This window comes from Streptopelia decaocto (assembly GCF_964273445.1).
Source record: "Streptopelia decaocto genome assembly, chromosome: 10".
NCBI classification, from domain to species: Eukaryota; Metazoa; Chordata; class Aves; order Columbiformes; family Columbidae; genus Streptopelia; species Streptopelia decaocto.
The window spans coordinates 16619016-16691104 of NC_138665.1; the positions used below are offsets into that span (position 1 = coordinate 16619016).

General features: G+C 38.5%; 1 protein-coding gene across 3 annotated transcripts; it reads right to left on the reverse strand.

Annotated features, from left to right (window-relative positions):
* Positions 1-213: 213 nt before the first annotated feature.
* On the reverse strand, positions 214-30932 carry FMR1 (fragile X messenger ribonucleoprotein 1). Of its 3 annotated transcripts, none has more exons than XM_082062315.1 (15): positions 30457-30930; positions 22224-22276; positions 21496-21589; positions 20423-20494; positions 20004-20152; positions 19295-19388; positions 19090-19206; positions 14356-14526; positions 14147-14225; positions 12108-12217; positions 8604-8690; positions 6387-6582; positions 4956-5135; positions 4552-4634; positions 214-2747 (listed from the first exon to the last, which is right to left on the reverse strand). In XM_082062315.1, exons 1-15 carry the CDS (start codon positions 30505-30507, stop codon positions 2637-2639), a joined length of 1647 nt encoding a protein of 548 aa, XP_081918441.1. In that variant the 5' UTR covers positions 30508-30930; the 3' UTR covers positions 214-2636. The 3 variants fall into 3 exon arrangements, with proteins under 3 accessions (XP_081918441.1, XP_081918440.1, XP_081918442.1); XM_082062314.1 differs by having other exon boundaries at positions 214-2798; XM_082062316.1 differs by having other exon boundaries at positions 2655-2793; positions 30457-30932.
* Between the last annotated feature and the right edge of the window lie 41157 nt (positions 30933-72089).

The window sequence follows — 72089 nt, forward strand, 5'->3', positions numbered from 1 at the left end:
CATGAATGCTCATAAAGGAGAGATTTTTACCTATGTTTCAAAAAAGCTTTGTGAAGATTTTTTTTTTCCTTGATAAGGTTTTTTACCAACTCTGAAGATCCTAATCCATCATCATTACCAAAAATGCACTTAGTAAAGAAAGGAAACAAAATTGCTGGTTTGGTAAGTATTTGTTAATTCACAGTCTTTGTGCTTTACACTATTGAATCTGGACTTTGGCATCATTCACAAATACCTCTCACTCTTTTTAAAGAACTTTATTTTAAAAATAATTTTAATTCATTAGACCATACTTTATAAGTTACCAATAGGACAGACCTGAACTCAAGCATCAGACAATTTGTTGCACTTTTAAGTTTCGAAACAACATGACTTTGCAAAATAAAATTGTACATTTAGATTCACAGTTTAATTTCTTGAAATTTAATAACATTTAAAAACACTGGAATTTGAATTGAAAGGGATACATGTTAAGCACACAAATACTGAAAAAGGTCATAACCCCAAAATGCACTTGAAAATGGAATGCAGCTAATTAGTCCAACTGTAATTTAGTAATTTCACATTTAACCTAGTTAGCACCTTAGTGAATTCAACCACTGAATGTGAGAAATATAGTGCATGTAGTGTGACAACTCAACAGGTACTGTACCATTTAATATTTAGATTGCGTTGTCTTGAGCATTATGTGCCATAGTTTTGAAAACAGTAATATTTTAGAAGTCTTCTATAATGTGTAAGTAAACAATGGCTACAATTAAAGTCTAAACAAAGAAACACTTTCTCTCCACTCTGAGATTTTTAAAAGCAATCATTTATAAGGATTGCATCAACATCAGTTAGCAGAGGAAGATCAAACTTTATTGAAACTGCTTGCATACAAAATATATTGCACTATAACCAAACAAATGTCAACATAAAATCCAATCTGTCGCAGCTAATATGTACAGAGAATATTGCCCAAGAGCAGTTACATTACAAGGTCAGTCTACCTTGGTTAATTATCTACAGTATTTTAAACCAAACAGCTTACAGATGATGTGTTCAAGGTACCAATTTCTGTTTTCAAATACTATACATTCCCAAAATAAATAACTAGAAATCAACATTAATGTTTGGCAATACTTTTTAAGACATTTTTATATTTGTTAAATCATGTGCAGTTCGTTGCCATTTTTAGTATGCTCACCTGTATGCAAGGAAGAAACAAAAAGAATGAAAAGAGCAAAGAAACAAAACTCACAAAACACATCAGAGGCAAGGTCAAGTTTGTACAACTCTGTCCATAAACAGTGGCTCTCCTTCTGGAGCAATCTCAATAAAAATGGATTAAAATGAAGGTCCTTATACAGTTTTGCCAAGTAAGTTTAACGTACGATCGGAAACAGAAGCAAGCACAACTCCTCCCACACTGCCCACCCTTCCCTGGTGTACAACTCCACTTTGGATCGGATTCTGCGACACCTTCCAATTGGCCGTTAATTCAGACCTTGTACCTCAAAATACAATGTATTTTTGTTCTATGTCCAATCTCTCGCACTGCTGTACCAGGGCACTACACATGGTGATTCTCTTCCCACCTCTCCTGAGAACAGTTCCCAAATTAAAATAAGGAATTAAAAAAAAATTTGGGGAGGATGAAAAACATCAGCGCTTAAACTGGTCGTCTGGCCAAATAGCAGGCACACATGACTATTTTGTGAACATGTTACACTTGTTCCCTCAGTAACAATGAATTTTAGTTTTCCACAATGGAAAGGTTTTTATTTTTTTTATTTTTTTTTTTTAAAAAAAGCTTCCGTACTGCCTACAAAGAAAAAAAAAATTACACCCCTTTTTCAATAACACTATTTGCCAAATCTTCAGTGCAAAATAAATCTCCTATTCTTAGAACTGCCTAACTCAATGTTTATGTAAGGAAAAAATTATGGAAAGCATGCACTTGTCTATAAAGTACTAACGTCTGACAAGGATTGCTACATATATTTTACATTTAGTGTTACCAACTCATCTTCCCTGATATCTGCATCCAAATATAATATTCCTACCTGCCAAGATATAAAAAAGGCACAGATCATACAACTTTTTTTGCTAATGGAAATGACAATTGTTACATCACACATATTTCAGGGTCCACTAAAATATTGAAAAAGGTGGACCAGAATGTGAACTGACACAGGACATAAAACGACATAGCATTTCATGAAGAACTTGTAAGTTAGATTGAAAACAGAAGCCAATTTGATTACTGCAAACACTATTTATTCTGAAAATTGAAATTGAGCAGTGAATTTGACCCGATGTGTTAAAATGGTACAACTGAACAGAAAGTTTACCAATGCACAGCTCAGTATTTTTAAAACAAACAAAAAAAGAATCTTTCATTGTTTGAACTGCAATATGTACTTGAAAGCGATTTTCGGAAATTCAGATATTTTTATGCAAATATTGAATAACTTCTTATTCTGAAAACAACTGCATACTGTTGATGTTAAAAAAGGCTAACAGAGAACACATGTTCATTTCATGCCCTGCGCCGTCTCGCCTACTATTTGTCTTTGGCCTAACAAGTTTCTCTAACATGGAATAGGAATTACTGAAACAGTATAGGAAATATGACTTCAGAATTATGCAGTTTAGGGTACTCCGTTCACCAGCGGCTGTTGACCATCTGCGCTGTCCGTTTTCTCTTTCTTCTGGTTACGTTCTTTACCCGTGCGCAGCCGACTACCTTCACTGGAGGTATTCTGTAATGTTTTAGTGTGGACACTCCTTTCATTATTGCAGTCAATTCTGATCTGGAACAAGTTAGAGTTATATAAAGCACCCTCTTCCTTCCATCTACCCCTTACGCATGTGCTACCTTGGCAGCCTGGGAGGAGGACTATTTACTAAATAGTCAGAATATTTAAAGGGTTGCACACCGTTATGGCTTTGGTAAATGTATCCAGCTGAAATGGAGAGTGTGTGCATTTTTTTCTGTTCAAAAATGCCACATACTTGTGACCTATACCCAAAAAACCTCCCGTTCACCTAGACTTGGAAGCTACGTTTTCCTGTGTGTTCGTGCAAGAGAAAGCTGAAGAACTAACAGCATCATTTCACTTTAAATAATTCAACTTTCTACTTGTTGTACACACGTATAAACATTTTTTTGGAAAAAATGAACACAGAAAAGCTGCTCATGAAATGATATGAACACTCAAAAAAAAATCTACTTTTGAATTTGAAAAAATGTCTCATTTAATCGACCAAACAGATTTCTGTGGTCTTTTTAAGTGGTCATAAAAATAAAAAAATTGAAAAAAGCAATCTGAAAGCAAAATTTTCATGCTTGTAAAGAGGGTAAGCCCCTACTCCTTGAAATATTACAAAGTTTTTACAACTAGATCAGGCAGGTTTCAACAATACACAAATGCTTATTTTCATATAAAGTATCTCATCCAAATCTCAGAGCAACAGAAAAAAGACTTGTTGATAACGTGCCTTTCTTTTTCAGCACTGCAGTTTTGCATTGTCTACTTCAAACTTTCTAAGTTAATTACTGATTAACTATAAAAAACAGAAAATATCTTTGGCATGTCAACTGCTTGCATTTCAGATGCATATTCGAGTACTATACTTTCAAATTGAGTACTCCCACTTGGAAAACTAAGCATTTGGTCACTTGTTCCAATTTTTCCCCCTCCTTTTTTCAGCAGGTTTTCTAACACCAAACCAAGAGCCATCTCAATCTCCCATCAGAACCACAGCTCCTGGTAACGCCACACAGAAGGCAGCCGCTTGCAGCGGCTCCTATTTCTTCCTCACAACATAACTCATCCTATGCGGTAAGAGATGGTAGAAGGTTTGCATGTTATCATTTGAAATAAGAATAGTTTCCATGTGGGGAAACTTTGTGTATATGCAGAAAATATCAGCCTGAAAAACTTTACGCAACAAAACATACTTGAAAAAAAGAAAATAAAAGTATCTTTATAAAATACTACAAATCATTAAAGGTTATAAAATATTTCAATATGACTTGAACAGTTTCTTGATGTGTATTTTTAACTTACTTTCTAGATTGCATAGCCTTCAATTGTAAATGTTTCATTTAGTAGTGAAGGTAGTTTCTGAAGTTTAATCTTTCTTACTCTGAAGATTCTGGCTACAACACACTCTCTTTATAAAAAGCGTTAACGATTCTCCTCCCTCAGGCATATAGGCGACAGAGAACAAGACACAACGCAGTAAGAAATATAAGCTAAAAAAAAAAAGCTAGTAAGAACAAAGACTGAAATCAAGCTGGTTAGTAAATCCTTGGGACTCATGATCAGAGTTCCAACCAAAGGGAGAGCTAAGCTAACATTACGAAGTTGCATCTTTACACAACTTGTTATACTGAGATTCCTGCATATATGTTACAAAATGACACAGAACTCTTGTAGATCTGAATAGGCAAAAGGGAACCCTAAGTCTGTGTCACTTGTAGCTTTGAGGACTTCAATGTCAGTATTTGACACTTATGCATTTTTAAACATTACAGAGTTCCAATAAGAGAAAAATTACCTCAAGAGATCCATCTGCTGTTCTCCCTTTTGCATCTCTTGAGTTACGCTGACGGTTATCTGTTCGTGACTGTTCATCATTTCCTGTAAGAAGAATTAATCAACTAAGTTGCTCGACGAGGGCATATGTTCTTATTTTACTTAAAATTTATGCAAGCATAATAGGAAAATACTTCAAAATTTTCACGCTGAATAACATTAAACAAGTATTCTTTAATAACATAACAACCGTTCTTAAACTGTGGGCCAGGAATCACTAAGGAAACTTTTGTCAGGTGTTAATCAAATTAGACAAAACCACAGTGTTTAAAACCATCAGTTCAAAAGAGACTGTCCACTGATTGAAGTGAGTTTGCTTAAGGACTCCAACACTGACCTCTTTTTCAAAATTAAGCCTCCATTTACCTTTGAATCCTCCACGACCCCTCCCTCCTTGCCCTCTTGCACCACCACCACGTCTTCGCCCGTCTCCTCTACGAAGGTAGTTGTCTCGCTCCTCTTCTGCTGGGGCTGCCGACCAATCGCTAAGTTCATCTCTGTGATCAGATTCTGTTTCAGAAGCATTTGATGCTTCAGAATTAGTTCCTATCAAGAGGATGAAAAAAAATCCAAACATGCCAGTGTAGCTTAGCATGAAAGTACTACAGTATAATGAAAAAACATGTATATATTTTTGAAAGTAAACAGTTCTGGAATCTTTGCCTCCCAATCTCTATAACATACTTAATACAGAAATGTGTATAATACACATTACTTCTTAAATAAGTCAAACAAATACAAGTTAGAAGTGCACTTAATGTAAAATAATTAAGTGTGCCATATATTTATAGCTACTTGGTGTTATCAGCCTACCAATATACTATTGAATCTAAGTAAGTAGTCTAATAGACTAGCCTTTCATATTTCTAAAACTCAAAGTTCTGCATATAACCTGCCTTGTCTCCCCTCACCACAACTCAATGTAAAGGAAGAAAAAAATCCATAATGAAACAGCCTGTAACACACACTACAAAAGCAGGGAACTACAAATGCTAGAAATGTATCAAATCCAACTGTCCATTACCATTTTTCCAGTTAACAGATCACCTTCACTGCTAAAAGCTGGTTCTTTTCCCCAATTTTCCCTCCTATAGCCCTGTTATTAGCCAGTTGAACTCACATCTTCAGAAACAGCAAAAGGGCTTCAGCACAAAAACATTAATTTCGTATTATGTAGAAAGTAAGCTGTCTTATCAAGCCCATGCTACAGGCCTTTCAGTGAGGACAAACACCAGCTGATCTGTGTTATGGATAATGAAGTAATAGATCACTCTGAAGAAGCACCAACCTGAAAACTACTCATTAGTGAATTATACAAGGATTTTAAAAGCGTAACCCTACATTTTGGTGACTATGCTCTTCTAGTAAAAACACAAAAGTTCAATTTAATATGAGGAAAATAGCTTTTCTGCTCAGCTACACAATATTTTCACTTATAAATATTTACATTAAGATAGCCTTTTACAGGTTCAAATGAAAAGTGAAGCTTTATCATTAGGAATTGTTCGAATACAGATAAAATAACAAACCTTGCCCTGAAAAGTTCATACAGTAGAAGACATAAGCATTCTCTAAGAGACAGGAACTGCGTGGAAATAAGTTTACATTACATATAAGCACTACATTTTACTTCAGAGTATCTTCTACAGCACAAAGCTCCATATAGTCTTCAAATAATAATATTCAGTATTAACTAAACTTGTTTTAAGAGCTCTGTTTCCAAGTCCAGTCTTTTTGGATAAATCAAAAGACCAACAGGCCACTCTTGAAACTGCGAGTGCACTTGGAGTTACGTACCTGAAGCATAACCTGGACCGCGTCTGCTGTGGCCTCTGTTTCTGTAAGGCCGACTACCCCGGCCGAGTCCTGGCCCATCATCAGCCATGTACCCTTTTTCCTTATCTGTGCGATTTGATGGTGGCCTAGAAGTAGCTCCAATCTGTCGAAGCTGCTCATCAATTTGCAATCTTTCCAAACGCAGCTGGTCCACTTCCTACACAAACACAAGCACAGCAAGTCAGATGTCACCAATATTTAATCACCTGAATGTACAGACAGGCAGTTCTCAGAAAGAAACAGCATGTCAGTATTGCCACTAATAATCCATTTAATACTTAAATATAGTAATTGAGCTTTGAAAATAATTTGTCTACTAAGAAAAAAATATTTCAAATGCTCAAATCTGTTTGTTACCAATACAATTCTCCCTGTGGCACAGTTGGCAAGTTTAGGTTTGTTTAAACTAGATATATCAAGAAAAAGCACTCAGATCAACTGTTTTCAGGAGACACAATAAACTATACTTCAGTATTACATTTATGAGATCTTTACTCTTAAGGAAGTTAATTGTTCTTTAAACAGAGAAATTAGCATTTCTTTGTTTTTGAATACAGTAATATGATCCATTTTTAGCATTTCAACAATGACATAATTTAAACTTTTTAGATTACAACACAAGCTTCTTACACTGTTGCACATAACAAATATCAAAGTTATTAAACAATTACAGTGTAATAGCACTGTTTCATAAAAAGGGCTAGAGGTTACACTGCTGTTAAATTCTACTTAATTATAACAAATAACACCAGGGAAGTGAGGAAGCATTAAAGCATAAAGAGCAAAGTGCTTTAACTCAGGCATAGAGAAACAGCCAGCAAACAAAATTTTTACCACACATAACTAATAAAAGAGATAAACACAAACAATTATCTACAATGACACATATTAAGGGAGTACTTTTGTCAGTTTGAGACGATTTCTAACTACATCAAAAAGTGGCAACTTTTTTGTTTATTCTCCCAGTGGATTCAAGGGCCTGGCATTTCTTAGGATAAATCTTACCAATATAAAAAGTGAAGATGATATTCAGTACTTCATCCTTGTCCTTTGTGACCAAGTTCCCTACTCCACTCAGCAGTGAGCCTGCATTTTCTGTAGTATTCCTTTTGCTGCCAGCAGACCTGCAGAAGCCCTTCTTGTTGCCCTTCACATCCCTTGCTGGCTATTAAGTACTTTCCACTTAGTCAGTACCCATTTAAGTACCAACTCACATGTAAGTACCCACTCAAGGTGGCCAAAGAAGTTAAGCCAGAAATATCTTCTGAAATAACAGTGAGCATACAAGAAAGGAGCTTGATTTTTAGTAGTAGCTTTCAAGTGGTCCTTCTCTGCCTCTAGTACATGATAGCTGCAGAACTGCTGCATCTTTGCTCCAAAATACTGATAAATTCAAGTGCTCAACAAGCAGGATTAAAAGGTATAGTTAGTCAGTAGGTAATTAAGGAAACAAAAGTAATTTCTTCTAATTCCTCTGATCACTGTACTGAGAAGTTTCTTTCAGTTGCATACAGAGATTTTAGCACTCTAGAAGATTCAATGATAGCTACTGCACAGACTGGATATGTATCAAATCATTAATGGTCTAGAGGTTTCAGAAAAGATACATTTAACTCAAAGCAGTTCCTACTGTTAGCATCTGGCCCTGCCATCTAAGATCAAGCATCTGCCGTAACACCTATAAAGCAGAAGCAACTGTAAGTAATAATGTGGGGTATTTTTTTCTCCCTATACAAAAGACAAGCACTGCAGACTACTAATGAAGTTATAGCGCAAAGGGGCAAACGCAACACAAAGCTGAATCACCTACAAAACATCCTCAAGTATGAAATGTTAATTATCTACAGGAGTTCAGGGTTTTAGAATGAAATGCCCACTGTGTACAGGATCTCTGCATAGAACGCTGCTTGCTCTGCAGTCGCATCATGGACTATTCCTTGTATAAAAATTGTCATCATTTTCTGATTTTTTTTTTTTTTAATTTTTACTCAGTCCTTTGTATTTTCCATTCTGAAAAATCCTCCACATAAATGATTCTTTTAATACAACATGGCTTTTACAATAAGTCTTTTTAGACTGAAAAATCTGTTACAACACCAATTTTCAGCCGCCTTTGGGGCCCAAACAGATTTTGATCATCTTACTGTTTCAATGGTAATGCAGCATAATTTTCCTCACCTTTAAATAATTAAGATGATAATCCAGAAGAACAGTCGCATTAGTGATGCTGTCCTTTGTTCCCACAAACACAAATGGTACCATTCCCTAAAACACAGTAACAGTAGTCTTATGGTTATTGATTAGGCATCAAACACTGAAGAAAACCAAACATATTGCTGTAAAACTTCAAAACAATTTTTACAACATGGCTAAGCATAATTTTTAAAGTGAGACAATATTGTATTTAAATTTTCATGTTGACTAGGATGACAAACTAATTCCCTTTACATGAAGGGTTTTTTTAAGAATATTTTTTAGATAATACGCATCACAACACCAACATTTATTTTTCTGAACAAGTGAAAAAAAAAAAAAAAAAGAGTCAATTCAAAATACTTCAGGTTTCCTCCCTTGAAAATTAATACCACCTTTGCTGTTCACATCACCTCTCATACCAGGTTCTTTTATGCTACACATCAGTAGAGAAACCTTTTAAAAAAGTAAATCAAGTTAACATCATGTCATAAAACAAAACTTGGTTCTTCATAAGGATCTCTCAATTTGTAAAGTGCAAACAACAACAACAACAAAAAAGAAAGAGTACTTCATGTAGTGACTGCTACCTTACATTTACCTTTTAAGTATTTTAAGTGATTCTACAAATACCTGAAAAAGGTAAAGGTGGAAGTTGTAATCATGACACCTGGAGAGAAAACATCTAAAGACTAACTTAGGAGGCCAAAGCAGACTGTGAAATCTACCTAGAAGGGCCTCACTGCGTGCCAGAAACACAGCTAAACTTGAGCAGATCAAAGGATGATTTCCACACCAAAACTCCTGACACTAGAATAGGCCCATGCAGCGTTTGAGAGGTGTGATCAGAGCTCACACGGACCCGCTGAGCCAGCTTTGAACTACCTGATTCTTGGCCCAGCTGCAGCTCCACCATGACCGCATAAGCTTGACTGAGGTTGACTCCTGTACTCCACAAAGTCTCACAGACACTCAGCTGCTGAAACCTACGGCACTGCAGACCCGGAGCCTGGCTATACCTACCCGGTTAACTTAAATTTTGTTCTGACACCTCATCCTGACCTCTAATGACACCTTTAATTTTCATTGTGTATACACCCTTTACAAGACTGCATTCCAAAAAAGGGTTTTTTTGCAAAAGTGAGTTGATTTGAAACACAAATGTCTTGAAAAAATAATCCATACACAGTTTGCTGAGGTTCCCTAAGAGGGACGGAGTGACAAGTCTTTAATTTGTCTCTGCTTTTTTTTGTGGTTTGCTTTTTTTTTATTTTACGTACAGAAAACTTTTGTTAGGTCTTACGCGTTTGCATTAAATAACAAGGAAAAAAACACCAAACCACTACACAATATTCTAATCCTAAGAAACCTCAACACTAGCTTTCACAAGCATTAGAAATCCTTTAGCCCCAGGCATCATTGACTGAAACATTTTATTATCTTGGGTATTTTAAGTTTCATAAATATTTAATAAAACTTGATAAAGAGCAATGAAATTTCTACTAAATTGGCATTAACTAGCACATAATATCAATTATTAAAAGATCACAGGACAACTGACTTAAAAAGGCATTTAAGGAAACAGCTCCTTGTTGCTTTTAGCAGTGGATTCTAGGGACAGCAATGCCAGCTGATATTCTTCATAGTTGGCAACAATATCAATTTTAGCCACACAAAATATCAAAATGCTTATTTATTGAACCTTATTTCTGTCCTTAATGCAAAAGTACCAATCTTCAACTTAGTTTCAGTGGTGAGTACTGAGCAGATCTTACGTCCATAAGAAATTGAGATATCAAAATAACATATACTACTATAACAAACACTACCTATCTGATTTTAAAAAGATGAAAAGCCTGAAGATCCTGTTATAAAATTATGCAGGTTATGAAACTGCACCTGAAATTTATGGGCAGTATTTAACACTTCAGTCATAACAAAAAGAACCCAATGCTGTATTAACATACAAAACTGAAGTATTGTTCCTTACAAAACAAAGGCCTGTAGTATCCAAGTTCACATGTGGCAATTTTAATGTGAATTTATTTAAAATATGAAATACAAATAAACCTACAAAACCTCTTATCTGCCAAAATTTTATCTTGGGTTTCTGTGTTGCTCCTGATACGACACAACTAACACATGAAGCAGCATAAGCACTGCCTGTGTTACCAGTGTCATTAGCAGGTAAAACAGGGAAGTACCAATGCAGGGCTTGGCGGGTAATAAAAGCTTTCAAGTTCGTCTTTAAAAGCCGCATTTTGGATTGAAGAACATCAACAGATAAGCTTTTTCAAGCCAGAAGGAGAAAAGAAAACCCAACATACTAAATGCAGCCATGACTACTTGCTCTTTTACCTTCCTATTAATCTCCAGGCTGACATGTTGTTAAATTTGAAAGTTTTAGCCTACAATAATAGCACCCTCTTGCTTATTAAGCTAGTTCAAGAATTCTATGCTGCAAGAATTTATCAGTAGAAATGAAACAGGACATAGCAGTGAATTCTTGAAACATTTACTATTTTACCTTTTGAGATAGATATAAAACTAATAAAGTAGAAAAAAAACCCTTAATTGCTTAGCCACCATTTACAGAAAGATGGAAATTGGATTGTGGGTCTTCAGGAATAGTTTTACAGTGATAATACAAAAGATTAAATAACTACTCAAGCAAAAATGTAAGGGTTCCAGAACCATATTTAGTATCTTATTCAAAGTAGCAAAGGTTCCTTACCTGTTACGTTTAGATTTTCAGGTGAACTAAAGACAGTTCAGTTTTCTTGAAGCACATTTCACCTTGGAAATTGCAGGAAACTTTTGGCATTGAGATGTTAAAAGCTTCATGCATGAAGCTTTCCTTGCAAACCTGCGAACTCTCCCCTCAACACAGCCCCACAGAAAACTGCCTCACATTACAAAGTTCAAGACTTCATGAATGCCCTTTCCAAGGCTGACAGCCTTCCTGCGCAAACCTGGTGTATCATGTTGCTCAGACTTGCTTTTTATTTAGGTTACAATTGACAGGTAATATTTAGGTAATATTTATAAAAAGAGAGGCTTATACATAAAGCACAAGCTTTTCTTGACAATATAAGAAATGACTAATCAAAATTTAGATCAGGTAAAACCCCAAGAGATCAAACTCCAAGCAAATTAATGAATGAAAACAGTAAGTTTCACATAGGCTGATATACAGCTTAGCAAGTACTGTGAAACAGCGTCACTGCTTCTAACAGGATTAAAATGAAATATCTAAGAAGGTGCATCAACAAGAAGTTTCACAAAGCATTTTTCAAATACAGATAAGCCAAATTTATATAAAAATGCCCATAAGCGTTAGGAAATTAGAGATAACACCAGACAAAAACCACACCTTAATCAGAACATCTTACCACTATGAAGATACACAGAAGAATTTATTTTATCCCTGGTTAGAAAATAGCTACCAATTAACACACACACAAAAAAACACATAAACTGAAAACATACCTCTTCTTGTGGAATATTTTTATCGTTTTCAGCCTCAATTCTCACTCTTACGACACCAGATTTGTCCACTATCTCCTGAATCAGTTTTCCATTTTTTCCTATTACTTTTCCTACAGAAAGAACATACAGAACATTCCACCTTTAGGGTTTTCCCCCAAACCTGGGAGTACTACTATACTGTAATTAAACAAGAGTATTTAGTACCAGTGCAAGAACTCCTCAAAAATTAGTTAATACTCCACAACAAAATTTAGTTAACAAGCCATGAACTAAAATGTTTAAGCAAGCCTGGGGTTACGGAGTATAGTTTCCTTTTTCAAAGCTTGTGTAAGAGAGCAAAGGAAATTAAATCACAAATGCCTTACCTTTGTATAGAATCATTTGAAATTATACATCTCAATTACACAAATATTCAGTATGTTGCATGCTTATTTGCCTTTGCTTTGTTGGTATGAAATAGCTTCGGTGATTTACAAATAAACATTGCTGGTTGCATTTAAAACACAACACAAAACCCCCAAAAAACCCTTTAAAAGTGCTCTAACATTCACTGTCACTACCTTTTGGGTAGAGAACAAAGCAACACTCATAGTTTGTTGACAAAAGTTTTAGTTGATGAAGTTTTCTGATACTACTGAAGATACAGTTTGAACCAGATCTGAAGTTCTCTTCTCTGAAACTGAGCTTTTTAAAAGGTATTTGAAAATAGTTTACGTATCATTAAAAAGCAAAAGATAAATATGGAAATAAATTTTACTCTAATACCAGTAATTAATGCATTGATCTTTGGAACAAGACCTTCTAATTGCATCATTTGAGACAATGAAAATGAAAACTTTAGTTCTCTACAACCTCAGCAAAATAACGTGCTGTCTGAAACCTGAGCTGCTTGGGAGACAATACGGAAAGGCCATATCATTCAATTAAAGCATTAAAGGAGAGACAAAACAGATGTTTTCTGCATGTAACAAGTAGGGGGTTTTATGTGTGAGTGGTTATGGTTGGTTGGGGGTTTTTTGTTTGCTTTTTGTTTTGTTGCTGTTGTTTTGTTATCTTATTTTGAATATAACATATGGTTCAGTCGATTTTATATTCTAAAGGATCCAGGCCAAGAAGGTGAGCAGAAATTAAAAACCACCAAAACAAAAATAATTGCAAAATTCTAAACAAAAACGAAGAAATTAAAACCTAAAGTTAAAATGATGATGGCAGCTTATCATTTTTACTTATCACCAGCAGAAGCAGAAGTGAGTGGAGAAGGCAGAACTACTGGTCTTAAACCAATTCATACACTGCTTCATACACTGCTGGGCAGGATATTGAAGTCTTTGTTTTTAGAGGAAAGTCATACTGTCTAGTATTTTCCCTGCTTTTATTTATTTACTTATCTACCAAATTAAGCCATGTTTATAGCATCAAAAGCTCATCAAAAGATTGCCCCACATGCACAAGGGTTACATGCAGTCTTGAGGACATTTTCAGGGTATTTGGTACTAGAAATCTATTCCATTGTCTTTGGGGTATTTTCTCCATCATTGGGTACCTTAACTAGGAGTTTGGTTCATCCCACAGTGCTGCTTCTAAACAAACTGTATTTCAGATGTAAAAGGACATGAAAAAAGACAAATACAAGTCAAAGACATGATTCAAAATGTACTATGAAAATATGAGACTGCAGATTCATCTGCTGTACAGCTGAACTCATCTCTGGACTGCTTCAGAGGAAGTATTTGAATTCTTTGGCTCAATACAGAAACTATTCTACCTCGTATTTAAACGTTGGTTCTAGTTTAAGATATCCCTGAACTACCAAACCAGGAGTTAATTTCTTATAAGGTACTGAATGTAAATGCATCCATAAAAATTCCACATGGAGCTGGAAAAAATTAAGGCCCTAGATGCCAAGACTTTGTACCATATAGAACCGTTTCACATAGAGAACTTCTGCAAACTTTTACCCTGCCACACTTCTGAAAGTGAAAAAAACACAGTTCAAGGCATTTTTCTTTATTATCACACAGTCTCCAGAACTGACATACCTACTAAATTTCTTGGGACTTGTATGACATCTTCAGCAAATTCAAGGTAACTTCTTGCCTTTTTCACTGCATCTTGATCCTAAAATATACAGATGTGTGAGAGAAATGAGATCTGTTTTCCCACGTGCGTGGGGTTTTTTGCCTTCTTTTTTTGGTGTGGTTTGTTGTTTTTGTTTTGTTTTTGTTTTGAAAGGCTAAAGGGAACTTACCTCTCCATAAATATGGAATGTGCAAGTATCCTCATCAAGATCAATGGCAGTCACTCCTGGGACCTTTCTGGCTTGCTGAATATTAGCACCATGAGTGCCAATGGCCAAACCCATTAGGTCTTCACGTACAACAAACTGTTCATGAAATCGTGACGCAAGTTGTCTAGAACTCTGAGGAAAAATACAATGTTAGCTTTGATTTTCAGTACACCAGTGAGAGAAATAAACAAATGTAGAGCCAATTCTTTAATCAGGTACTTAGTATACTTTTCACTTTAACTAATCCTTTTAATGCACTTATTTTCACATCAAAAGCACTGCAGAGTCTTCTTCAGAAGTCTTAATGTTGCCTTTTAAATGTTAACATAAGGCTATCCTCTAGGTTTGTTGACACCTCTGTATTTTGAATTACCACAGGGTATCTACAGCTACCCAATGTTATTAGGGAAGACAGTGCCCATATAGGTTAGTAAAAATCGGAGCTATGTTGACTGTTAAAGCAAACCCTACAACCTCTGAGACAAAAAAACTGCATCCATTTCAACAAGTAGGGGGAAACAGCAATAACTCAATCACTGGGCAGAAAAAATTATACAGAAACCAGTAACTATGGATATCTATTGCACTTAAAAAAAAAAAGAAGAATCTACGCCTATGCAAGACAACACAGAATTACAGTATAACTGCAATTATTGCTTGAATTCATGGAACATGTATGTTAATAATTTAAGCCAGGTATCACACTTCTACCAATACAGAAAGGTCAATCTGACTACACTATTAAAATCAACTTTCCATCACATGTTTGAGACTCAGTTCCTCTCAGATTCCACACCTGGTTACTGTTTTGGAACTCTTATCACCTTTGCATGCAACTGCTATGGTGTAACCAAACAATACAAAACAGCTTACAGAATCGTAATGAGGATCTCCTAATTGAAATAAGATATCAAGAAAGAAAAAGAAAAAACAACAACAACAAAAAAATAATCGACTGTTGAATCTGGAATTAAAAAAAAAAAAAGTATAATTAGAAACCTGGATAAAACTTACAAAAACTATATGAAACTGGGAAACAAACAAACTATAACTCCAGTGAGCACAGTAAACCATGTCCTAAAGTGGTCCTGAGCTTCCAAGAGAACTATGTTAGTAAGCTCTGATTTGATGCACAAGTATGCGTATACCTGCCCATACAGAAAATACAGTTTCAGTATTCTCTTAATGGTATAAAACTTCCACCACACAGCAAGCAGGCAGAAGAGAGCTGGAAACAGAGGGAAGCTTTTGAGAAATATCTTGTAGCACACTGTGGAATTGGACAGCACTGAAAATACCCAAACAAGCAGGAAGCCTGGATTTTGTCACCACCCAAACAATCCTGCATGGATATGAACAGCCTCTCAGTCCCAGGTAGCTCAGATTATTGGCACGTACAGACCTCACGAGTGCAAGAAAAAGCACTTCGGAAATGCTGAATTGCATGCAGTTCAGAACCTGTCCAGCAAGTGAGGAAACTGCTAAAGATAAGTGGATGCATTTTTTACAGAAACAAAACGATATTTAAGACAACTAAAAGGATGGCTGATAAACTTCTCCTACACAGCCTCTTCATGCTTTAATAAAACAGTTTTCTTATAGGACACTTGATCTACATGAACTGAGAAGATCACTAAGTTGGGTCACTCTAAGAACTAAAAGAAGCATATGGAGAGAAATCAGTAAGATATAAATATACAGAACAAAACAAATTGTTTATGATAATGAAGTTGTCATACATTTAAAGGAAGTGATAGTACTTAAATCTACAGAGAAGAGGAAATATAAAATGTGTAAAAAAAGTCATTATTTGGCATAGTGAGTGGAATTCCTACATAAAAACGTAGACACCATCCACAAGCATCTGAGCATAACAGAACACAGGAAAGCAGCACTGAAGGAAGAAAGAATTTCCAAATGTGATAATCTATTAAGTAAAATAGAAAGAACGTTTTGCAAGGAAGAAAAAAGTAAGATAGAGCTGCATATTGTCTTTCCAGAGTCAAGATATATAATCCTACACGTTTCTGCATTGCAATCAAAGCTGTAACCACTTCAAAGACATATACAAGCACACTTAAAATTAGCAGTTTAACCTCAGTAACACGAGACACTACAGAGCCTGAGAAAACATCTAGAAAGTGCTCACAGTAAACCCTGCTCCACCTTAGCTAAGCTGCTACTACTATCTGACCTGCTCCTGCTTAATGCTGTCAATAAATACCCTGTAGTACATCACTGTCACGGAGAACTGGCTACCGCAGATAGTGGTACAAGTATGCAAGTGTCAGGAAATACTTGCTATACTCAGGGAGCCCTAGCAAGCACTTTATTAACTGGATTACAGACAACTCAGAAAGCAAACATTATTTTAAATGCTCACAGATCTACATTCTAACAGATAATCCAAATGCCAATTTACTAGTTGGCATCTGTTATAGATTGTCACTTGACAGTGGAGAACAGGATGATCAAATCAATGATCAGTTGTTAACACAACTATCTTTGATATGTAGAAAAGATGAAGCTACATCATCACTAGGGACCATGGCTGTGACAGTCAAACTGTGTTTATATTGCTTGTACTATTATTAGATTTTCTAAATGATGCATAACAAGATTTATTTTATTTAAACATAGGAAATCCTGTATTCTACTTCCTTCTAATAAATTATTAAGAAACAAATATGCAAATAATGTATTAATACCTAGTTAGAGGCAATGACTGAATTGCATTTACATAGAATACAAACCAGAACGCAAAAGTACATTTGTAAATTCAGGCTTTTTAGTATGCCAAAGTAACAACTAATCCACACCTACTGGGAAGGAACACAAACAGAAAATAATTGGTTATTTTACTTGATGCTCTAAAAACCACACTTGTAAAGCCATGCAAGTCAGGAAGCTAATACCAGAAAAGAAAGAAGGTACAAGATACAACAAATGGAAAGAAAGAAAAACAAAAGAAGCTGGTCTAATGATTATGGCTCAGAAAGCAGAAAAGGTAAAGCTGCTAGAAGAAAAAAGTGGCAGACATTTAAAATTCAGAGAGTATGAGACGTAGAAAAAGGTTTATTTTATGGAAACAATGAACGATTATTAATAATGCAGCAAAGCCCAAAGCGTTCACTAAATATTTCTTCTGCAGATGGACATGTGCAGTATGTCTATATGTCAGTAAAAATTGTACTCATCATTTCTGGTAGACACTATCTAAAGCTTTTCTCATCAGGTTTGGTTAAAATTCATTTTATATATATTGTAAGTACAGGAAACAAATGCCAACATGAAAAATACCAGACAACTTTTGTCATACAAATTATAACTGTATATATTAATCTCACAACCTTCACTGAAGTACTACTCAGGTAGAAACTAAAGTGTAACAACGATTTTCTAGTAAGAACGAAATCAAGGTCTCAAGTCCTTCACAACAGCAAAAAGGTTCAGCCTTACAATGCCAGCCAGAATCCGAGATTAGTTTGGGAAAGGAATCAATGACAACCGCTGCTGCTGCATGCATTTGTGGGGGCAGGTAAAGAGACTTAGCTCTAAAGTGGCTGTTGTTCTTCCCACCTCCAAAATAACACTTTGCACTTTAAGAGGTAAACTGCACACAATTGTCAGTTCTGGTTGAAGACAGAAGAACGGATTACTGAAGAGCTACAGTGCCATGCTCAAAAAGGAACACAAATGAGAAGAAACTTGTCCTTTCTTGGTCTTGAAAAAAATCAAGACCCAAACAAACTTGAATTACATCTCGGAAATATACAAATCAAGAGATGAAAAAGAGAACAACAGAAGAGAGAACTTCTTGTAACAGTAAGTACGCCTTATGGATACAAGAGGCCTGAACTACACCACCACATCTCACTTCAAGCTAAAACCGAATACATGTAATCCTCCATCCTGCAGGTAGGCAGAATGAAACCCAGCTCTAAATTAACTGAGCTGGTATACACCCACGTAAAATTGAATTACAATAGTTTGAGTGGTACCTCTAGTTCTTAACAGTGAATTTAAAAGGAAGTTTTCAGAAATGTTGCTACTTGCTCCGATTTGTAGATAGGACAAAAACCATGAAGAAATGTTAATTCTACTATATAAAGATCCCCTTATTTCCTAGCCTACTCTTCTTTTTTTTCTCCCATGGACAAGTATGAGTCAAGCTTCTTGCCAGTCAACACCCACTTCCCCAGTCACAGGAATATCAGAAGCTGTATCTGCTGTAAGACAATTTCCTAACATTTTATCTATAGACAAACCCATCCCTTCGTACTCATCCTATTACCAGTCTCACTCCTTCCATCTCTTATTTTCATTGTGTTGCTCTGCAAGATCAAGTTCTAGTCCATCTCAGTGTCATGCCATATTCACTGCCACCTATTTTTAAAAACTAATTCAAAACTATTGAGTATGTGGCACTATTCAGGCAACAATGGCTATTTTATGCTTCGAACAATGAAAGAAATACGTGTATGTATACATACATATATTTATATTTAAGCACGCACAAAATCCTGCTCAATAAAATGGGATAGGATAAAAATGAGTCTTTGCAAGAACAGACCCTTTAGCCATAAACTTCATTGGGTTACATTTCCATCTGCCTCTTTTTAATGTCAGGAATAGTGCCAGTACAGTCTTCCACCCTTGCCCTCCAAATTACTCCAGAGAAAACAAACAACATACCTCCAGCTGTTTGCTAGCTTCTTCATTTCGCAGTATCAGGGATAGCTTGGTACGAAGACTTCGAAAGTGCATATCAATCAGCATGTTTGCCCGCTTTGTTGTTACATCATTGATTGACTAAATTATTAATAAAGAAAACAGTGGTTTACATGTGAACTTTTGAAACAAACCACTGCCAATGTTACGGTTAGAGATTGGTACTTACCAAAATAATAAGTTGGTGGTTTTCAGAATCATACGTTACAGAAAAAGCTCCAACTGCCTTTTTGAAGTCCTTATGTGCAGATTCTTTGGCACACCTAGGAATAAAAACTCTACGAAGTTAAAAATAAGAACCTAAATAAAAACATCCAAGTTCTCCCTTTGAATGCAGGTGTTATTTTATTGTTATCATTATTTATTTCACTCGTTTTTCTCTCATTTGTTTTCACAAGTGGGATTAGAAATATTTCATAATTTTTCTGTACATACATCTATGAAATGACAAACAAGTTAAGCAAAACTAGATTCAAAAGGCTATAATCACTACAATCAGCAAGTCAAAAACTTCAAACACACCATGAACCAGTAAGATGTGTGACTTCACTGTCACCACTGCAGCATTCCTCAGACCTTATACTCATCTCATCCTGTATTTTGCTACTCTGGGCTTCTTCTGTTCACTCATTATTTAGTGAACTTGGGTACTATAACGTTAACTTTGGAAATTCTTAGTTAAAGCTGAATTTGTTGCTTATTCACATTGAGGCACTAACATGTAAGTCAAAAAAGCAGAAAGTGATCTGAAGCTAAAAAAGGGGAGTCAGTATTAATCTGAATTTTGAGCTACATTCAGAGCAGAAAAAACGGTTTTATTCCTTCTCAAGAAGCTCCCCACAGTTTGAAAGAAGTCACAAAGAAACACTTGTACTTACATTTGCCTTAAATCTTCTGGAACTGCCAGTTTGATTTTATGAAAAGTATCTTTTGTTGCAGGTTTATTGGGGTTCACAGATCTCAAACGCTCAATTGTGACAATTTCGTTGTATGTAGCATCACAGGCTGCATATTCTATTACGTAGAACTGATACAAAAATAATAAAATCATCCAAGCCAGACATTTTATGACAAGAGTGAGCATTACACCATTAAGTGAAAGGCACTTAACTGAACAAGTCAAATTTCAAACTTTTCAGGTTGAGGTTAATGGTAATTGCAATGGTCCTAGTCAAGTAATCAATTAAGGGGGACAAGTTAAAATCACCATGTACATCAATATAAAAAAGTAACATAAGAAAATATAAATAAATATTGAAAAATATTAAAAAATAGATGTATATATGCATATTCCTACCTCACCCTTTATCATTCTCACTTTAGCCAACCACCAACAGCAGGGTTCTTTTTCATTTGCCCTGGAATAAACCTAAACAAAACATTTACATTACATATCTGTAGCATTCTTAAAAGACATCGCAAAAGCTGACACTAACTAATACAATCAGGAACTCTACTATAAGAATACAATCCAGCAAAATATATTGGTACATGAAGTCTCTATGCTCTACATAGCAAGCATGTAACAGCCAAAACATCTATTGCAAATACAGGTAGGGCATAAAACCATGTATACAGGATTGTACAGATAAATAACATAGTACCCAATCTACTGGCATAAGTTGCTTCAGTCTTGCATACAGTCAAAAGAGAGAATTCAGCCTTTCACATCTGTTAGTATTTAACCAACAGCATTTCTAGTTATGTGTAGGTCTGATGAGGTCTTATCAGTGAGTGGAAGAGGACACATATCTACACTTCTTCAGCACATATATGATATTGGCCACATCTACACCAAAGAAGCTTTGCCATTTTATTTCAAATCAAAATAAACCAAAATAGCATGCGAGCAAAACTCAAGTCTTGAAAGTTGTTTTTTTTTTTTAAATAAGGAAGGTTTAAGAATGCGCTCTATTAAAGCTAGTCTCTCTATATACATAAGTATCTACATAAGCACATGTATTTTTGTATTTGATGTACACATGCATGTAGGTCTAATTAGCTCATTCAGCTTGAAGTTTTGGTAATATACACATTATTAACTTACAGCTGAAGAACTACAGTCCAGCAACTATTTCTAGATTCATTCAGTTCTGATAAAGAACTGATCTGTAACCAAAGAAACACGGATCACGTTTGTAAACCAGCAAAGAGGTCATGATATACAGAATTCCAAAATTGCCGTATGGTTTACAACTGTCAAAATCTCTTTCTGATTACATGCTCGATATTGCCTTTTATGTAGTACTTGGAGTCAAAAAAACTGATAGCACATAACACGGAAGCAAACCTTCCACCGGCTTGGCTGACATTTTTCACCCTGAATTCTCTCACTTCTCAAAACAAATGTTGTTAATGGACCACACATACCTCTACTTCATCGCTTTCATTTATATCTTTATTATAACCTGCAGGTGGTGGAAACCTCACATCATGGAATGGTATTTGTCGCTCTGGTTGCCAGCTACAAATAAAAATACAGTGAATGGCCTCAACGTTTTCACCTTCTTTGTAAACAGAAATCAGAAACACTTTCAAAGCATTAATTGTACATTTTTAAATTTTGTGGAGCTTTTGTGCATATATGTATTAAAAGTAACATGATCCAATGTATATTTAATAAGAAGAAATACATCTAAGTGACCATTAAGCTTCTTAAATTAATCTCTGATGCCACTATTTCCAAAATGCAACAGATGATGCTATAACAAAGACTCACAGGAAAATGTATATAGCAGAGGGCTGTTTACTTCCTGAAGGAAATGAAAGCTAAACTAAATGGTATAATGGAAAGTTAACTTTTTATGCCCTTAAACGATGGGAAAGTAATTTAATTTTATTTCTAGCTTAGAAAACTGGTATTCATCACTTATCTATAAAATAAATTTTGTAATAATGTAACCTCCTAAATCTAAACTAATACATTCACATGAGGAAGAGGCAGTCATGGTACCACTGCTGTCTTATTCCAACATGGCATTGAATTCACATTATGACAACTCGATATGCTTACCTTCCCAACAGAACCCACATTACTACAGTTTTGTACTTAGAAATATTTAAATAATGAAAAGCAATTATAAATGCAATACACTTACTTGTTTTCAAATGCAACTGTTATAGAATCGTCATGCACGTCTTTTACAAATGCCTGCATAGAAAAAAAAAGGGTATAATTGTGGTCTGCTTACAGATAATTTAAAAAATAATTTTAAACCCATACAATGCCTTCCTCTCACTGGTATTGATAAAACTGAAAATTTAAGTATGCTTTCAAGTCTGCCTTTTTAATTTTGCAACAGACTTACATAAAACACATACTGAAAGCCGATAACCTCCCGTGGTTCATGACTGCCAGCCCACTAATACACAGGCAAAACGCCCAGGTTACACATGCATTCTTCCTGCTTTTTAGCAGTAAAGGGAGAGGCTACTAACAAATTACAAGATCATTCTGAATAGTTTTATAACTAAAGTTTTCAATGTTTGGGTTTATAATCACATTTTGTGTATTTTGACAGGTATAGAAGTTAAACCTCATCAGTACTCCCTAAAAAAAAAAAAATATCCTTACCTCAAGGTAAGTTCGAATATCACACTTATCACACTAGCAAAACTCATCTATATCCATTTTAGGATAGCTTTCCCCTTATTTATTTCATCACACTTAAATTCCACAGTGCACAAACTTAAGATAAATGCTCTGCAGCCTGCCTTCCATTTTCTTCAGGGGTTGGACAGTAGTTGTGCTGAGTCTCCAACGAAACCACAACACAGAGCAGAGAACTAAGATTCAGCACTGAGGGCTTTGCCTGCCCTAGGCCACTCAACTGACTGACCTTTGAGCAATTTTCAGATTCAAGCCCAAATATCCCCCCCATCTGCAGAACAGCAAGACTGATACTCAAAGACCTTTGGGATTTACCAATGAAAATATTTTTTGTAGCCTCAAATGATGGAGGTCATGGGACAACCAGGGATGAAAAGATATTTTTTTTATTGTTATTTCTTTCTTTTTTAAAAATACGCCTATGAACTTCTGAAACAGATAAACATTGGTGAAGTGCTGAGTATTCCACTAATATTTGTCCATATATAGTATTAGCCTTGCCCATGAGCAAGACTTAGTATAAAAATTTATTCTACCAACGGAGATGCATTTTGGTAGACTGAAAAGTTTTCAGGAAATTGAAAATAATTTAACAGTAAGTACTGCTTCTGAAGAAGAATTACTTAATGAACTGTGGACCATTTTTTTCTCCTTGCATTTCAAGTTTCCAAGACAAGAGAAGCTTTTATCTCTCACAAGAAGGTAGCAGTTTCTTTCTCATAAGAAATCTAAATGTTTTTTAAAAAAATTATTGTGATATTTTTCCTTTATGAAGTATTCCAAAGTACTTCTTGAGTTGCAGGAATATCTGAGTATCAAAGAAGTGCAATACCTGATGACTGATACAGTGCTCCAAGACCTGATTATACTTAAAGCAAGCACACAAATGTTATTACTCAGAGACATTAAGTAAGTAAGTAAGATGTGCAATGCTAGTTAATAACCTGAAAAATCACTAATGCCACCCTGAACAGAAGTCAAAGTAAAGCCACAATGACAATAGCAAAAATGGTTTTATACCTTGCTCTGTAAGAATCAGGTTACCAGAAAGTTTATTATTGCTAGCACCCAACCAACTTACACAAATTACATATCTCAAAATTCCAATATATTCCTTCTAAGGGGATCACAAGCATAACTGGTATTTTTTTTTAATGATGTGATACAAACAGATTTAAAACCACATCTCAGGATCATGTTGATACTACATACCTGAGTGTGCAAAAGCAGAGATTATTTTATAAAGCAAATCGAACAGAAATGATACCAACAACACTTAACAGCTTTAAGGAAAACAGGAAAGAGTAACATGAGACAATGCACTGAGAAAGAATTTGTTGATACTTAATTTTCTCATTTTTATAAAATAGGAAATAAATAGATCAATAAATAAATAAATAAATAAAAACGCTTCTCCAGCTATGAAAGACACTTTTGGATAAGTCATCCCCTCTATGGTGATGAAAACACCAAAAGATGCTCTAACTAGCACTTTGAAAAATTACAGGGAATGACAGAAAAAACGGAAGCACAGCAGGAAAGAGTAAGAGTACATCTCATATTCAGATCTGATAGCTCATAACATGCAAGTCATCTTGAGTAGAATCCTACTGACTACAGCAATATAAGTAACCAGTGGAAGTAACTCTAAAACCTACCATTAATAACTAAACCAGATAGTGACACATATAAATTTAAGTTATCAAGTTGAAGACTAGACTAAGACCTTTAATTAGTCTAGTACTTATATTATCTGGAAAAATTAAAACTTAGGACAGAGCTAGTTGAAAAGAGTATTGAATTATGGGCAATTCTTGTCTGCAATGTGCATCACATCCTAACTTAAAGACTCAAGACCTAGTACAGAGGATGGAGCATTCTTGTCACTGTTACTGTGTCTGTCACCATAAAAAGAGTAATGAACTTCATCAGGCTGCAGATGATTCCAACAATGTGCAAAGCTTTTCACGTCAATTACTTTAGGGTCTTATTGCTTTCCAGTTACTACAAAGTTCTCCTTAAACAGGTCTTCTATGTTGCTTGGATCAAAACCCAGAAACCTGAAGGAATCTGCATCAGGAACATTAAGGGTAAGTGTTGACCATATACAAGTAGCATCAATACAAACACTGCTAGTGAAAATTATAAAACTGATATAATTTCTTTAGTTTATACAAGTTCAAAAGACTCAAACACAGTAACAGATGGAATACCTGGTTTTCACTCCAGACTGGCCAAAAAAGTTGATGCCATAACATGCTTGTTTACCTTTTCATTTCCAGCCTTGCAAAATTACTAGAATCCATTGTAATGAATTTTTATCTAATTACAAAGTGATGCCTTGCAAAATACCTGATTTCAACTATATAATATATACAACACTTGCGTCTACCTCCATGTGAGATTTATGCTTTAAAAACAATCAACCAACCAAAATCCATTAACAGCCTAAATATTTAGTTGTCTAATCCCATCTACTTACAGAAAGGTGGTTCTTCCTTATTCTTCAGCTTTTGTGACACAGAAAAATGTCAGAAATACTTATCACATCAGTTTTTCATAGTCTGTACCATAGCATTATGTCAATTTCCCTCTGATAAAAATATTTGAACAGATTTGTAGTAAGTAAAACGTAGTGACATATTTGTACACGTCTAAGTACAAATAGAAATATTTTAAAACATTTCTAAGTTTTTGTAAAAAAAACCCAAAAAACTATAAAGACAAAACAACAAAAAACCCAAGACAAAAGAAACACACCCCCCCAAAACACTAACTATTACTGCCTATCAGAACTGTTCGGTTTTCTTTATTCTCTGATACAGGTAAAACTACATGGGATGCTAAAAAGAAATGAGACCTTTAACACCATAAACTGAACTCACAAAGGAAAAGCCAGCCACAGATGTCAATAAGTTCAGAAAAGAGGTATGGACTTCATGCAAAGTATTATGAAAAGTACAATAAGCATTCATCAGCCTTTTTTGACATAAAGGTTATAAGTTGAACATGGTAATTCAAATATAAAGGGGCATACACGGGAGTTTGAAATGCACACCCAAGAAGGGACAGAAAACAGGCTGTGATGAATATGAACATAGATGAAAAGCACTAGAAACACAGTGAAGCTAGATGGAAGTAAAATGAGGTAAGAGGACAGTGAAAGGCCACAACAGCTGGGATATTACTATCACTCTTATCAGAGGTACCAAATAAGAGTATACAAGAAATCAGAATCAGTGAAAAAAGTCTGCTTTCTCTTCTGTGAACAGAAGCCCATTTTACAATGGCTAAGGTTAATTCTTCTCTCATGTGGAAGAAAAATCAGATGTGTTAAGTTTTCTACACCAAATTTAACTTTCAGTCACATAAAACATTAATGTTTCTCTCCATGCTTCAGACACAATTAAGTAAAAAGTTTACAATCCAACGCTGACGTGATGGCATTTCTCAGACACCTGAGCAACCCCATTGGCAGGGTTATATGCTGAAGATATGATATAAATTTTACAAATTATTTGATAGAAAATAAGAATTCTTGGAAACACTGCTATATTTGTTATTTTTGTGCTAAATGGAATGACAGACACTTCAAAGTAACAAAGGCTCCAGCCGCCATGAAGTTTTGTTGCTTTTTTAAAAGTCTGCTCTCATCATCAGATGTGAGCATTGCCAACCATTTTAATAAACAAGGATCATTAACTGTACGAAGTGAAAGTAGAGGGAACACATTTTTTTAAGATTAAAATAAAGCCGTGTCGATACAAACGTGCATCTATTGTTTGCATACCAGTTCTGAAACATTTCAAACCTGTTGGGAGGAAAAAGTCAAAAGGGAACTCATAAGGCTAATCAAATCTGAGAAAGACAGGTTATCTAAAGAAACAGGACAGGGACAGAAGAACAGTCACAGACATGGTAACCGAAGGAAGGAGCAGGGTACAGGCTTTCCTCCTCTGAAGAGCTGAGCAACAGGCTTGAAAATGTACAAAGAGACTGGAGATATTTGCTAAAGGTACAACAGTGTGGAACAGTGAAAGAAGGAATTGATACAGAGTGCAACATGAGGCCAAAGGAACGGTTAACAGCGAGACCTGAATAAATAAGAAAGATGAATGATTTTGTAGCCTTAGTGAAAAAATGTGAAGTATCTGTAAACTAAGGAAACAATTGCAAAGTGCAGAAACTATGGGGATAAAAAGTGGAAGATTTTTAACAAGGCTATAGAGCAAGAAATGGCAAAAATTGGTTACAGACAACAGAGATGTTAACAGCAAACAGAACTGCAAAACTAGACAGGATGCCTTCCATCTTTAGCAGACGATAAAAGAGAGAATCATTCCCAAACTAGAAAAGAAAGATCAATCCCATGCTGGAAAGGCAAATTCCCCTTTAGAGGAAAATAATATCTAAAGCTAGTCCTGGGAAGATTAGACAAAGGACTGTCTATTAGTCCTCTGAGAATGAAATAGAACTTCAAACCCCAATTTATAACACCTATACAAGAAAAGATGTGAAAAGATACGCCCTAATAGCACACGTCTTCAAGATCTAGTTACTTAGCTGTGAGCTGTAGAAAGGGAGTTCTCTCCCCTTAGGATTCATAGTGCTGGTGTTGCTGGACCAATCTTCTTGAAATAAATAAGGGAATCTGATATTTTCTTTCCAAAGATTCTGGGCCCAGCAACATACCAAGTCATGACTAAGCATCTCTAGGTACTAGATTGTCAATTATCCCTGAATCATGCTGATTGACTGCACTGCACCTTCCATGGAACAATTCCTCTTTTCCAAGGAGAAAACATTCATGAAAGTACAAAGCATTCATCAAGCGATACTTCAATTCCATTCAGGAAGAACTAGTCTCCACTAGAGTGATCACACCAACACACTTGAGTACTCTGTTAAACATAGCGCATCCGACCACTACAAAATTTGCATTCAAATCTTTCAGCTGAGTATGAAAGCATCCTCAAACCGTCTCCTATGTTTTGCGTGGAACATGATCCCTCTAGACTTATTTCAGAATGAGTTTTGGATCAAGTCCTATAGGCAATACAAGCAAAGACAGGTTTATTACTCTTAGTAGGGCATAGGTAACAATTAGGCACCCATTTCATACTATCAAGATCAAGATGCTGCTGGAGACTCCCAAAAATGAAACTTAGTGTGTAAGAGACTTGAATTTATAAGGTCCTCAAAGACAGCCACAAGGAGGATATGAAAACCTGAAGTGTCAATTAGGTGCTTACTTGTGCCACCTAGTCCCTCCATTACTCTAGCAGCCTCACACTCCTTCCCTCCATGCTTTAATATCAAGACAGAGGCATATTTCTCCAAAACATTTACATATTCTGATTGTTCTGATCTTCAGAACAATCCAAAGCTAAGGAAATTATCACAAGGTATCAGTAAACCATGAAAATTAATAACTGTTTTGCCTTTGATTTGTTTGCAGTGTTACTGTTGTAAAACTTTTCTCAGGAAGCGTATAAACTTTTTTAAATTAAAAAAAAAAAAAATTCATCTTGGGAGTCAAATCCACTCTTCACATCACCATGCACTTCTTGTTATGGTGGGTCAACCAATCCATTTCATAATAAAATTCTCCATCTGCAAGATGAACATAGAACTCACAAGAAAACATTCAGATAAATTACTTAATAATAGAGTGCTACTTGGACATTACGATGAAAGAAAAAATTGTACCTAAAATACAAGTAATTCAGGCTAGAGGAAAATAGTCAATTTACATAGAACATCATTGCATGAGGCATTTGCGGTTTTGTTTATGTTCAACTTTTTTAGCTTAAAAAAAAAAAGTTGCTGCATTAATCTTAAGGGTGATGCTCCATCTAGACAGGTAATACAGGTGAAGACCAATAAATGTGTGCATCCCATTTGCCCACTTAGATAACTTAAGTAACTCCCCTTGGTTAGAGAGACAAAAAAAAATTCCTGTGTTCAAATTTCTAAAATATTAAAGGCGAACATTATATGCAACTTGGAGGCAATGTCTGTGTTATAACTTGTACACACTAAATCATGTTTAATGAATAAGCTCCCATGAACACATGCTCAAATGAAATTTTCACCTTAACTACAACCACCAGTGTCGGTATGTTACAGACAAAAGTGGAACAGGACTCCAAGAACTCAAAATTGAACGTAATAAAAGAAAAAAAGTTTTTCAATTCTCCCACATTTCTTTGATAATATTTGTCACTAAAGAATACACAATGTCATTTTAATCACCATCTATTTCACAATTGTGTAAATACTCTTAATATAATTTGATAAAAGCCTCATTTAAAGTTCTCTACATAAAATATTTATGCCTTCTGTTCCTTTCTGAGCAAACATCATAGCTTTAAAAATGTAAAACTGATTTTTCAAAGTGCAAAATAATTTCATTCCAGGAAGCAGTATACAGATCTAAGATTTTGGCTGCAACACTGTAAACCCACAAGATGCTTCTTTACAGACTTGTTTCATAGTTTAAAAAAAAAAATCTGAATAAGAGATTACCACATATATCTTAAAAATAAGCTTTTAAGAGGTCTTTTTTCCCTAGAAACACTCAGAGCTGTTGGAACTGTATCATTTGGATATCAACCTGCCCTACCACACTAACATCGGAGCGTGAAATTCTACCTGTTCCTTCATTGCTAACATAAATATTGGATGTTGCACAATAACTAGGCCCAATTTTTAAAGTACTAGGAACATTTAAACAACGGTAAACTTGCAGAAACTGATCCATGACTCTTTCTAGTGTGTTGATAACACATCAATGACAGTAGGCCCAAACGCACTGTGTCCAAATTTTATTTTTGTGTGAATAAGGTAAATCCACAAATTATGCCCTATTAATATGCTGATTAATACAACCCAACTCAGGCAATGCCAAAGCAATACTACATAGTATTGATAAAAATATTAAGTCCTCAGCATTTATGTTCAAGGCTCAGTGATGGCTTTACTCAGCACCAACACAAGGGCTTGGAAAGAAACATGGAATGCCATGAAGTAGTTGCAGTAAGAAGAGCATTTGATAATTAAATGTATTTAGCAACTCAGCAAATATGAATGCTCTCTAGTATCAGTAGGCAGCATCTCCTGCCGTGGCATTAAAAGCAGGAATCCACGACAGCATTCTATCATGAACGTGTATTTAACAATCCTCCCCTCTCCTCCCCCGCCTTAACCGCCAATACAGCTCTCCTGGAAACCTAGAGAGCGAGAAAGACTTTCCTTAAGTAGCGACAAAAGCTGAGGATTTAGCAATTAATGCCCCATCCCCAGCCCTGATCCTCGCTTCAGCGCCGAGGAGAAGGCGGCCCAGGGCTCTCCTGTCCTCGCCTCCTCTCCCAGCGGCAACGCCAGGGCCTCCCGACAATAGGGGAAGGCCCGAGGCCTCCCCGGCCGCCGAGGCCTCTCCCGTCTTCCCTCTCTCCCTCATCAGGCCTCGAGTTCCTGCAGCCCCCGGCTTCTCTGAGCCCAGAGGCCCGGCTGCCTCTCCCTAGACACCGAGAGAGCCCCGCTGAGGCCTCCACCCCTGCCCCACTCCTTCTCCTCCTCTCCTTCCTGCCCCGGGGCCCCCTCTTTCCCTCAGAGCGTGGAGGAGGAGCCGCCACCGCCGCCGCCTCCTCCTCCTCCCGGCCCAGGCCCCACTCCCTCCCCTGAGGCCCAGCCCGACTCAAGCCGCGAGCGCCCGGTACCTTGTAGAAGGCCCCGTTGGAGCCCCGCACCTCCACCACCAGCTCCTCCATGTTGTGCCGCGGCGGCTCGGTGCGGGAGACCCAGGCCCGGCGCCTCCTCCCTTCCCTTTCTCTCGGTGCAGGAGGGGGAAGAGGAGGAGGGGTGTGTGTGTGTGTGCCGGGGCGGGGGAGGGGAAGGGGAATCTCGGTTCACTCCGAGCCCGAGGGGGTGGGGCCGCGGAGGGGGAGCGGGGCGGGGGGTGCGGGCCGCTCCGCGCCGCCGCTCTGCGCCCTCAGCCGCCCGGAAATGAAAGCGAAACGGTCACCGCCGGGCGGCGCTCGGGGGGGAAGGGGGGGCGGGAAGAGGAGGGTGCGCGGAGGCGCCCGTTTCGAACGTAAACGCTAAATCTGCGTCACGTGACGGGCCGCGGGAAGGGGCGGGACGCTGGCCACACGCGCCGCTCGCCCACCGCCCGAAACGGCCGCGCCGCGCGCTGCCCACGCGCCCCTGCCTTCCGCGCGCGCGCGCAGCCGCAGTGGCACGCGGAGACCGAACCCGGCGGTTGCGGCCGAGATCCCGCTTCCCGTGCTGGCGCGCGCCTTGAGCGACTGCCCCGCTGGCCAATCAGATTGCGCGGCTGCCGTCAGTGCGCGTTCTGGCCACGGGGGGCGGGGCGCGCGGCCTGCTGCGCCCGGGCCGTGTAGGGGGGGGTCCGTGTGTTTGGGGGGGTCCGTGTCCTCGTACGGGCTGCCCGGGACGGGGAGGGAGGCAGTGCCGGGGCCCTTTGGGTGAACGAAGGAGGCCGCGGAACGGCTCCTGGGAGCTGCGGTTTTGCAGGGGCCCAGGGGGAGGCGGTGGGAATGATGGGGCTGCTGGGACGGGCAGGGGAACAAGGAGAAGGAGGCCCGGGCCTGACAGGAGCCGGCTCAGGTCCGTCAGGGGCGCCGCGGGACGTGGCTGTGGGGAAGCGGGCCCGGCCGTGCGGTGATCTTTGCCTCCCTGATTGTGGTCAGGAGTGAAGAATAACGTGAATTGTCGCAGCACTTTTTAATGAGTTCTGCACTAAGGCATGGTCAGGCTGTTGCAGTTATGCCGAAGATCTAAACACGGGAGTATTTACAAGTTCTGCTGTATGTAAAATAAATAGGATTATGCTATGCCTGTTCATTCAGTTCTGGGAATGGCTAATCTGAACTTTACCTGGGAGCCCCAGTAAAATACTCCAAAAAGTAGAGTTCCTGTAGGGAGGCGATGACACTAACCAATACAGGAAGACAAACCTGAATATTATAAAATGATTAAAACCAAAACCCCTTCATTACATGTGCTAGAATGATGGGTAATCTTTCATCTTGTGAAAATACACTGAGAAGAGGCAACTAATCCCTATTGATTTTGTATCATAACTACTTAAGCTGACCTTTGATTAAAATTGTCTGTTTCTTTTACAAGTCATTACTCCACCTCCTCCTCTACATGTACAGTTTTCTGTATACTAAGTTCAGAATAGAAAGGCATCCAAGATCCGTTTTGTCACAGATTCTACCTCAGTGCAGATACATGTTTCCGCTAGTGGTTTTAGGTTTCTACGGTATACTGTATCTTCCTGACCTGAATATGGAAAGAAGCCTGAGGGATTTATGTCAACTTTGCACCTGCAGTACAGAACCTTCCCAGTTTTGTGGAGAAGAGTCAAAGAAGTAAACAATGAAATCTGAACTTAAGGTTATTAAACCTCATAACTTACCAAAGCATAATCTCCTAAAAATATGTATTTTAAAATACTATCTTATAACTACCAAGCTCTAGCTCTGTTTGGTCATCCAAAAAACAACTGACATTGTAATTCAACTCACCTGTGGGTCATCTTTTCCTTATTTGCTGCATATCATGTTGGTTTTTGGAATAATGGGTCTCATTTAAAGTTAACAGAATTTTCTGCATTCTTCCAGAACAGTATCTGTATATCCTGCTGTTGGCCTATGTCTCCCAGTAACACATTCCCTTTTTTATTTTTGAATATCAGTAGTGAATTTGAAAATGCAGCATGTGGCGTTTTACTGCTTAATTATTCATTTTCATCTCCCACTCATGAGGTTCCATCCATTTCTCTTGTGACCTCACAAATGCATTTATTAGTAAATTAAACCTGAATGTTATTTCATCTGCAGAAGTGTATTGGTATTGTTCATGTTAATAGATGACACATTCATATGTAAAACTGTGTGTTAGTTTATGCAGCTAATTATTTTTTATTAATCATTAACCAAATTGTGTTTGAGGTGAAATTGAAGAGAATCCCTGAATTATGTAGGTCTTGAAAATGAATGAATTAAAACAGAAGAAAATGACAGAGAACTTGGAGTACAACCAGTTAGAATGTAATGCAAGGGAAATGTTCTTTTCATGTGGACAGACAACATTCATAACCATAGGCTATGTATATAGATTCTCCCCTATGATGTGCATGCTGGGTGGATTCATATGAATACTGTATGGTAATCCGTACAACACTCCTCATGGCTCATGGCAGTTCAGCGAGTTTTAGTATGAACATATAGCACTTTAATAGTATTTGATGTCTCTGGAAGCTACAATCCTTTATCTTCCATGACCCTCCCAAGTTAGGCGTTAATGTTGCCATTTAGAGAAGAAACAATTGGTGAGTTAGGAGTTAACTCACCAGGGGTGGCTTCAGTTCATAAATTAAGAATCAAACCCCAAAATTTCTCACGTCAGAATGACTGTGACTCACTTGATTGTCTTGAGAGTGAGGGAAGTCCTGCCCTACATTTCAGTGGTGATAAGCGTAACCTTAGATAACAATTCAGGTGAAGACAGCTACACTGTAGACATCCACACTTAGATGAATTCCACATTATAGGTGGTTACTGGGTTTCAGCCAGCTCCTATATATTTGTTAAAGGACAGTGTTCATCACTATCAAAGATGGAACTCATGAGCTTATAGGGTCTACATTTCTAGTCAATCTAGAACATAAAGTTAGTTGTATAGTAGACATTTCTAGAATATTTCACACCTGATTCTGTAACACAGAATGGAAGCATGTTTTCCTGGCACCCCTGGTAAATCGACTGAGCAATCGTCAGGTGGTGATTTTTAACAGCGCGTTCATTTTGTTGTGTGTATGAGAAGGATGCTTCAATACTGAAGCTAGTACAGAGATTTATGAAGGTTGCTTACTGCCTCTTTCCAACGTACTGCAGTTTTCACTGAGACTGATCTGTAAAGATCGCATGAGTCTTCCCAATCCACAGAAGAATTCCCAGTGATGTCAGACACCAATAGGTCTTTATTTCCAAGCCTATATATGCTGGTACATTTATATGGACTTAACATTATTTTTATTGGGAGTGTGTACTGGTTTGACTGAAAGTCGGTTAATTTTCTCCATGCAGTTAGAAGCCTTTCTTTTTTTTTGTAGCTGGCACAGTTTGTTTGGATTTAGTTTGAGAACAAGAGAGAACACCCTGGGACAGAGCTAAAGCTTTTAATTGTGGTTTAGGAGCCAAGGACACTCTGAGCGCTCTGCCCACATGTGTGAGGCAGCGAGGAAGTGGGGCATGGATGGGGCCGAGCTTGACTGACATCCATACTGATCAGTAAGAGTATTCCATCCCATTCCATCCCTTCGCTTTCAATTTTCTCCCCTATTCGGGGCCAGGGAGGGAGTGAGCGAGCGTCTCTCATGGTTATATTGCTAGCTCGGGTTAAACCACAGAGTGCTATGGAAGTACTATATAAAATGTCATAATCCTGACAGACTGGGATATATAACTTCATATTACAATCAAAAAGACTTGTATTGTTCAGCTAAATTGTTATAGAAAAGAACACACTGTAATCTTATGCTGTGGCAGCAGGTGAATAGTGTGAAGAAAAGAAAAACAGCAAAGGAAGCAATCTGCCTGTAATAATGGGCTTTCATCCTGCTTTCTGGTTTTGGTTTGTTGGTTTTTTTTTTTGTTTTGTGTGTGTGTATTTTGTTTGTTGGTGGGGGTTTTTTTGTTTGTTTTGTTTGTTTGTGTTTTTTTATTTGTTTTTTTCTGTCAGCTAAAATAACTGACACTTTTGTCCCAATAGCTAACATTTTATCCTTTACTAGTTTGAAAAACAGTCTTTAACATACCATTTATAGGTTTTTATCCTGGACATATTTGGTATAACTATACTTTTACCTTTTTTTTTTCCCTCTGGGTTTCAAAAATCACTTACTATTAGCTTGTATTTTCTGCAGCTTCACGAACTGCAGAAAACAGTGTTTGAAGACAGGTAAGTTCAAAGGTTTCCTGAACACCACGAAGATTTTAAGTGCAATAATAAAGTCTTACCACAAGAGGACCCCCAAAGACAATTTGCCTTGTAGTGTGGAAAACGACATAATATAAATTTGTCTCCAGAATACTGATGTGTGCCATATATTTAATTATGATTTAAGATAGCTTAAACACTTCACTGTGATTTTGAAAGAAGACACGATATTATCTCCTTAAATACTGAGTACAGACTACGTTAGACTAATAATATTTCACATAAATGCAGGAACCACATTTGAACCAAATTAAACACGAGAACATGTAATGCCTTTTGTTATTATTTTTATTAGTAGTAAATTTAAACAATTAAAAATGATTATTTTTTATTACTGCTAAATAGATTTTAATTTTGAGAACTGTCTTGTAAACCATGATCTAGATTGTTCTCCAATTACTTTCATCCAGCAGAAGACTATGAGACACTTAGGCGATACATTTGTTGAATCCTGAAGTTCCCTTATGAACCTTTTAACTTATTCTACTTTCATGGTCCTGTCCCCTTCAGCTCAGAGTTGTTTTTCCTTTTCACAGACTTTCCTCTATACTGGAAGTGGAGAGAGGTTGTGCTCTCTTGGATTATAATGAAAAGTCAACTGCACGTTCTCATTCTATAGGAAGGACTTCAGTGCTATACTCTTTACTCTTTAAAAAGCTCCACTTCAACAATGTATTTACGAACCATATCAAATGAGATTTTCAGCAAAACCCTCATGACATTGAGTGGAAGGCTTCTAAGGGAACATCCCTTCTAATTTAATCTCAAAAAAATTGGAGTATCAAGCAAGGAATAGAAACTTATTTGAAACTTCTAAACTACCTTTTAATGTCATTAGAAAAGTCTGTCTTTACAAAACAACATAAAAATTAAGGTCATAACTTTAGAAAGATTGTCTACTTGGTGTTCAGAACATTTTAAATCAGGACACTTAGGTGAATAAATATATGTGTAAAAATTAGCTTCAGTAACCCATTAAAATGGTCTAATTTTGACTACAGAAGAGGTGAATCTCAATTATAAAAGTATGTGGTATAAAGCCAAGGCCCTGGCTTTATAGATAGACAAAACCAGGACATTTCCCCATTACTTTTTAGAAAAAAACAAGAAGTGCACATAGTTTATGATGGTTCAACCAAATATAGTTCCACAGAAAGACACATTTTGATACTATAAAAGAAGGCAATATTCTATTTACGATGATAAGCTAAATGGCAATTAATTATCATGAATATTCCTACCATTCCGTATCAAGTTATATAACCAGTTCAGCTCATGTAACAATCTAGGCACCATGAATGAGTTTTACTGAAGTGTCATAGAGAATATTTTCCTTAAAACATCTAATCTGGATATGGAAACCTTTTGTACTTGTAACTTTTTTCAGAAGAGATTTAATTTATTTTATGAGCGCTCTCTGAATCTCTTGGAACAACAGGCATTGCTGAATCTGAGACCTGGTGGAAGAAGTGTTCCAACTGTGGAAGGAAAGTTACAGATTTCAGTGAGTGAAAGATGTGGTTGTTCTTGCAGAGATGTTGTGCCTCTGCACCACTTGCAGGTGACGTTTTTTTCTGTTGGTTGCTTGAGAGCGCAGGCCACTTGGCATCACCCCGTCTTTGTGCAGAATGACAGCCTGGGTTGGCGACATGCAAAAAGTCAACACTCGGAATCATAAGTTATTTTCTCACTCTCTGTCACAAACTAAACCACATCACAAATACTGGGCTCCTGTGAGAAGATTCATTTTGATAAAAGGGCTCTACTGAACACAAGTACCCAGGAGCTTTGCTTCAGTGAGGTCAGGATTCCTCCTGTCATCTACCAGTTGAGTCCTCAGGATCTAAGTTGCCCAGCTACGAAGAGAGTTGCACTGCATGACCTTCAGACATGCCTTTCAACCTAAATTCTGCGATTCTGTAATGGTTCAGTAATCCTGCATTTCAAGCATGTTCAGGTATTCATACTATTTGATGGAACAAGAAGTGATGTCCGTGTGGCCAGTTTTCATTAAATATTAAAATACCACATCTGTGGTTAAAAATAAAGCTTAGGAGACAATATTTTGGTCCTTTATTGAGTCTTTCAGTGCCTTGTCAAAGCTTACCTGCTGGGGAGTGCATCAGAGCAGATGTCTGAGTTGAAAACTGTACCACGGAAAGGTTGTAATGTCAACACAAGTTCTACCACACAGGCTTTATAAGGATGTCAGGTACTGCCAAAACGTAGCTGGTGAACGTGAAGGGAGAAAATAACAGAAGATGCAGTTAACCAACTGAGAAAAAGCATCTCTGAATAGGAGAATGTCTCTGAAATAACTGTCTAACATTTCCCAGGAAGAGACAAGCATTATCAGTCAGAATCACAAGAGACCAATTGTTCTTATGTGACATTGTGATGATAGGCATCTTAAACTCGGAAGGAATTTGTCTTAATGAAGTAGGGTGGTAGTTTCATGGAAAGCAGCTTCCAAATGGCATAAACACAAATGGTTGTACCAATTCATATGAGTGGAAATGTTTCAATAGTATACTGTAAAGGCTGTTAATGGCTTTAGTTGTCTCTCACATGAAAGAGAAGAAAAAAAAGCTAGTCAAGTCTTTAGGCCTGTTGGAAACCCATTATGCTTTTCACAGCACTCTGAGGAAGAACAGCAGGACTGTGGTTACTTGAACAGAGAATATGAAACAATATTGCTTATTAGGTAATTTCTCATCTACTTGTTATTGGTTGGACAAAAAATAAATAAATCTCAACATCTGGGCTAAAGTATTAGGGAAGATGGCTCTATTATCAAAATGATAGTAAGAGTTTTGTAGAGAAGACAGGAAGAAAAAGTAAGAACTCCTCCTCTGGATGGTGCAGTTGAGAACAGGATGAAAGGCCAAGGAGGAGATGTCACTGAAGCAGAAGAAAATGTGATCCTGGGTATGAAGAGGATTGTTACTGGTGAGCAGGTGGCTTTATGAGCCAACATTGTGTTGACAGAGAAGCTGCATGAACTGAAAAAGCCAAGTTACACACTGCAAAGCGCAGTGACCTGCAGGCTCTTTCCACCCTCTCACCAGCCTCTGCCCAGTAAGAGTAGCGGGGAGGACAGGACAAAAAGCCACCCAGTGTGATGCTGATGGAGACAGGAGGGATGTAGGTGGGCTGGGTGCGCAGCATCTTTCTCCTTTATCTCTGAAGTCTGTCATAATAGGCCAGCAATCTTAATTAAGCCCTCCAGTAAGACTAATATCAAGAATGATTCCAACTGAAGTCAAGAACACTTTTGTTTGTTACCTGAATAGGAGCAGGGTAGACCCAACAATGCTCAGCAATGCTTCAATATGTAGTAATTAGCTGTTTCCGATGTGTTCACTTGATTTGATTTTAGCTTTGACAGTTTCCCAACATGACAAAGAGTAATTAAAGTAAGTAATTCAGAGATACTACTTAATGAGAAAAGTGATTGAGAGGCTGTGTATGCCCCTGTGGATAACAAAATTGTACATCAGAACAGAGCAAGAATTTTCCAAGGAGAGAACCATGGATCTATGTTCACATGAAAATATTTAGAGCATTAGGAAGACAAACAAGGAACTAAAACTGAGGTATCTCTTTTCAAGTCTGTTTTCAGTCTAAATTAAATAAACAATGAGAGTAGCCGCATCCTTCTTGGTCCATCCACATGTAAGAGACATTTCCCAGCTCTTAGAGCCTGAAGCACATGATGTCCAAGCCATTTAGGGCTCTCCACAATTAAGGTTCTTATTTGGTTTACACAGACGTGAAGGCAAATTACCCAATGATTTCAATGGAAACTGGAAAGACTCTGAGAAAACATGTAGAAAAATACCACATAAAAGAACAGAACCTGGTCTGTTGTGGGCTTTATAGAACTTTTTTTGGGGGGGAGGGATCTGAATCTATACAGATAGAAAAACATGAGTGTGGTGTTCACCAATAACTATTGTTAGTGAGATATATGTTAATAAAAATCTAAGTTCCCTGAAGACTTTAGTCGACTTGATCTATGTCAAATTAATCATCAGTAAGATTTTATCCAAGCTGAGTAAATACAGCAGTGTGTTTCCTAACCAGTGTTCTTGGTCTCTTGAAAAATGGGTGCTTATCAGATTACAGTCTTAATGAAAGAATAATAACTACTCATTTTTAACTCTCCAGTTACTATACAGAAGACACTCAAATGATTTTCTGGGAAATTTGTATTTTCTTACAGTTGTATGCTGTCTCCTGGAACTGCTTGTTTGACCAGCTATTCTTGTGCAAAGCTAAAAACAAAAGCTTTGTCAGCGAGAAAACAGGATTAAATTTCCTTTTGATCAGAACCATAGAATGGCACAGCTTACATTAGTTCCACTCTTTCCTTATCACATCGTGGTTTCATATGCACCATAGTGCAATGATATTGTTTTTCCTATCTTGGTGTGAAAGCTTGTCATTAACAAGTGATTATTCAATTTCTTTTTCCTTTGTTCCATAAACTATGGTGTTAGCCTTCTAATCTTTTACTCACATGAAACAAAATAATTATAACTTCTTTAGAAGCAATGCTGAAGGTATTTTGCCCTCTTTCATAGGCTAGGGGTGATTGATACTTGGAGGTTTGGGGAATTTTTTAGAAGTTGGATTATTTTAGTGGGTTTTTGGTGACTTTCCGCTGTAGGTTTTGATATAGAGGCTAAACACAGGACGGTTTTATCCCTGTTAGTGCTAAGAAATGTAAAACAGAGTTTTTGTTTTTATTAGAGTTTGGCTCCTGAACCAGGGGCTATAGTAATAACAGTAAGTGAGATAATTTTATAAGCATTATCTGTAGGAAATGTAATAAAATAGCTACAAGAGGAAACGTGTTTGGAATTATCTTATTGAAAATATTATTCAATATGTTAGAGATTAGAAACAATAAGATCTGGCTCCCTGTGGTACAGATGTGCTAATAAGAATGGTTATATTAATAGCACTGTTGCAGTCAGCCTGTATTGTTGGGATTTAACATACACTGAAAAAGCCCAGCTTTTTTAGACTACTCGTGTTTACATTAAAAAACCAAAAAAAGATTCTTTCCTTTTTATTCTAAGTTTGCATTTTTGCATTTCAGGTATTTTTGAGTGCCACAAAGTTTGATATTTCAGTTTGCAGACTACATCCATATCTGAGATTCTTTTGTTTCAAGGGCAGTATTGGTTGATCTGTTTGATCCTACCTGAAGGCTTGAGTCTGCTATCATTCCTGGGAAAGACGTAAGAGATCGGCTTGGAAAAGAATTATATGGTATGGCTGGTGGTCCTTTGCCATGCCAGTAGCACCAAAGTCTGTTTGATTGCACTAGATACCAACTTGGTTTTCTGAGTGCATGGCTGAGGTAGCGGTTTAGAAAAGAGAACGATGACCTTATGACAAACGAGCAAGCCCTGCTTGGTAGGAAGCATGTAAGAGCCAAAGAAATAAAATAACCAGAAGAATCAAAGAAATAGAAATCCCTCATACTGGACTGAATCTAGAAGAGTTGCAAGAATATGAAGTTTTCAACAAATGCATCAAGTTTAAAATACTGATTTCCCTTGATCTCTTTGTCAGGTTCTTGATTTCTGCTGCTGTCTTTGGTCTACCATTGCACTTGTACTTTTCTGTTAAAGAAATCTATTTCAGATTTCTTTGAACTTTGCCTGTAAATGTATTGCCTTTGTTTTCTCTTTTATTCTTTCAGTTGTCTAGCAACCAGCTTTTCAGTGACTTCCACAGCAGTTTCCTCCTACTACATTTGCTGCATTTCTGCATTGGACAGAGCCTGGGGTGAGAGCTCACTTGGGTGGCATGGTACAGTTAGAGCAGTAGGTTTGTCCTTGCCCCAAACCATTGACAATATGAGTAGGCAAAATGGTTTTATAGAGAGGATATAAGACATAAGCAATGTAAGGTATACAATTTAGACATTTATCAAATTTATGCCATAACTTAAAAAGAAGCGAGTCTGAGTAAGACTCTTAAGTTAAATGTAAAGGGGCGTGGGGGGAAGCTGCTAGAGGAGACATAATAAAATACTTATTTATCACTTTTCACAGTTGTAGAAAATAAAGTCTGTCACAGAGCAAGGCACGCATGAAGAGACCTTGAGGCTGAGTGTGGTACCTGTGGAAATCATTGAGCAGAAGCAGGATATTTCATCAGAAAAGACAAATAAAAACCCAACAAATCTGCAAACCGATTTTTATGCTTTTCACATAATTGTCAGCATTCACTAAGTATTCAGTGTTTTCTGAACAGAAGGACATGGATAGAGACATTGGTGGATAGAGGCATTGGTAGACAGAGACATTACTAGGCTAATGTCTATGTCTCGAAGTTTGGAGGCCACACTGTTTCAGGCACGTGGAGTCAAAGTTTTAAGGTGCTCTCAATGCCTCAAGCTCCAACTGCAGATAATTATTGGCTGTGTCTCAAAGGTTACACTACAGGCATGTTAACTTGAGCAGTCCAAGACTGAAGGAGCTCCTTTTGAGTATAATAGAGAATTTCTTACAGGTAACCCAAGAAATATACTGGAAAGTGAGGGCTAGAACTCAGCTACTGTTACCATTCATCACGTAGCTGTAAGGTCTTTCCCCCCGTATTAGAGATGTAGGACTTCATGTTTGTGTGAAATCAAATTAGAGCAATATAAAACTCCTCAGCTTGCATGTGGTAGGTAGCAAAATGCAAGCACTGTAAATGTGCTAATCCACTATGCCAAAATAAACTGAGCTTGCTTAAACTACAATTGAAGCTGCTTCTAGTCAAAACTTACAGTCATCAAGTACGGCAGTTGCAGGTAGTAGAGTGGTACAACACAGCAGGTAGCAAGAGTGACAGCAAAACTGGTCTGTTGCTACATATTGCTATAGATTTGAAGCCAATGAGTGACATAACAAATTAAGAAGTCTGTTAGATATTCTGTTCTTGAAGACCTAAGTTTAAAAATAACTAGTCAGAGCAGCAGCTTGTTTCTTGGGCTGAGTGACATGTTTTGAAATTTTCTCTGTACATAGAGAGGGGAAAAAGCTGACTAAAGAGTTCCTATTGACCTGTAATGCAAAGATGTTTCAGGCACTAGACTGCTTGCTTATCTGCAAATCCAAAATATCTTCTACTGCATGAAATGCTGAGCATGTCCTAGAAGGCAGAAAGTAACGATGTTTTTGCAAGTATAAAGTTAAATACATCTTACTGATTGACTACCACACCATGTGGAACAAATACCCAGCTTTGTTTTCCCAAGTAGTAGGAGCATTGTGGACTTCAGGGTGATCCACACTAAGGACATTTATCCAGCTTTTATGTCCATGATTTTATGCATAAAAATTGCACATCATCCTGAATTTCCTGCTGGGTTTTAGTTTTCTCCAAGGAAAGACAGCTAAAGCTATTAATTTTGAACACTGTGCATTGCGCCTTCCTGATTATTCACTGGTGATCATCGAAAAGAACTTCTTCCTAATTCCCTTCCTAATACCAGAAGGCTTTGCTATTCAGACATCTCTAGAATTCAGAAAGACTCAGAGTTTAATAGCATTAATCCTTATATTCATTACAACAGTTATTTACATGACTTATAATCTCCTAACATGACTACACACATAGATGTGTGAAGAGAGCATCCAAAATCACTGTTTCGCCTTTTATTGCACACTTCTCTCTAGTCTGCTTCCAAAGCCACTGTTATTCTGAGAAAATTGATTTTTATATAAACACCTGCCAGATACAAGCAGCAGTTCCCTTCTCTGCTCTTTCTGCTTCCCTCCCCCAATTTTGACAGCCGTCAGTTCGAAATTGAGCCTCCTGGGGGTGCTATCCCACCTAAAATAAATTGTATCGCGTTCCACTGGGAAAGGCCTCTGTAGATCAGAATAATGTAGTGACACAAATCTGAAGACATTTCCTTCCCTTCCCTTCCCCCTCCCTGCTTTCAGCATACTCTGTTCCTTTATTTCCCACAGGATCCTAAGAGCATCTCTACAACTGAGTTTCTCTTCTGCCAGAGAAATCTTGAAATAAAAAATGGATTTTTCTTTCAAGAATAAAGTAGCACCTTTCTACAAGTAGGTGAAAAACTTCCTCAGGTGAAAGAAAGACAAATGAATACTTCTAGAAACAGTCTTTTCTAAATCATACCGGGATAAATAGTTTTAGCAGCTTTCAGAGGAGTTACTAAAGATTTACACCTGCTTGTGTGATTACTCTCCAGCTTCACAAGACAGAAAGCCAAAAGCTGGCTTTGATAATACCTATTTAGGACATTATTTGAAGTATTTTCCCATCTTTTTCCAAGTAATCTACAATCTTCTTCTGGTCTTGTGGTAATTCACAAGCAGTAAGACACATTAACAATTCCTATGACACTTTACATCTTCAAAGCACCAAAAAGAATCTAAGAATATATCTACATTTTGCAGGCTTTCCTCCTGTTATTAAGGAAAAGATGCATCTGTGCTATGGGCCTTAAACCCATGAGTAGATGCATCAATGATAATGTTTATCCTTTTTTATATATGTGCCGGTCATGAGTGTACTCATACTCAAAGCTGAAAAGCTCTATTGAATTGAGAACAATCTTTTTTGCTTGCAGAAATCTGCAGTAAAAACTTGATCTATTCTCTCTGTCTTGAATTCTTTTAGTTTACTTCAAACCTTACCATTTGAGGCCGAACTATTAATGTCCAGGGTGAATTCATTAGAAGTCTAAAAAAACTCATTTCGATGCTTTGGAACAACAAAACAGAAAGCAAGTTTCGTGGTTAGAGGTAAATGAAGTTGTATAAGGCTTTATACAAATGTCACTTATATTTTTTGTTTGCTGCTAATCTCAAACCGACCAAGGAAAAAAGTTCCTGGGTTGACATGTATGTAAGGATTGCTTTACAGAGTTAGGAAATCTGTGCTTCATTCAAACCATGATCAGTAACATTTCCTAAGATATTAAACAGAAAATAATATCTTGCTGCTTCTTTCATGTCACAAGGGCTTCCTTTCCATTCGCCCTCAGCAGCCTGAGAGAGAAAAGCTGTTGGTTTCAGGCTGTTACTGTGACAAGTAAATATCTAACTCAAAGCAACAGAGCAAAATCCTGAAGAAATTCCTCAACCTCACTGAGAAAAACATGCAAATAGAGAAAAAAACGAAAAATCGGTAGCTCTGAGGGTGCACCAAGGTGCCCATAAGCAACGGAAAAGCACTATTAAATGAAATAAGTTAAAATAAAACCATAGTCAGATCTAATCATTAGACATATCGAAGTTGGATTCCCAAGGAAAACCAGCGGGACCTGGGAATGGTTGAAGGCAGCACAGAGATCCTAAACTTGCAGGGGCCTGAATCCCTTAGTCACAGAACTGTGCTTGTGGCAAAGCCCTTTGTTTATAGTTCACTGTTTATGACTCACAATAATAAATCTGCCTTGCTGGCAGTTAAAATTTATTATATGTAGTTCCAGAAGTCAAACTGAGAAAAAAGCCAAATGTGGCAAAATTAGTCTGAAATTTCAAATATTCTTGGGAATTCGTTATATATATCTGGTTCTGTCCGATGTCCTTCAGGGCTTCTTCCAGAGTCTTCCCCTAGTATCTCTGCCTAATTTAGGCTCAGTTTTAAATGAAAAAAAAAAGTTTTTGTAGTGAAAACTTTCATTTAGAAAATATAAGAGTGAAGCAATTTAAGTTTTTCAAATAAATAATTTTGAAAATGTGGTATTAACATCAACTAGAAAATGCTTTTCTCTGTTTGCCACACAGAATTATTTACCAAGTTGAATTGGAATTCATCAATAATTCCGATCCCTCAAAACCTGATATCGTAGGATCACAAGGTAATTTGGGTTGGAAGGAATCTCTGGAACTCATGCAGTCCAACCTGTTGCTGGAAGCAGGGTCAGTTCTAAGGTCAGACCATGCTGCTCAAGGCAAAGTGAAACCACGCAAGCCTGAGATCAGACTGCTCAATTTCAACAGATTTACTCTTTGTCAAGAATAAAACCCCAGCGAATCTGAATCTTCCTGACGCTGTTCAGATTTTAACCCAAATTCTCAACACAGACAAGCAAAAGAGCATCTGTAGGTGGGGAATTGTGTCAAAGAGTAATTCTGCCGCAACAAGCAGAATTTGGCCCATGTTGTGCGGCCAGTGCCCAGCCTTGCAAACTCTCTTTTCTTAGTTACAGGCTCCTCACTGCAGACCCGGCTGGTCCCTGGGCTGTGTTAGCTCAGTGCTTTTGTCATTTCTAGCAAATGATGTGTAGCTATCAGTTTTTAATGAAAACAGACAGTCAGACTGAAAATAAGGAGTCATCATTCTCAGCAGAAGCAGGTACAATGAATGTGTGTCCAGTGAGTAAGAGTACAATGAAAAACAACACTGATCACAGGGTGGAAATAAAACAATCATTCATTAGCCCAGCTGGAGTTCGGAGAGACCTTTCTCCCAGAGAAAGCGTGACCCAACCTGCAGTTTGATTGGTGCAGAACACCACAGAGAAGCAATTAAGTAGCACAGGAAACAAGATTATTAGAACAGAAATGAAGGATAGGGGAATCCATATCACCCCATGGTGTGATTTTTCATTTTGAACCTCAGTGATCCTTCTGCCAAAGTAAAAATGTTGTTGCATAGCAGAACTCAAATAGGGTGGTTGTGGAAGTAGGAAGAAGATACCTTGAAAATAGAATGAATGCAAATGAGCATTTAGAAGTCTGGATCGGCGATTACTGGTCTCTCAAAAAGGTAAAGAGTGAACATAAACAGTCACACACAAGACCACAGAAACACTGAAGAATTGCCGTGGAAGGATGTGGATTTTACTCTGGGAGAAAATCCCCTTTTTGAGAAACACTGCTATAAATTAAAGATGCTTATTTTCCTAGAAATGAAAGATCTCCCTTTGCACCATTGCAAGCTCTTAATTTCTGCAATAAAGCTGATAAAATCGGGGGAAAGTGTATCAGTGTTTCTTTATATCTCAAACATTCACAAGCCTCACAGATTTTGTTATTTTCTGATCAATATTAATCGTAAAACAATACCTTGTGCTTCCTTCAAACATTGGTATAAACGCAAAAGTCTCTGCATTTGGTGTTTTTAAATGAGCCCATAGCAAATACGTATCACTGAAAACCCTTAGATGCTTGTCTTTGTAAAAGGTCAACACTGGAATTCTGGTTTTTACTTCTTTAATTTGTTATCTTCTATACTTTTTCTTAATCCACCCTCTCTTCTTTCACTGAAAAATACTATTATGCTTTTGTGGACTACCTGCATAGAATGAGAAATATTTGCACTTTAGTTTTTAGAGTTCCAACCATTGCTTCTCTTCAGAGACAGGTTTCATTAATAGAAACCACACAACTGCTTTCAGGTGCTTCACGTGCTCATAAGCGACTCCTTCACCTGTGGAAAAGTTGGGGGGGGGGTGTAGCAGATCAGATGAGCTGTTCAATATTTAGTTCTTTTCTACACACTTGTTAGGAACAGCGTTATTCATGCTAAGGTACATACTGCATTCAGTAAGTCTCTTACTATTCCTTCAGCAATGTTAGATGCAGAGCTCTACCCCATTAGTCATCTAGCTATCATGGTGGAGATTTGAGTTGTCTACCTCTGTTGTAAGTCACAACTTCAGTAAAAGGACAAAGTAGAAGAGGAGGAGAGATGCTATTCATATGACAAGTCTCTCAGACTAAGTTAGTTTCCTTTGGAGAAACAGAGTTCAATGCAGCACTTGCATTCTAAGTACCACATATTCCATCAAGCATACATGATTTCTGAGTAATTTCACAGGTAAAGAAATCAGGCTTAATTTCTTCCTCTCCTGCCAATGCAGCTTCTGCATTGTTGAGCTTCAGTTCTGCAAACACATCCTTGACTTCACAGCCTGGAGGAGTCCCAAAACAAGCAAGACAATTGGCCACAGGAAAGGAGTTCAGCAATTGCACAAGTGTTGTTAGACTGAGGCCTAAAGTCCAAGTTTTCATGTAATTAAGTCTCATAGTTGCTCTTGGGCCCTGAGAAAACAGAAGATTCGTGAGACCCAGGTGAGGTGTGTAGCACAATGGGTCACTTTTGAAATAATTCTCTGTTGCTCAGCACACATCAGCTGTACTTGGTCAGGTTTTAGACTGGAAAATACTACAAGGCTGTTCTGCAACTATCACTGAGGGTCAGGTAGGACAACACTTGCCTTCTTCCAAATACTGTGTGTCCACGTCAACTAGACTTCTGGTTGAGACTAAATCACATCTTCCCACCCCTGCCCTTTCTGCACTGACTCCCTGTTCATGTGCATGTTACAGCACGAGTCTTCAGCCTTTTTGTTCAAGTGAGATGCACTGAGCTCGCAATATTCCACCTCTCATTCCCGTGGCAAGTTGTTTTCCAGTAAATAAGCTAGATGCCAGAGCAAAGAAATGGTATTTAAGGAGGAAGAAAAGGAAAATTAAAATTCAGACAACTCAAAGGAGTTTTGGATTGAAGTATCGACATATTAATTAAGGGGTTTTATTTTGTATTTTGCTTAAAAATGTTGAGTCCTACATGAACATTTGAGGAAGTGTTAAAACCCTCCAAAACAAGATCTGTCAGGTCAAACAGTTAATTTAATTTAACCAGAAACTCCTTTCATCATGCCCCAAGTCAGTTATTTGCACATATCTGATTTCTTTCTTTACATAGATTTGTATTCTTACAGCTCCTTCAGCTTCTGTATTATCTTAATGATATACACTATATAAATAAAAATCTGTCTATCTGTATCTCGTGTGGCTTTATTTAACCAGCAATTTAGGGACTGTTTAATCTTAAGATACAATCAAACTAACAGTCTCTGCTCATGCAAAGAGATCTCTGGAGACGAACTTGCTGATATGAACTCTGCATTTCTGTGTTTAGTTATTTAGTCTTCATAGAGGGGAAAATCTTTTGCAGTGGAGCAGATGGTAGGAGATAGTGTGAAATTTACCATTGAACCAAGTGCATGAATATTTTATCATCAAAGCTTTGAAGAAAAAATAGCTTTTAATAGGGTGGAAAGTTTCATTAAAACAATGATATCTGGGCTAAGAGGCTGACAAACAAAACACAGCAGTTTTTCCCTTGTCTTTGGCAATACATTTTTGTGTGTGTGTTTTGTCTCCTGAAGGCACAGGAAAAATTTGTTTCCTAGTAACTTGATAAAAAATACAAGGAAGAGTTTTAAATAACTGGGAAAAAAAATGGCAAAACTAATTTGTTTTCAAAGGAAAAAGAACAACCAGGCTTTCCTAAATCAACACAACGTTATACATTAGGCTTTCCTTGTTCAGCAGAGAAGCACTCCCAGAACTTGCTGCATTTTTTGCTGGACCCAGGACAGCTCTCAGGGCTGCAGCATGCAGGATGCCAGCGTCTTTTCCTGGGGTTTTCTGTAAGGAGATGAATTTGAAATGCCCCACACATCTACCCTGTTAAGAACAGCATCAAAACCCCGTTGTAGAGCTGACTGTAAGTAATCAGAGGCAACTGCAGAGTACTGACATAATAGGCTCCCCTTGGCCTGTCCTACCTCAAAACTGCCTGCCATCTCTCATCCCCATCAAAGCTGATATGACTGAGCTTCTTACTCTGGCACAAATAAAGAAAAATAATCCAGGCAAGAGCTGTCATAGGCCTGGATGGCTATAGCCAACTTGCTGCAGGACAGGAAAGGGCAGCTTTATCAGTCACAGATAAACTAATGTATTTTCTCTTCTTACAAAGAGGAAGAAGCAGATGAGTTTGGATGTCCTTTTCAGACCCAAACTAGTGCTGCACCTGCAACTTGCCCTTTGAACTGACAAAAGATGGGATTTGTACCAAAACTGGTACAAAAGATACAATTTCCGTCCCTCCAAAGTAGAGGTGGTAAACTTGGCCATCCCCGAATTAACATGGGGAAAAAGGCTAAACACCAGTACTTTATGGACACGAGGCAAAACCAAGCCATGCAAGGGTACCAACAGCTTCTCAGAAGGTGTCATGGCAAAGCAAGGGCTGGCTGCTCCATGCTGGCTGGGGAACTGGGGGACAACAGGGCTGTCTCACGAGCACCCACCCCACAGTACCTGAGAAAGGCTGATGCAGAGAGCATGGACAGGGTAAGCCCAGAGTTCAGATCATCAAACAATTCCCTGGTGGGGAAGCAGGTCTGAGGACACACTACAAAGTCAGCCCACAAGTGAGGGACAGGTCTGAAGCTGGGATGGAGACCCAGCTGAGCTGCTGACCAGCCCTCTTCTAGTAGAGCTCCAACTAGAACTGCAGACCCAGAGCTGAGCTTAAATAGGGCTCCTGGGCCACAGGCAGGGTGTGGTGGAAGCCAAAGGTGAAGCTGGGCAGGGCCATTAAGGTCTTTTAGTGGCTCCATGGGTGTGGCACAGGCACTGCAGCCCTGTGGGTAAAGTCTGCACCACTGCGGACCTAATGAATAATTCTGCACTTACCCTCTGGTCTTTAAATTGCCTGTAAAATTGAGATACGTTTCACACATCTTATAGATTCAAGGTCATCTTGTAGAATCATAGAATATCTTGAGTTGGAAGGGACCCATAAGGATCATCCAGTCCAACTCCCTGCTCCTCACAGGACTACCTAAAACTAAACCATATGACCAAGAGCATTGTCCAGATGCTCCTTGAACTCTGAGAGGTTCAGTGCTATGACCACTTTCTTGGGGAGGCTGTTCCAGTGACCCTTCAGTGAAGAACCCTTTCCTAATGTCCAGACTGAACTTCCCCTGACACAGCTTTATTCCATTTCCTTGTGTTCTCGCGTTGGTCACCAGAGAGAGGAGATGAGCAGCTCCCTCTTCGCTGCTCCCCTTGTAGCCTGGGGTGCGGTCCCCCCTCATCCTTCTCCAAGCTGAACAAAACAAATGACCTCAGCCTAAATCTTGCCCTTGAGACCTTTCACCTAATCTTGGTCATCCTCCTCTGGACACACTTTAATAGTCTGATATCCTTCTTATAATAAGGTGCCCAAAACCGCAACCAGTACTCCAGGTGAAGCTGCAACAGTGCAGTGTTGAGTGGGACAGTCATCTCCCTTGACAGGCTGGCGATGCTCTGCTTGATGCACCCCAGGACGTGGTTGGCCCTTTTGGTGCCAGGACACACTGTTGACTCATGTTCAACTTGCCATCATCCCAAACCTTCAGATCTCTCTCCAGCCTCTCATCTCCCAGTTTGGGTGTGTGTAGCCAGGATTACCCCTTCCGAGGTGCAGAATCCAGCACTTGCTCTTGTTAAATTCTGTTACAGTTGGTGATTGCCCAGCTCTCTGGTCTATCCAGATCTCTCTGTAAGGCCTCTCTACCGCTGAGGGCATCCACAGCTCCTCCTAGTTTGGTATCATCAAAAAACTTACTTCACATACATTTGATTCCTGCACCCAGATAATTTCTAAAAACATTGAAGAGCACTGGCCCTAAAACTGAGTCCTGGGGAGCCCCAATGGTGACTGGCCACCAACCCTATGTGACCCCATTTACTCTTTGAGCCCAACTTGTCAGCCTGTCATTTTATTTTATACCAAAGGTTCAGGCTGAAGTTGTATGTGGTAGTCTCCTGTGTACCTAAACCTGCAAAGCGTGCAGCTGGATACTGACACACTCTTCATGGCGCAAAGTGTAATCCCACTCCCCTCCGATCTTCAAAACACTTCTGGATTTGTTTAAAGACATTTTATTTTGTTACATTTTATTGTGAATGAAAAGCATTGCTCTTTTTCATACTAAAGGGGAACAGTACTGCACACCCAATGCCAATGACAGTCTTCTGGAAGCCAGCAAGATTTTTGTCTGAGAGAAGATATTGAATAAATTCTGGTCCTCAACTGACATTAGTCATGTGTTTCTAGGAAAAAGCTAGATACAAAGCTGAAGCCAAGCCATTCTAAAGCCAACAGGTGCAAAAAGATATTTTGGGGAAGTGATGTCTTCAAATTTGGCATTACAGACTGCCACTGTGAAGTAGAATTGATGGGCGATTGCAGCATATACAACTCACACAACCATCTTGAACCTGTTTTCTTCATGAAACAGAGGAATAGTGTTATAGTGCTTTTTTTTTTTTTCTAAGGTAAATTCTATGTCACTCGCTAGTTCTAAAAGGGTATATTTTCCCAATACATCAGAAGAAAAAAAACTAGTATTTTGAGTTCTCTCTCAGATCATCTGGAACCTAATGCCACTACTGACCTCAATAGTTTAACTCTTGAATTCATTAGGAAAATGAAGGAAATGGCTTCAGTGCTCAATATCTTACTGCAAGGATTGGTTGTCAGCAGAGGGCCCTGGAACTGGGGTGGCCTTGGCACAGTGGGAGCAGCGGCTGCTGCCACCACGGCTGGAGAGGTGGGAGGTGCCGCGCCAGGGCTGCTGGGCTGCAGCAACAGGGATGTCTTGGGAGGATTGAGCTTCTCCCCCGTTGCTGCTGCAGGGCGCGGTGCAGGGAGCGGTACGTGCCCCTGGAGACGCACGTCTGGCTCGGGCAACCGCCCGGGCACGGCGCTTCCTTGGACTCGGTGTGAACACACAGATCTCCTCCTCGGGAATGGTTTCCAGTGTAAGCTCAAAACGTCGTTTTCTTTTCTGGCGGCGCGCATGCAAATCCTTGTCCGGTGAAAATCCTGCTCGCGTTTGATTTTTTGGACCAAATCTTTGCTTGTACTTCATTAGTTGAAGTGGAAAGTGCCTTCTAAAATTTGGGTTGTAGTAGAAGTGAAACTGAAAAATGCAAAGGAAAAGAGTTACTTGCCACCACCTTGAGACAGGCAACCACAAAGATATAAGAACTAATAATTTTAATTGAAAAAGAGAAGTGTGGATGTTAAAAAGGACTATCAGGGATGTTCTAACCCTGAAGCTTAGGCTGAGCAAAACAGTGTCCTAGTAAATAGTAACCAGCCTTGTGTTTTTGCCGCTTGGTAGCAGAAAAGCATAGGATTTTCAAAAGATACAAACTGGTTTAGAAACCCAAATACCATTACTTTTCAGCATCTTTAGCATGGAATGAACCTGTATCTAACTATATGATGCTGACAGGTACCTTTTCAGCCTTCAGCAAATGCCACAAGAAAAGTGCACATCTGGTACAGCGAGACACACAGGAAATACTCCCCCCCCCAAAAAAATCCTGGTATGTTGAGAGTATCTTTTCATTTTATGTGCTCAGAGTAACTGGAAACAAAATATGAGGCAAGAAACAAATGACAATCAGAACATTGGCTACCATCCTCATCTCCTATGTAGTAAAGGCTGATTTCATTGGAACAGAAATCTGTCCCACTAGAATATTCTTAGAGATAGTTTCCATGCAGAGGATCCAACATACCTCCCTAGCTGCTTCTTCTCCTAGCAAGTCACTGCGCGAGCCCGATTTTGGAAAAATCGGCATCTTTCTGGTGAATCCGTGCTGACGGAGGTGATCAGTGAAGCTTCTCATGGTCTCACTTTCAAAAATCCTCAGGCGTCCTCTCCTTGCGAGCACCTCCTCTTCAAACAGATCTTCATTAATCACTATACACTTTCCATTGTCACCCCACCAAATGGACTCAAACCGATCGCTTTCAGTAACAGCCCAGAGTCTCCTCAGAAAGCGAAAGCATGTGGAGGTATCGCCTTTGCTAGAGCTCTCCTCAGAGCAGTTCACACAGTCTCCTTTTGACGAGGGTTGCTCAGTCGAAGTTTGTAAAGACCTCTCTTCTACTGGAGGTCCAAAGGCAGCGTCAGGAGCTGCTCTTCTCTCACAGGCTGCATGGAGAGAGGAAGTTGAACCTGACGAATCATCTCCCTTGGCCTGAACAGAATCACATGAAGTTTCCGATGAAGAAAGCTCCATTTTAAATTCTTTTTCCTCAGTTTCAGTAATTTTTTCTGTAGAAGCCATCTACCTTAGCAGCTAGACTGTCCTGCTGGACCCCCAGCTGGAAGGAAGTGACCAACTGAGACTCCCAACGGAGAATTCTCAGATGTCACCATGGCGCTCGGCCATGACATCACAGGGCAGCCGCTGTTTCCCGGCAACGTGAAGGAGGACCAGCAAGTTGTTGTTTTTTGTTTACAGATCTTATGTCTCAAGAGCCAAAAACTAAATAACACTGCAATGAAATTTTAGATGTAGTGATAGGACTGTGCCGTGTTGGGTTGCAGCTCGTACCTGGTCCACGGGGAGGGACAGGGAGGTTCATCCAGGCTTAAAAAAAATACTTTTACTGTAGAGGACAAGACTTTTAAACAATATATTACACTGATGTTCGTATAAATACTCTATGGACTCTTGTGCAACCAAACCATTAGGAAGGTTCACATATTAGACAACCACGTATGTCTTTGGACAAAAGGTGACACAATGCTGAGAAAAATTCAGCCAGGAACCATCTCAGTGTCCTCTGCTGGAGACCATGTTACAAACACAGAAGACTTCAACACCTGGCTTAGTATCAATGCAGTCCCCACCTCTGGATGACCATTTTAAAAATCATTGATTTTAATGGGCATATTTTTGTAGGAAGTTTATTTCCGTCTGTGAACCTTTATTGAAACCTTGCTGAAACATTGGCCAATGCCCAGGGACCTTCAGCTTTACTGAAAGTGGGAAGGTTTGCATATTTGTTAGTTCAGGTTAAAAACTGAACCTACCTAGATGAAGTTTTCACATCCAAACATCTGGGGCTCAGGCTTTTGAGACGAACAGGCAGAGGTAAAAATGAATGCTGAATTTGTGACCTTTAAGCTGGTTTATAATAGGAATTTTTATTGAGTTTGTGTTGCACTTTTTTTTTTTTTTTTGCATTACATGGGCCTTAATGACCAGAGCTGGATACAAGGAGACAGTTGCCTTCGTGTTCTTTGGTGCATAATTTAGTGCCAGGGAAGTGACAAGGCAGACAGACCCATATCAATGAAGTGAGATGTAGAAAAAGAAGTGGCCACAAATGCATTTTAGTCAGCATTTCTGTATTTCTCAAGTTGCTTCACAAATACTATTTAAGTCGTCTAGCGTGTCAGTGAGGTACTTACAAGAATTGTGTGAATACCTCATTTTGGTTTGGTGACTAAACTGAAAAATTAGGAGTCATTTTCAGCGCACTGGACTAACCCAAAATGAAGCTTATTCCTTTTGTCTAATCAAATATTGTTTTTTTTATTCACATGAAAAAATCTTGGTGTTCAGTACTTATAATAAAAGAAAACAGAGCCAGAGGTTTAAAAAAGGAGGCAGAAAAAATAAAGCTTCTGCTCTCTAACCAGATGTGGTGATTACAGCACTGTAAGTGGACACAAGGCATGTTACTGCTTAACATGATAACCTGTAACCACCACAGAGCTCAAACACACACGTACCAAATTTGACTGATTTTGACAGTGATTGAGAATGGGTGAGAAGACACGGTGTTTCTCTCTGTAATTTTGCTAAAAAGCCTACATTTTATGAGCCTTTCAAAGGAAACCAGCAATAGAAGTTTTACTAATTCCCTTTTTGTGGTGGTTCCAGCAGCAATACTATTTAATTTGCACAGAAGGTCTTGTGCAGCTGGATTCGTAGCGGTGGTAGGTTCATGCAGGCAGAGAAGGAAGAGGATGGCAAGCTCATGTCTCTTGGAAATGTCAGGACCAGCCAATGCAAGACTGCTCAGCAGGATGAAACCAGCTGGGTGTTGTGGCGATTCTGCTGGTGACAATCCCTCCAGGATCCAAGCAGCATCTCCAAGTTTCCTCCTGTCTGGAACTGAATCCTTTCTCCTGTGCAGCAAGCCCTGATGTGCACAAAACACAAATTTTATCATGCTGCACCCCAGCTTGTAGATATGGCTCAGACCACAAGCTTTGAAAAAGACAGCATATATTCCTTCTGTAATAGTCTTAAAATCTTATTACTCCGCTGAAAGTCAGAGCATGTGCCAAAAAGTTGCAACAGAACATAAAACATAGGCAGCAAAACTTCTCAAAGTTAATGTAAAATGTTCTGACATGCCAGAACAATTAGACTGGCTCAGCTCTTGCAGGTGGGCTGGCAGAACAGACATATCTCAGACAGTGTTATTGCTGTTAGGCAAAAGCACTATTTTGTGATGAGATGACATGAGATATTAAGTTCAGCTTTACATTTGTCACTGTGTTTTAAAATTATTAAAGCATCAACGAGAAGCAATCTTTAGAAAAAGCATTTATGATGTTCAAGGTTAATAATTCACACTGAATCCATTAAATTTACAAAGATGCTTTAACAGCATCAAGCAGCCATTCCTAACATACAACAGATTAAGAACTGCATTAAAAAAAAATCACTATCATGATATCACAGTAAATTATGAGGATCCAAGGGTTTTTTGTTATGTTTTAATATTTTTGACCCTGTTTCAACTACAGTAAAACTTGCCTGAGAGTATCACATTGTTAAGCAGAGTGTGAAAGAGTTGCTGAGGAAGTGGAGAAATAGAAAGTTTTAGTTGGTGCTGGTCTGAATATCTCATTTAGCTTTTGACTTTTGATAGCTTTTAGTAATAAGAAGCTTTTATTATTAGTTGAAATAACTGTGTGTGGGTGTATGTGTGTGTATAGTCATAAATTCCCAGCGTATGATGCAGACTTTCTTCATTTGAAAGCAATAAAGCAAAATGCTTCAGTGGATATTCAAGACCTCCATTCTAAATCAGACAGAACACAAGATTTTACATTGTCAGTTTATTCTTGTAACCTAGCTTCAAGTTTAAAATCAACCTTCAGATTCCCCTAGATCTACATACAGAGCTTTATTGACATTGCTCACCTCAGCCAAGAAATGAATCTAAAACAATGTGCAAGACTTCTGAGTTCACTGAACACGTATAAACAGGTATCATCAGGTTTAAGAGACAGCAAAAGAGGCTGAGGAGGGAAACACCAGAGTGACACAGACTATTAACATTTTCTTTTGTAAGAACCATGTCCTCACATTCCAATTAAGCAGAGAAGGAGCTTGCTGCTCTAAGATTTTTGCCTCAGTAGTGAATTTTTGTATAGTGGCAGCACTGTGGAGGTTGTTGGCTGTGCATGCTAAGTCCGCCCTGATGAACCCTGCAGACGTGTCGCTGGCAGAGGTGCCGAGGGTCAGGAATGAGATGCGCTGCCAGAGCTGAGCTCACAACTTTCCATATTCAAAGCACGTGTGTGTGTTATGCCTTCCTCCTGCCAGGGCACTACGGTTTTCTTAAGTAAAGCAGCACATTCAGCTATCAAAGGGAGAGGGTGAAGGCAAAGAAAAGGCCATGAAGTTCCAATGTTTAATGAACCTTTCATTCGGTGTGTACAGCTTCTCACATAAACCGAGTATGTGGAGAAATCCCATGGAATTCAGACCAGACAGTGCATGGGCTAAACTGTTGAGCAAGAAAGTAAGCAGAGTGGAAAAGGCTTATTTGATTAGCAAATCCAGTCCCTTGTTATTGTGGGCTATCCTATCCTATCCTATCCTATCCTATCCTATCCTATCCTATCCTATCCTAAATTCAATTGATGAATCATCCCATAATAAACTGATGTATGATTCACAACAACAATCTTATTGTGAAAAAGAGGATGGTAGGGAGAATTAACCTACTTTAATATTCTGTTTGACCTCAAGGTTTGGCATGAAAGAAGTAAGAAAGGGTGATGACCACCACTATTCCTTCCTCCACAACAGGCTTGCATGAAGAAGGAGGCTATTGCTCTAGGAACCTGAAGAATAATAATAAGTCACTATGAAATAGTGTATTATTTACCCCGGTTCTCCATTTCTCTCCTGTACTGGGTAGGAGAATACAAGAGGTATTTCTTCTGGAGCAAAAGTTAAACCACCAGTCTTTGAGCTGCATGAGGATCTTCAGTTACGTAAGATTGAAATGCCAGCATTCTGCATTTTTCCTTACATCCAAGCTGAACAAGCAGAACAAGCAGAACACTTGGCCCTTTACAATATAAAAGCTATTGGGAGCTCAGAGTGAGTATATTATTTGTACACTCTGTCTTCTCTGAGAATACAGATGCAAGATGGTATCCAGATTATAAAAGTTATTTAATTTCATACAGACTGGACCATGTGACAGAAGCTCTGTCCATTAATAGGTGGTCTGATTCAAGAGTGAGGGGGATGTGGGCCAGTGCCTCAGTTCTTGGTTTCTTGTCATGGACTGAAAATGAGCCGATTCCCACACCTGTGGCTGTATAGAGCCAGAGAATATCCCATGTCTGGGACAAAGGTATAGCGCATCACCAAAAAGTTATACCACAGCCAAAGTGATTATTACAGCCCCCATGCATGCGTCAATCCAACTAGTCTGGTGACAACCAGCAACACAGCCTTTATCATGTGTTATGACTGCTAGAATAAGTAGCCAGTGCCCTTCTGCCTCATCCAGCTGGCAGTGAAGCCACTGTTTCCATGACTTCATATTCACAGGTACGCATCAAGGGAGATCAGGTGATGCTCAAGTATGCCTGCAGGCTGCAACAAATCCTCTCAGTGTTGCACAGACATCCCTACAGCTCAATATACCACCCACTCCTCCTAACTAACTCTTAATTCCCGAAACTAGGTTTTGCACAGGATTTGAGCAGCCCACACAAGTTTTTGTTGGTCCTCATGTTAGGAGAGCATTTTGCTTAGACTGAATATACATAGGAAAGTTATTGACCTTGTTATTACTAATGTGAAAAACTTTAGAAAGCCAAACTGATCTCTGTAAATATTGAACAGGAAACCTGCCTATGACTAATAGTTCTACTTTTACATGTAACACATTTTTGTTTTATATTTCATAGCAGCATAAACAGAATACTGCATGTACTACATGTTCTGTATTAGTATGTAACTAGTATAGCAACCTCTGAGCAAGAGCCAAATGCCATCCAGAGACTAGACTTGACATAGATTTGTCAAAACCAGGAAAGGAAAAGCAAATTTCAGCATGTTGGACAAACTGTACTTGCCTGACATGAGCTTTTCTATACCATGCTATCATACCTCCTTAATAACCCACTGTAATAAAAACTAAGATTAAATTAACTCAGCTGAACAAATGTAAATGTGGAACTGCTATGAATCTCAAAAAATAAATTCAGGTGTGGGTATTAACAGTTGACACCTCACTTGATCTTCAGATCTGGGAAGCAGGTTGGCCTGGGTCAATCCTTAGAGCTGCAATAGCTGGACATGTGGCGTTAAAACAAGCCCATCGAAAAAACACAGAAAATTAGGTTGTCAGGCTGTTTCATCATATAGCCTGAAGGCTTGGATTAACAACCTGTCTCTAAGCGACAAACTTGGGATCTTCAAAGGCTGTGGAATCCTCCCCATAGAAGTCTCCAGAGCTCCACCGTTTTTACCAGGTGAGAAAATCTTAGACATGCGTTAGATTAAATTTTTATCCAAAAAATGCACTGATTCAATCTGTAACATTTAAAATGAATAATGAAAATATCTTCTTAGTTAAAAAGAAAAGCAGTAGGTTTTGTTCCTCATAAATGCATACTGTGCCGATCATTAGCTTCACCTTTCTCTGAAGTAAGCCAATTTTGTGATGAGAGATCCACAGGAATGCCTGATAACTGGCAGATGATTTGTGGCTGCTCTTACAGGCATATGTCAGTGAAATACAAGTCCTGTTTTGTAATACCAGGGCACTAATCTTGCTCGCTTTATTAATTACACAAGCCAAAAAATAAAAATTGGTTGTTGCAAGGAAGTTATTTATGTTGCCTACATGGAAACTCCCTCTGGGAGTCATACTCTGCGTTCATTACACTTGCAGAAGTGTGCCTATGGCTGGAGTACTTTCCCATGTTGGAGGCAGGTCTCATCTCTGATTACTGCCCCCATGACTTGGACCTCTTATGTGACGTAAAACCAGAGCAAACTGATGCAAGGGCTTAACATGTTGACCATTGGCAACCTTTGTCCTTGCTGTTGTGGGGAACTTCATTGTGGCAGTGCATGCAATCATCATGGGTCAGTGAGGGCCTTGTTATGGCTTGACCAGGATGAGAATAGAGTCCAAGCCTTAAACTGAACCTTTGATAAAAATAGTGCCAGAGGAATGAGATCCAAATTGGTGGGTAGTCCTCACGGGTGATCAGATGCAATGAGAATCATCCATGCTCAAAGGGAAATTAGGGCTTTCCTTTTTCCAGTATCTGATGTGCCAAATTAAAGTACTTGTTAAGCAGCAGCCTCTGTTTGTTTACACAGACTCATATATACATGCCCAGCATTACTGATCTGCACAGTCCCCTGCAGTGAGTGCTTTCAGTGCTGTGATCAAGCTGGGAACAGGTAACCACCGCAAACAAGTGCAGTACAAGTGCTTGAACTATCTATAGGTTATAATAAGATTTCTCAGGTTTCGATTTGGCAGCTTTCACTGTTCATTTCTCTCTTACATTCACTTGTAGCATTTAAACTAAGCAGTGTTTTCAGGTAATTGAGACACTTGGGAAAACCGGTATTAACAAAATCTGTTTTTCTGTATACAGTGTTTGGCAGAAAATGACAGGCTTTCAAGTGCTTTTTTCTTTTTAAAATGCTTTTGGCTGTTATTAGCGAGGGTTAAGAAAATCTCTAGCGTGAACAGTTGGCTGTTCACCCAGCATAAAATGGCTACAGCTGTATTAGCTCTTGCCCTTGGGGAGCAGTGTAAAGTCTTGGTAACAATATCACAGGCATTTTGGCAAGTACAAATAAAAAGAGAAGGCTAAAAGTACAAAGAAGACTTGTGCCCAAAGATAAGCTTGGAACTATTATAACTACTATAACAGGAGCTGCTCTTGAGTGCTTCCCCAGGCTGCCGACAGGAAGGATATTGAATCGCTGAGGACTTTCTGCTATCTTTCTGCTGTGACTCTGGGGACGATCCAGCAAAGTTTCACTTGAGCTTCTTTTTTTCTAGCTAAGTCCAATCTGACAATTTTCTATCCTATTTAGGAAGTATTTGTGATTGGATGAAAACCAGAAAGCCCAAATGATGAACGGGAATGAAGTAAACACATCCTGGAATAGAGCCTGGAGGGCTGAAAAGGATCTGGAAGGAAGTCTAATAGTACTGATCAGATTCCAGCCTGGCTTCTGCCACCTTTTGCTACTAGGCCTGTGGTATTTCCATGTGTACTGGATCCCAGAACTTCAACATTTGTGCCTCTTAGCACTGTCTTTCCCACATTTGGTGCTGTGCTTGCAGTGCTAGTTTAGCTGAATAGAGAGACCTGGGGTGGGGGCTGTTCTGAGGTTGTCAGGAGTAAGTGCAGTCTCTGAACACATCAGCAGAGCTACGACCTCTCTTTAGAGTCAACTCTTAGGTTTACTGCAGTCAATATCCATCACTTTCTGCTACCTAAACTAAAGCCTCAAATCCTGCAGGACTTGGACTTGCAAACTTGAATATCATAAATAAAACCTTGATAAACATTGGAGCATGACTAATTCAACAAAAAAAACATCATCCAATTTTTGGTACCCATTGGCTTTCTGCCTACATACATAGTGCCAATGTTACCACTAATAAAATTCCTGTTAGCACTGTAAATCTGCTTTGCTCTCTACTGCATATGCTTTGGGAATATCTGATAATTCAAAACATCAAGGAAAAATGCTAATTATTGAGAGCAAACTATTTGAGGTGCTACACTGCCATGAGACCTCCTTTCCAAGATTGGTCTGTTTATTATAGGCCTTTTATATCTATAAGTGAGCAACAAGATGGTGGGTGGGTATTTTGCAACTTACTCTTGTCCAAGATGTTCATCCTTGCCAACTGAAATCATTCTGTTCTCTCGTAACCTCTCATTTGAGATGCTAGGAGGAAGTGTACCTTTTTAAGAGCTTTTTTTATTCACATGAAGTCTAGCAAAGCTCACAAAGCTTTGCATAAAATACAGAAGATTACTGAGCCCACAAGTGGGCTCTTAATTATTTGAATTTCAGCACATGATCAAGTACTTTGCTGGGTGAGTGTCTGTATTTCACATCTAGGCAGTAGATGTTCTGGGGCAATTCCTCTTTCTTTACTGTCTCTAGTGATCTTAACAGAACGAAGAAATGTATCCCACAAGCAAGGTCACTAGGATTAAATTATTTGTGTGAGGTTAGAACACTGACTGCAATTTAAAGAAGATAATATTTGTTTTCACTTGGAAGTGTTCATAGGTAATTCTCTTCCAAAACATCTAACACTATGCCAGATGCTGTCTGAAAAGGAGCTGTATATGGTGCTTCTATATTCTGTGCACTGAGCTCCTTATCTTGCTCACTGGTTGTCAGCCTGTTTCACAGTGCTGTGCACATCTTATCAAAGGATCTTATAGACTCACAGGTTAGGAGTGAACGGATGGCCCCGTGTCTACCTGTGCATGATTACATGGCAAATCTATTCTCATTCACATCATTATAACTTTGCCCCTGGCGACTAGAACTCTTGTCTACCCGGAGAAATTGCATTGTGAAAGGAACTTATGAAATACCTCCAGCTGTCTCTGAGCTCTGTGATTTTGTCATTACAGCAAAATACCAAATTCCTCTCAGATTTGGAGTCTTGAGTTTGGAAAAGAAAGTTGTCAGTGGGCAACCAGGTAGATAATCAAGCACCATTGTTCAGACACATCTGACCAAGGACCAGGGGAGCCTTCCAAATCTTGTGTTGTCAAGCCATATATCTGTGTGATTCACTGTCTCCGCTCACTTCTCATACAGTTTCTCATTATCTCTTACATGCCCATCAATGTAGAACAATGTTTTCAGTCCAGTCAGTTAGAAACAGCATTGTTGGAAGCAAAACAATGATTTGTAAGAAAGAATTAAACATTGGCAGTTAACCCTCTAGAATATGATTGTTGATGCTTGTGGACAGCATTGATAAGAAATATTAATCCAATATAGTGTAATAAAACAAACAAACAAAAATCTAAAATCCTGATAAGGGATTGCAATAATACATTTAAATGCAGAAATCCTGTTTTCCTGATACATAGTCACTGTGCTTTTCATACTTGGTGTGTATATATGTATATCAGCACAATTTCACCACCCCAGAAATCACATGTATGTCCTGTCAAATAGCATTTGATGTTTCAGAGAAAATGTTAGGCCAGAAGTGACATGTTACTCATTGAAATGAAGGACATGTCACACACAATTTCCTCTTCGTGTCAGGTTGAGTCACTTTGCCCCACCGTCTGGCATGTGAGATGTGTCAATGGCAGTTGTTCCTATTTCATGCACAACATCTGTTTGTAGCTCACTGGTTAGATGAGCAAGTCCCAATATCACCCCTGCCAGCTGTCTTATGTACTATTTCAAACTGCTATGAAACATGAGGATAAGTATAATATGGGACATGTCATGGGCTATGTTCATTTGGCTTTGCTCATCTGAACCTTTTCCATTGTGTGGGGTTCCTCATCATGACTTGCCCTGGCTCTGCTGTGGATTAGGCTGTGTCTCAAGTAGGTTATTTTCAGAATAAGGGAAGGATGTGTTAATAGTGTTGGTGTCTTAACATGAACAGATGCGAAAATTGGCATGATGCTGAGATGGGGCATATAAAAAAAATAAAAATTTACATCAAACATTGGCTCAGCAATAATTCTGGAAGTGTAATTTTAATCTAGTCTAATTAGCCTAATTTCTATGACTACTGATTTTTCAGCATGTCTCCAAAGAACCATATTTAGGAAAAGAGTAGCAAAGCTTGCAGTTGTCACAGCAGATGCAGCGTCAGTCCATCTAAACAGGGAAATTGTTAGATGCAGGATTTTATACACTTTTTAAGAAAAAAGATTATGGGATAAACAGCAAATATGCTGACATAAACTCTTGCATTATTGTTGTCCTTTATGGGATGAAGCCAAGGATTATTCCTAGATGAAGCAGGCTGTAAGGCAGGTCTCTGGCTGAGACTCAGCACTTTTTCAGCATCATTGTGGATGTGGATCAATTCCCTGTATTTTTCTTAGCCTGTTAGGCCCAAGATGATATAAAGTTCCAGCTAGAGCAGGAATTTTCCCATCCTCCTGTTCTCCATTGCTAGATGGATTCTTTGGGAAATGTAATTCAAGAGTTTGTAGGTTTTTGAGTCCTGGGTGAGAGCTCCATGAAGAGCTCTCATATATGGAATTTGCTTTTCCTGCTCCCAGACGGGGTTGGACCATCAGGACTGCAAAGGGGCACTATAGAGTGCGTATGTTGGGAAAGAAGATTTCATAGTGAGACACATCAGTTCAGCTTAAGTTCCTCGTGATGTCACTTTTGTAGACTCACCCAGAAAGTTTGATGGACATATTTAATAAATCCTCAAAGACATAAATAAATAAAAATGATCATCTGAACTGACTGAAATATTAAAGAACTTTGATAAATAAATTACAACATTTTCAACTTGGGTCACTTTATGAAACATGTTATTAAAATGGCTGTAACTATATCCTGACTCAAGAACTGGTTGGCAGGTTTAATGTATAATTTAATTTGCCTCAGAAAAACATAGCAGCAATGAAAAAGCATTGGTCAACAACACATGATATTGTATGAATGCTACCAGTCAGTCTAATTCTTTACCATCACATACTTTACTGTAAAACCGGTGAATTCTTTACCTTAATTTCCATTTCCGCTGATTTACAAAATCGCAAGTGAAACAATATTAGACCTTCTAATTTCTCTTCCTGCCCTTGCTCAGAACATCCACACATTTCATTCAAGGTTTCATTGAGCAAGGATTGAAAAGAAACCCCTGGGGTTTGGCCAAGGGAATAAGTAACTCTGTCATCTGGGAATTTAAGGGAGAAGACAGGAAGAAATGTCAGCTGGGAATTATTATGAAAAACAGAAGGAGCAAAGAAGGTAAAACAATATTAAAATGTTATTTGTGTGGTTTAATATTATTTTCTTTTTTTATATTTTTTAAAGGCACAATATAAAAATAAATATGGCAAAGGGATAAATGCATCTAGCATAATTAGCATGAAAATTACACCTCATTTGTTTTCTGGATATTGCTTTGTCTGAATTATAAATGGCATGTAGATGCAGTAGAAAGTGAAATATCTCAGAAAATTAGCTTCTTTTAAGATGGTGCCAGGGGAGCCTTAATGTCGTCTTTTGTTCCTGACTCTAATTTATTGTTCTTGTGTTGTGAGCAATAACCCTTCCACAAAAATACACTCTCTATCCCCGATCTGAGCTCTGCCAAGTTCTAGCGCACTGTCTACAGCGATAGCTAGTGTGGCGTGACAGTTTAATACTGAGTGGAAATAAGAACACGTTTCCTCACCACAATGTTCCCAGACAGAAGCGGAGATAGTGCCTGTTCTTTATGAAGTGTCCAGCAGAGATTCATCAAGGGCAATAAGCTAAGGCGGTCTATTCCTTAACACAACTCAACATTTTTTAATGAGAAGTGTTGGAGTTCATGATGACGTGAGTTTTGGTATAAGTCTTAAAAGAAGATTTGGTGTTCAGAATGATATTTGGGGATTATCCAGTCACGCAAATCTGGGTAGCTGCGCATTACCCAAGAGAGTATTTTGTTGCCCAAGGTAGTGTGCAGAAGCATGTTTTCAGAAACATCCATTTAATGCCAGAAATTATTATTCATTAGCAACTGTCTGATAAAAACCAAAATATGAATTGCAAGATCTAAGGGTCTGTTTTTGTTTTAGAAATTCCCTGCCCAAACCTGGCTATAAGAGGAGCCTGCACATGGCACTTTGCTTGCCGACTTCAGGTCTCATTTACATCATTCCAGCCAAGGAAAGAATCTCTTTGACTACAGCGGAGTTTATATCACCTGCCTGACAGCTGCAAATTCTGTCACCTTCCATTATGGAATAACTTATTTGTGAGAACTGAGGTCCTCAACCTCCATTTAGAGGTGTTCCAAGAGCTTTTTTCCTTCCTTTGTCCAAAGCTGGTGGGGAAAACTCTGGAGTTGGCAGATGCACAGATCTACTGTGGCCCATGGGCTTTTAGTCAACCAGATGAGTTTAACAGAGACGTTCATGCGGTGATATTTCCCTCCCCTAAACACCAGCATAAATGTGTGTATTTCTTTTAAGAAAAGAAGAAGCATGTATTACTGAAAATTACTACTAAAAATGCTATCAGAAGAAATAAAAGAGGGAAACAATACTTTACAAAAAAAAAAAGTTTAAGAGTGTTTTACCTGAAAATTGTAATGATAAGATTTTTTAAAAAGAGACAGATGGCGCTATTACTTTCCTACCTGTCAGAAGAAGAAAAAAAAAGAAATATATGAGGAAATAATGTTTCTCCATCTAAATGCAAAGAGAAAAATAAATACTTGAAATACTTACTACAAAAATTAATTATATTCTAAATGCTATTCTGGAAAACATTGTTTTATTTGGAAAAGTTTCAGTACGTGGAAATTCCAAATAGATATGTACTAGAAATGGACTAGAATTTTTGAAATTATAAAAATTGCAGGCTCTGAAAAATGACAAAATCTGTTGATAGCACAGTGTATGAAATAGGAAGGATTCAATTATATGCCATGAAAACTCTTAAACTCTTTCTTTAAAAGCTTTTGATTTAATCACAGTATTTCTTGAAATTGTTTTTACTTAGGGACTTTTATAGCTGATTATATTCAATAAGTTGTAGTTCAGGAACTAAACTAAAATTGACAGGCAGTTAAGTGAAAAAGAAGATGTCCATATAGGACCTCTTTATTTTTCCGTAGTGATTTAACAGTTGGAAGGTTAAATGCATTACTCTTCAACTGAAATAAACTCATTCAGCAGGAATCAAATCTCAGCTGGAAAGACGTGGTGCAGGAGACTAATCAGATATTTGCAATAATGTCTTATTATCAGGTATCTTAGTTTCATGCCATATAGTCCTTCAGGATCAGATTATTTTCGAAGTATTTGCTACCTTGTCCAAAATCATGTGTGGTTTGTAGTGGAATAGAGTTTATGTAATGGAGTTCTCTCCATTTCTTTCCTCACTTTTCACATTATTATTTATACTCTCAATACAGTAGAGGCAAAAATTCGTCAAGAACTTTCTGGGTCTAAGTGCTGTACAGAGCCTTTGCCCCCCAAATATTACATACTGGTCTCTTTTCTGATGAACACTTAAAGGGAGAGATATTTTCTAAATTTGAAAGAAACTCTAGAGATCTGCAGCTGTGATATCATAAGATCATGCAAAATAACTCTAGAAGGGACCTTGGGAAGTCATTGAGTGCATCTCTTCCCCCTTAGGCAAAGTGAACTATACCTAGAGAATTGTCAAGAATAATTTGTCACTCCGAGCTGTTCTTGAAAACCTGAAATTATGGTAAGGCTAAAGCCCTACAGTCTAATCCTATTCTTAGTATTCTTACCATTAGAACATTTTTCTTATGTTCAACTTAAATCTTCTCTATAACACTTTAAGTGCACAGTGAGCAAGAATAAAATGGGGGACTTTCCTCTGTGTCTGTCTGGTAGCTCTCAGCAGTCTGCTGGGAACTCTCAAATTTTATGCAACATATGCTGATCTCATAGTGTTAGGTTTGCAACATGATATCTAGACAATCTAGATAATTAAGATTTTTACTTGTTAATAGGAATAAAGAAGCCACGTAGAGATAAGTAATTTTATTTTTTAAAGCCCAGAATAGAATAATAGCTTGTCTGTGCAAATGGTATTGGATTAGTGATATTGTGGATTTCTGAGTTTCCTGTGTTATGGCACTAATCTTGCTGTAGAGACTAAGTCCCGTGCAACACATCCTCTGAACTCCTGGGGACTTGTAGCACAGACTCCTTTGGAGCGGCTGAAAACTTTGGCTTGTTCTTCAATCCTTCTACATCAATGACATCTGCTGCATGAACAGCTGTGCAAGCCAGGGGCCATCTCTGCAGGTTTTATAGTTAATGTCATCAGTTGTCATCTACTCTATGAAGTAGGATCTAAATAATGTGGTGGAAATGGCTTTTGAAACATCAAGTGTGCTTTCTTGATGTAGCTTTAGCTTAGTATGGTGTCCCTTGTTCAGTTTTATGAATGGTTTTCCTTTTGTTAAATCTGACTAACATATCTACACAATGTAGAGACCTCCATGTGAGACCTCAGAGAACTCACTTATTACAAAAATTTGAACTCATTATTTTTAAGAAATTAGGTTGGATAATGAAATGATAATGTCTATGTTATTATCCTCCAACACCATAATTTTAAAATTGAACATAAAATCTACTCCAATTAAAATTGTTGCATGGAACATAAAACCAAAATGCTATGATACTGGAAACATTTAGACATGCACATAAGCTTTTAAAAAAGTTCCCAGACAGAAGAGCAAAGCTTTTATTCATTCAAAGAGTAAGTCAGCCGAAGTGATCTTTATACATTAAAATTGCTGGTTGCACATTGTGCTAAAGAGGACAGACTCATCACAGAAGGCTGAGCACAATAAAACAGAGAATGATCAGTCTTGAGAGAAAAGGTAGCAGCATTTTAACGAGTAACATAGATTCTTTATGAGGCCAAAATGCTAAATGAGTGCACAGTGGGCTTTCATATGAATCTTAAACTGGGAACAAAGGCTGAGATGAGAAGCATCTGTATACCAATATTGCATACCAATTTCAGTCCACTCTCTGAAGTCTCACTTGTTGTGGCATAGTGGAGACCGGCTTCATCCCTAAATTACACAAGTTATGAAAGACAGCATTTCCCACTGGAACTTGTGCTCACCAAGAAGAATAAAGTCTTACAGCAGAATCCTGGTTCCAATCTTGTTCTTTTTAAGGAAAACAGTGAGTGATCCTTGCCCAAATCATACTGCCTCTCATTTCCTTGGGAAGAGCATTTTACCATCAAGTGTTATTTTCTTGTCAGAAGCTTGCACACCACTTTCAAATCAGATGTTCACTCTTGTACACAAATACTCCTTTTACATACTTGCCTAGGTTTATAACTTTCCCAGTCCTCAACTGCCTATATGTAACCCTTGCCTGTTCCTCTCTCGTCCCTCCAATTTACATGACATAGGTAAGACTTCCTAAGATGCAGGAACTGGGCTTAATAAAATGGTCCCCACTTGCAAAACCTGTTGCTGTTATAATAAGGTAGAGGAGGAAGCTGTGCAGCGTGTACCTGACTGCCATGTGTTTGGATGGCTATCCACAAACTGTGCCCAAATAAACAGACGTGAATATCGGTCTCTGCAACAGTGGGGAGTCCAGAGGCCTCAAAAGAAGTCTCAGCAATCTAATCCATACCTGCAGATCTGGCAGCTACGCATGAATATAGCTACAGAGAAACTATACCCGCTCCAGTGGGTCCAAGGACGGGATCTGGCCAGCCATACTCCTCATTCCCCTTCTGATCAGCACTGAGCAGGATCAAATCCTCTTAGTACCTCTGCCAAGTAGGAGCACTCTGGATGCAGCTTGAAGGAACGTGGTTATCAGCACAGAAACCTCTGCTTCGTTTGACAATTCCCCTCCTGCTTTGTAACAGCAGACTGATCTCCCAGCTTCTTCATCCCTTAAAAATAAACAGCCTAAATTGTAACCGGCAACTTAATTTTGTATTAAAAGGACACTGAGTTTATCTCACTTTGGATTACCAAATCTCTTCTTGGTTCCCAAACTGAGGCTATGGTAAGACTCAGCTCCCTCTGAAGAGCAGCTCCAAGGTCCCCAGTGGGGGACAGGGAGAGGCCATCAAGAGCCACAGGGAAGCACCAGGTCTCCAGGGAGATGTTCCCCTTGGGAATGCCCAAGCACCCCATGGGGAGCTTGTGAGAAGTGTCGGGGTGCAGTTAGGGACAGCTTTGCAGGACACGGCCACACACTCCAGCTCTAATCCTGGCTCCAGTCACCCCCGGAGGCCAACCTTCCTCTCTCCCCTCTCCCAGAGCTCTCACCATGTGCTGTGCATGGCAGGGAAAGCAGCAGAGCAGAGACACTCACGAAATGCAGTTTTCCTCTCTAACCGACTGCATGCTGATATTTTTCCCAGACCTAAGCTCTGGGTGCAATTTGAGATGCCATCTTGTAGGACCACCATCATAATGGTTGAATTACTAGTTGGGAATGTTTTTTGTTTGCAAACCTAATGCTAGCTTTCTTTCTGTCAGTTAAGAGTGCTGGTATAGTCCATCCTAGGAAAAGAAAAGTATGCCAGGGAGCAGTTTTTAGCTGTGTTTCAAGTTGCACAGGTTTGTGGAGCTGATCGTGGTATAGAAACAAAAGAAAGATGAGGATGTTTTGATTTCAGTCACTGTGACAGCAGTCAGATACAAAATCTAACTTCAGATGTTGTAGCCCGGAGTAAACAATGAGATTTACTAAGAATCTGACATCTATTTTTTTAAAGACCCTTTTCAAAGACACAATTACTCAGATATGTGAAGGTCTGATCCACCTGTTGTTTTTATTTTGAATAAATTGGCAGCAGAAGCTGACGGCTTTGACAATTGTTTGTCATAGAGGCGTGAAATGCATAAGTATCTGTAATAATTAAGCTTTATGTTTCAAAACATCTCAGCAACTATAAAGAAAATACAACTAAAAGGCAGAAGGGATATATTCCTGACTGGATCTTCAGTGAAAACACCCCTTCTTCCCAGTTTCCCATATCTGATTGCTTTTTGTTGCCAGAAAATCCTTGGCATATTGCAGAATTCTAGAGCTACTTCAAGAGGAGGAATGACATGTGGTAACGTCACTGATGTTTGGCACATAAAACAATTGGGAAATATCATAGAAAAATATAATAGACTCCTAAAAGCGAAACAGATTCAGGCAAGGAACGGCCTGCCTTTTTTTGATTGAAGAAAATAATGATTGACACAACGCACAGTAGTCAGTGGAAGGTACTACTGTTGATTTGCTATTCACTATTTGCATCTTTTAAGATGTTTTAGCCATGTGCTCTCTCTTGTTGGTTTTTCATAGCAAAACTTCTGTACATCACATGAAATCCATGTGAGATCTTAGCTCCCCATGACCACAAAAGCAGGACCAAGCTCATTAATTCTGCTTATGCAAAATGCTCAGACTGAAGCTCTTGCTCAGGAAAACAATGTGAGTAGCTGAGTGAGACATGGCTGTTCCCCTAAAACTGCACTTTCCAGAAGTGGAAGGGAAGAGGTGTTAGGGTACCAGTATTACTGTTGTTGCTGCTGAAGCCAGAGCTACAGAAGAGGGTAAGGAAAGAACACACAATTGCAGTGAGAAAATATTTTCAGGAGAATGAGATTTCTTAATTACCTAGACTTTTATGAGATACCCCGTGGCCCCTTGATCTTTTGTGCCAGTCTCTTCTTTTATGACTCTGCTCATGCGTCACTCTTCCTTTGTGGACATTATTAAAAAGTCATTAACCTCATGCTACAGAAACCCAGTCCTGCCAAACCACCATGAAAGGCACCCATGCAACAAATAGAGAAACCCACAAACAAATCAGCTATACCATCTTAAAAATAAGTTACCTCCTCTTCCAAAAGCAGTATAGGGAAGAAAAATGCAAACATTAAAAATGCAGAGAGGGATAGAGGGAAGAAAGCCACTTGTCCCCACTTGAAATAATTTCATATTTATGTGAGAGGGACCATAGATTTTTAGATTTCTGCAGGTTGCCTTTTCATTTGATTTGAGAGAATAAAACAGGATGTGCTGCATGGAGATGTCACCTAAATGTTTTGGAAATCTGGAGAATAAAGAATTTTTCCAATAGCAATAGCAAAAGCAAACACTTAACTGAATATTTTTCAAGCCTAGCTCCCCTCCTTTTCTTTTGATTGTTGCAAGTTCTATGAAAGGAGTTTTCTGAGGTGTACTGCTGTCAGTCCGTTAAAGAATACATGCATAAATGCACCTAGCAAAAGCATAAAAGGTGGAGATGGCCCAGTTACAATACAATTTGAATATAGTTTTCATGTGGTTACCAAGCCTTCACTTGCATTTGTTTTAACAGCGATCACAAGAGACTCACTCATGCTGAGTACTGTTTTCTTTAAAGGTGAGCTGGGCACATTTAGGGACCAAAGCTGAAGTTATGCTTGTAGGATTATTTCTTCCCCATGGAAATGATTTGTTGCATATTTTTTCTCTTCTTCAAGCAACAGAATGAAATTTCACTCTCCTCTAGGAGTGGTAGAGACAAACCATTTAAACATGACTGAAATGACCGAAGTGTCTTCAGATGTTACTTTACAGCAGCAAACTTCACTGGAAATTGCAGCTCTTGCCTCAGGGTGAGTTTCCGATCGTTGCACAATGAAAACTGCAGCTGGTCATAGAGCCTTTAATTGCCTGTTTCCTCAGGCTGACCCTAGAGGACTCGATATGAGAGAGAAGTTGTGCATTGCCAGCTCACGGGTCTCTCGGGAACAGCACTAATTACAGACCCTTGCTGTGTTGTGCGTGTAGATTTTTCCTAATTTCTCCACATGAAAAAGGTGCAGGCAGCAAGCAATTGCTTTCCACAACCAGACGGAATCACAGGGAGAAATTCCCTTCCCAGCAGAGAGGTGGTTTCCACTTAGCAGCATTAAGGAACCGGCTACAGAAAGCATTAGCTTAACTCCCTTTAGTAGCCTCTAGACCCTGTGGGATTAGTTTAAAGGAGTGAAAGTTCAGTGTCACGAGAAAGAATTACATGATCATGCCCATGGAAAAGCTGGTTTGGTAGAGCTGATATATGGAAGTAAAATGCAATGTATAAGAACCCTTTTATAGGGTTCCCACCTGCATATTTGTGCAGTGCTAGCCTGCGTGTCTGAATGGGAAAACTCAGATTCCTCCTTTCCAAAATGTATAGAAGAAAACCTATACAAAATGTATAGGAAAGAACATTCTTCGCGCTAAAAAAGAACAAGACCAGGGTTTTATTTAAAGACCCCTGCCAGGTTGGCCCTGCTTATCATGTTTGTAGATTGCAAATGTAATCTATAATGTAGATATCTAAGAGTGAGCTAAGAACTGCCAGTAGATTACTCTAATACAGAATAGTGAAAAAATAGTGAAAAAATCCTGACATGGGAATTAATTTGGTAAAAAGACTGAGAGGAGGAGTTTCTCCAAGAGCTGTAGTAGCTACTTTGGGTTGCTGAGCCCTGAGCAATGGCCAAAGGCAGAGCAGGTGCTGCTGTGTCCTTCCAACCTTTGGTGCTTCACTGGTGCCGCCTGACTCCTGCGAAACGGAGACGTTTCTCAGAGGGTAAGACTCTGTGTCTAGATCCATCAAGGAGCGCGATAGCACAGTGAAACAGAGCTTTATGATATGTTCTCTTTCTTCCAACACAA

Excerpts from the sequence above, each read along its gene's own strand:
- FMR1 (XM_082062314.1), bottom strand. The coding sequence starts at position 30,507 with ATGGAGGAGCTGGTGGTGGAGGTGCGGGGCTCCAACGGGGCCTTCTAC. Across the intron at positions 20,495-21,495 it reads ATGAAAGCGATGAAGTAGAG|GTTTATTCCAGGGCAAATGA; the intron begins GTATGTGTGGTC and ends TGTTTTGTTTAG. Across the intron at positions 4,635-4,955 it reads GGGTCGTGGAGGATTCAAAG|GAAATGATGAACAGTCACGA; the intron begins GTAAATGGAGGC and ends TTCTTCTTACAG.